Source organism: Spermophilus citellus (assembly GCF_964194105.1).
Source record: "Spermophilus citellus genome assembly, chromosome: 5".
NCBI lineage: Eukaryota > Metazoa > Chordata > Mammalia > Rodentia > Sciuridae > Spermophilus > Spermophilus citellus.
The window spans coordinates 60109604-60181692 of record NC_138186.1 but is presented as its reverse complement, the minus strand read 5'-3'; the positions used below and the strand labels follow the sequence as shown (position 1 = coordinate 60181692).

At 36.7% G+C, this 72089-nt stretch overlaps 1 protein-coding gene across 1 annotated transcript; it reads right to left on the bottom strand.

The window, feature by feature from the left end:
• Positions 1 to 17443: 17443 nt before the first annotated feature.
• Positions 17444 to 65949, bottom strand: CDC5L (cell division cycle 5 like). The gene is made up of 16 exons (XM_081295572.1): positions 65768 to 65949; positions 62852 to 62955; positions 61189 to 61350; positions 60432 to 60559; positions 59649 to 59748; positions 54341 to 54559; positions 52532 to 52676; positions 50779 to 50967; positions 42108 to 42256; positions 40168 to 40330; positions 37456 to 37620; positions 36184 to 36264; positions 35657 to 35899; positions 31571 to 31768; positions 18977 to 19189; positions 17444 to 17871 (listed from the first exon to the last, which is right to left on the bottom strand). The coding sequence occupies exons 1-16, from the start codon at positions 65810 to 65812 to the stop codon at positions 17767 to 17769; spliced, it is 2409 nt and encodes an 802-aa protein (XP_081151698.1). The 5' UTR covers positions 65813 to 65949; the 3' UTR covers positions 17444 to 17766.
• Between the last annotated feature and the right edge of the window lie 6140 nt (positions 65950 to 72089).

Genomic DNA, 72089 nt, shown 5'->3' with positions numbered 1-72089 from the left:
GTCATAGATCTGGGTGAACCATGCTGCCACCCTAACCTTGTCGTAAACTGTTAATCCTTGCCAGGTGCGGTGGCACACCTATCATCCCAGCACCTTGGGAGGCTGAAGCAGGAGGATTGTGAGTTCAAAGCCAGCCTCAGCAGCTCAGCGATACCCTGTCTCAAAATAAAATATAAAAAAGGGCTGGGGATGTGGCTCAGTGGTTAAGCACCCCTGGGTTCAATGCCTGGTTACCCCTCCCACCCCAATCCCCGCCAAAAAAAAAAAACAAAAGCAAGGGAAAATGTTGTTGATCCTAACTTAGGCATTCCTCATTTATCTCATCCCTTGGAGGTTTGCCCTTGTGTTCACATAGTAGTTATGAGATGCGATCTCAACTGAGTTTGAAGTATATTGAAATAGCTTTCAAAAAACAGTGCAAAAAAAAAATAAGAGTCCACACAAGGAATGCTGTTTTATTTATACAAGGACAACAAAGCAACAGTAATGACCAGCGGATGGGAAGATAAAGAAGCTTCCCCTTATTAAAAAAAAAAAAAAAAACCTGCAGGGGGCAGGTGCTTTGAATTTCAGGTAGGAAAAATATAGACATGTTTTGTATGGACAACCCCTTCTTTACATGGAATGTGGAGCTACAAAAGCATGCAAATACCTTTGTATTTAAAATAGCATCTCACAGAGCTGTCAATGAAGATTTTGTTACATAAACCAGCCTGCTTCGGAGTTAGTTCCAAACCAGTTAAAATAGAATCAGGAGATGGTAGCATAAATATCGTCAAAAGTGTACAAAGACAGGAGGCCATTTGTTGTTGTTGTTGTTTTTTCTTGTTGTTTTATTTAAATAAGGGTTCATGAAAGTCTTCATCTTCTAAGCCCCATGTGCAACGCAGAGTTGCCTTTTCTCACTGCCCACCTGTAGTGGGTGACAATCTTTGTATAAAAAGACCAAGAGGTTACAGACTGTCCAGGGTGATTCAAGGTAGCCAATGAAGCTGGGGCTTTTGGCTTTGGGCTCAGGAGATGCCCACAGCTCCCTGTCATTTCCCACAGAAGCAGCGGGCATAGATGCTGCTGTTTATCAACTGTTTATAAAGCCATGTGGAGCAGGATGACACACTTGCCCACTCATGTCTAGGGAAGACAGCTCAGACTTTGAGGCCCTCTTTGGGCATGTGCAATGCAATTGTGAACTAGAAACAGATTGCCACAATTTAGTAGCCAATCTATCTCACAAACCTATATAAATTTCCTGAACAGACTGTCCAACAGAAACTTCTGCCATGGTGGAAAGGTGGCTGGGGTGAATGAGGAACTGCATACTTAACAGTTATCTCAATTTGAATCACTGCATGTAGCTATTGGTGACCATGCTGGACGGACAGCACAGTTCTGGAAGAACCAGGGCCTTTCTGAACTTCTCTTTTCCCTTGGGTTTCTCTGCCTCTTTATCAAAGCACAAAAATGGCAACTGTGGACACAGCGAGGGCCCTTGTTCTCCTACCCCCAAGCTCCCCCCGCCTTTTCTAGAGTCCTCCTTCCACCCAACTTCTGTAGAGTTTTCTAGGGCCAAATATTATTTCTAATAACAGAGCTTTCTCATTTCAGTTATAATCACACAGCCCTCTGGGGAGAAAGTCTTAGTACAACAAATGGCCTATCCAAAGTTTTCAGAAAATTGCTTTTTAAAAACTCTTTGGAGTGGACTATGCAGGGAAATTCAATAAGTATCAGGTTGGTTTGAATAAGTTAGCACATATGCCCCATGAGCTTCAGGGCATGTTAAGAGAAGGCTTTTTTCCACTGGTTCCAAATAACAGACAAATTGTTAATATAATGAGTGATCGAAGGAGGCGGAGCCTTTGGAGCAGGAAGGCCTCTGCAGGGAGGAGACTATTAATCAAGACTCCTTGAGAGCAGCAGGCAGCCAGCTGAAATCCAAGCTGCTTCTTCATGCACAAAGCAGCTCCTAAGTGAGGCCCAGCAATATTTCCCAAACTTAAATGTGCGTGCACACCATTCTGGGAGTCGCATTAAATTTCAGCTCCCCAGTCAGCAGGGCCTGATGGTTCTGGGCCTCCAGGCCCTAAAGCTCATGGGCAGAGTCCACTCATTACAGCCACTGCCCCGACTCCCAGATCTGCCTCTGCCTGCAGAAAGCTAGGTTCCCTTGAAATGAGCATCTTGGAGTCTGTCTCCTTCAAGACAGTATTTCCACCCTGTTTTGTAAACTTGCTCACTGTAACCAGCAATCAGCAGACCTCTCCGAAGTTGCCAGAACTCATCCAAACATAGGCCTGAAGCCCTGAGACCAGCTTTAAGATATAATACAAAATCTTCTTCCTGTTATTTCCCACATAGTCCAGAAACTTGGATGCTATCCGCAAGCTGCCTGTTCCTAACTCCCCACAAGTTGGTCGCCTTCGTCTTAACACCTCTCAAACCTGTCAGCAACTCCTTCCCATGGCAGCAGCCGCCCTGGTTCAGGTCTTCCTTGCCTCTCTGCCCACCCTAACCTGGCCTCCGGCAGTCCTCTGCCCCATGCCAACCTCCTTCTTCTTATACCTCTGCTGGAAACTCTCCTTCCTGTCCCCTCGGTAAAGTTTTCCATTATTTTTTTTTAGTCTATAATCTTTGCATCAGCTAAATGGTTCAGTTCCAAGTTACAGAAACCAATACCAGTCAGCTTAAGCTGATGGGCAGGGGTCTCCCAAACCTAGGGTGCAGGTTCACAGCTGGGTTTCAAGAAGATTCAGAAAGCAGAACAGAGGCCGGCAGAATTCTCCCCTGGTCTCAGGAGAAGTGGGGGTGGGGAGACATCAGGTAATGCTTGGAGGGAAAGGATGACTATTGCTAACTACTCTTTGATGAATTCAGTTTCAAAGAGATCAGTACAAGATACACTCCCAAGATATAGGAAGAACCGCTATGATGAGTCATGATTCCTCCAAAACTTCAGTTTATGTCAATTTTCAGGGAGACAAGTCCCTTAGGGTTACGGCTGTTTTATATAAAGATTAAGAAGTGCTCTGCAGAGACAAACCCACATAAATACAGTTATCTTATACTAGACAAAGGCGCCAAAAACATACAGTGGAGAAAAGACTGTAGTTATTGATAAAGAGACAGAGTTATTTCCCACATAGTCTAGAAACTTGGATGCTATCCTCAAGCTGCCTGTTCCTAACTCCCCACAAGTTGGTACAGGGCCTGATGGCTCTGGGCCTCCAGGCCCTAAAACTCCTGGGCAGAGTCCACTCATAACAGCCACTGCCACCGTTCAGCAAATGGTGCTGGGAGAACTGGAAAGCCATATGCAGCAAAATGAAAATAACCCCTATCTCTCACCATGGGCAAAACTCAACTGAAAGTAGATCAAGGACCTAGGAATTAGACCAGAAACCCTGACCCTAACAGAGGAGAAAATAGGCCCAAATCTTTATCACATCAGATTAGGCCCCTACTTCCTTAACGAGACTCCTACAGCACAAGAAATAAAATAAAAATTAATAAATGGGATGGATTCAAACTAAAAAGCTTCTTCTCAGCAAAAGAAATAATCAATAAGGTGAAAAGAGAGCCTACAGAATGGGAGCATATTTTTGCCACACGCACATAATAGCACTAATCTCCAGGATATATAAAGAACTCAAAAAACTTAACACCAAAAAAACAAATAACCCAATCAATAAGTGAGCTAAGGAGCTGAACAGACACTTCTTAGAAAAGATATACATTCAATCAACAAATATATGAAAAAATGTTCAACATCTCTAGCAATTAGAGAAATGCAAATCAAAACTACTCTAAGATTCCATCTCAAGCCAGTCAGAATGACAGTTGTAAAGAATACAGACAACAATAAATGTTGGTGAGGATGTGGGGGGAAAGGCACACTTATACATTGCTGGTGGGGACTGCAATTAGTGCAACCAAGCAGTACAGAGATTCCTTAGAAAACCTGGAATGGAACCACCATTTGACCCAGCTATCCCACTCCTCAGTCTATACCCAAAGGACTTAAAATCAGCATACTATAGTAACACAGCTCAATTCACAATAACTAAACTGTGAAAGCAACCTAGATACCCTTCAATAGATGAATGTATAAAGAAACTGTGGTATATACACACAATGGAATATTACTCAGCATTAAAAGAGAATAAAATTATAGCATTTGCAGGTAAATGATGGAGCTGAAAAATATCATGCTAAGCAAAGTAAGCTAATCCCAAAAAAACAAAGGCCAAATGTTCTCTCTGATAAGTGGATGCTGATCCATAATGATGGGGGGGGAGGCATGGGGAAAATGGAGAAATTATGATTGGGCAAAGGGGAGAGAGGGAGAGGAGGGGACATGGAGGCAGGAAAGATGGTGGAATGAGGAGGACATCATTACCCTAGGTACATGTATGACTGCACCTGTGGTGCAACACTACATTGTGTACAATCAGAGAAATGAAAAGTTGTGCTGCAATTGTATACAATGAATCAAAATGTACTTGCTGTCATATATACCTAATTAAAATGAGTTAATTAAAAAAAGAAGACTAAGAAGTGCTCTGGCTTGGTCTGGCTTGAGAGTTCAGGTGCTGTGGCAGTGGAATGTAGTGAAAAAACAAAACCTAGACTTAATTCAGCTTGAATACCAACTTCATCATTTGGGCAAATCCTGACCCTCATGAGTTCAGTCACTTCATCTGCAAACAAGATTGTGTTTCACTGAGTACTTAGTTTCCTCATGACTCTACTTTGCATACCTTTCTAGGGCCAAGATAGAACAGAAGAACAACAAAATCCAAATAACAAAATCTAACTGGTCACTTCTGTTGCTTAGTCAAGTTGAAAAGCCTCAGAATCAGAGAACAAGAGAGGAAGAAAAGGACAGAACTCAGGGCACACAGAAGACTCAGCCACACCACCCTATTCCACACACAGTAGGTAAGGCTGGAGGGATGAGGAGGGCAGGCACACTTCTGATCAGGAACAAGGCCGCAATCTGTGGGCAGGAGATGTTAATTTCATCCAGCAAATTTCATCTAAGTCAGCATTTCTCAAAGCTTTTGGTCTTAGAATCTCTATGCACTTAAAAATGGAGGACTCAAACCCTTTTTTATTTTTGTGGGTCTCATCTATTGATATTTACTGTAGTGGAAATTAAAACTGAGAAAGCTTAAAAATACTTAGCTCTGGGGCTGGAGCTGTAGCTCAGTAGCAAAGCACTTACCTACCTTGTATGAGGCACTGGGTTCGATCCTCAGCACCATATAAAAATAAGTAAAATAAAGGCATGTTGTCCATCTACAACTACAAAATAAATTTAAAAAAATACTTAGCCATAAATTCATTTCAAAATAACAACAGTGAACACTTATTAGAACAAGACAGTCTCCTCTCTGAAACAGCATTTCAGGCTTTGCAGGCCACCTGGTCTCTGTCCCAACTATACAGTTCTGCTGTAGTTGGGTGAAGGCAACCACAGACAGTACTTACAGAACCAATGTGCACTCACCGGAGCTTACTTGAAAACAAGCCTCAGAAGGATTAAGCTATTCTTCAAGCAAATTAACTACAAACAAAACCCAGTGTAATTTTTTAAAAATACTTATTTATTTATTTATTTATTTATTTATTTATTTATTTATTTGGTGTAGGTGGGCACAACACAATGTCTTTATTTTTAATGTGGTGCTGAGGATCGAACCCGAGTCCTGCCCATGCAAGGCAAGCGCTCCACTGCTAAGCCACAATCCCAGCCCTCCACAATGTAATTTAAGGAACAAAAGGACCAGCAATGTAACATTTACCACATATACCACCTTTGCTAAGTACTAGACTGCAAGGAACTGGAAAATGACCAAGAACCAAGAGAACTATCAGTCAACAGAATCAGACCCGGAAATGACACATGATGGAACTAGCAGTAAAGGTTGTTAAAACATCTATTATAAATATGTTGTATATGCTCAAGGATGTGTTGGGGTCCGACACCAGTCAGTGCCTAGAAGACTTGTTGTTCCTGAAGGGGACTAAGAAGGACTACCAATAATGTGCCAGCAGGACAAAAGGAGTGAAACTGGCCACTCCCCTTATCTCCAATTTTTGGGTGAGATGAAAGAGATGAGTACATGCCTTTCTTTCACAACCACCGTGGAAAGGCATGTACTCATAAGACAGCTGAAGAAACCCATCTGTACAGTAGGCATGCAACCTGTGTCATTTACATTCCCCAATCTGTAGGCTCGATGAGCACCTCACACTGTCCCAGACTGCTGCCACCAAGGAGTATGTAATAAAATGTCCAAACCCTCACAGTGAGTCCTCCAAGTTTTCTTTGAGATTGATGAACAGTACGCTGGGGCTTTTGAAGCCCTAGAGTTGAAGATGTAAAGGAAAATGTGAATATAATGAAAATTAATGTAAAAAAAGGAACATACTAGAATTGCTAACAAAGAAAACCACAATATTTGCAATTAAAATTACACTAGGAAGGATTAACAATACCTCACAAAAAGTTGACAATGCAGAAAAAAAGATCAGTGAACTTAAAAAAAAAAAAAAAACGCAATAGAACGTATACAAAATGAACAGAGAAAGGAGTAACCCTATTAAGAACAGAGCCTCCCGGAGATCCAAAGGCAGAGCCCACCCACCCGCCTGTCAAATGCCACCACTGCCCAGAGTTCTGGGGCAGAGCCACCCCACGCTAGGGTTCCTTATTCACCAAAGCTTGGCTCCATAGCCCAACATCAGGAAACATACAGGCTTGAGGCTGCCACCGCCATGAAACTGGGATATCACTGCTTCTACCAAGAGACAACAATAAGGACCTGGTAAGACGTCACCAGAGTTTTCTCTACTAGGGGTGCTAACAGGTATACTGTGGCTGAGGTAACAGGGAGTCTTGCACAGGGTTGCCTAGCTCTTGTTTCTCCTACTAATAGCCAGATCCTATGATTACCCTCTCACTAGTCATGAAATCTAATACCTCCATATTCTTACATCCTACCTAATAAACATCTCAGCCAACACCCCAGTCCCCCCTTCCACCATCAGAAACTGTAAACCATTATGAAAACCTATTGATTATATGGTTGAAGATAACCAAACTCATAATTTCTATTTACAGTGACAAAACTATAAATGCAAAAATAGAAGCTAACTGATAAATGGCTGCACATATGGTTACATTGAGTGCTACAATATTGAACTCTCCCTTAAAAGTGAAATATTGGTAACCTGTAGGCACACTATAAGATAATAGGGCAGAAGCTGTAATACCTCAGATCTACACTGCAAGAGAGGAAGATAGACATGAAAAAACAAGGAGGGAAAGTGCCCTAAACAAATCAAGACACTAAAACAATAGAATCTATAGATAGCGAAGTAGGTGAAATGTCAGAGAAGGAGTTCAGAATATACATAACTAAAATGATTTGGGAATTAAATAATCATCTAAGTGAGCTGATACAGGCAAAAATCAATCACACCAACAAAGAGATGAGAGCAAATACAGGTTGCAAAAGATTACTTCAAGAAAGAGAATACTGAAAGAGATACTGAAAAAAACAAACAGAAATTCTTGAAATGAAAGAAACAATAAGCCAATTTAAAAACTCAATAGATAGCATCCCCAATAGACTGGACCACTTAGAAGACAGAACCTCTGGGCTGGGGCTGGGGCTGGGGCCCAGTGGTAGCGCACTAGCCTGGCATGTGTGAGGCACTGGGTTCGATTCTCAGGACCACATATAAATAAATAAATAAAGGTCTATAAACAAGTTTAAAAAATTTTTTTTAAATTTAAAAAAAAAAAGAAGACAGAACCCCAGACAATGAAGACAAAATATAATACTGAAAATAAAGTTTTTATTTCAATCTTGAAAATTATTTTCAAAATACAATCTTGAAAATAAAGTTGACCTCACAGTGAAGATGGTAAGAAAGCACCAACAGAACATCCAAGAATTATGGGATACCATCAAAAGACCAAATTTAAGATTTATTGGGATACAGGAAGGTTCAGAGATTCCAAAGGAATACGCAATATCTTCAATGAAATAATATCAGAAAATTTCCTAAGCATGAAGAATGAATTGGAAAATCAAATACAAGAAGCCTATAGGACACCAAATGTACAAAATTACAACAGATCTATACCAAGACACATTATAATGAAAATACCTAGTATACAGAATAAGGAAAGAATTTTAAAGGCCACAAGAGAGAAAAATCAGATATAAAGGAAGACCAATTCGGAGCTCAGCAGATTTTTCAACCCGGACTCTCAAAGCTAGGAGATCCTGGAATAACATATATCAAGCTCTAAAAGATAATGGATGCCAACCAAGTATCATATCCAGCAAAATTAAGCTTCAAATTTGATGATGAAATAAAAACCTTCCATGATAAACAAAAGCTAAAAGAATTTACAGCAAGAAAGCCTGCACTTCTTGTAGAACATTCTTGGCAAAATATTCCATGAGAAGGAAATGAAAAACAATGAAAATCTGCAAAAGGAAGAACTACAATAAAAGAAAAGCCAACCAAAGGAGAAACCAAGTCAAGCACTAAATATCAAAAATAAACAAAAATGACCAGTAATACAAATCATCTCTCAATATAACCCTAAATGTTAATGGCTTAAACTCACCAATCAAAAGACCTAGGCTGGTAGACTGGATTTTTAAAAAAGACTCATCTCATAGGAAAAGACACCCACAGGCTGAAGGTGATAAAATATAAATATACCATTCATATGGCCGACATAAGCAAGCAGGGGTTTCCATCTTCATATCAAATAAAGTAGACTTCAAGCCAAAATTAATCAAAAGGGATAAGGATAAACATTTCATACTGCTTAACAGAACCATACATCAACAAGACATAACAGTTATAAATATATATGCCCCAAACAATGGAGTATCTACATTCATCAATCAAACTCTTCTCAAGTTCAAGAGTCAAAAAGATCACAACACAATAATTCTGGGTTACTTTAACACACTTCTTTCACCACTAGATAAATCTACCAAACAAAAGCTAAACAAAGAAACTACAGAACTCAATAATACAATCAATAACTTAGACTTAACTGACATAGAGAGTATATTATCCATCAACGAGCAAATACACTTTCTTCTCAGCAGCACATGGATCTTCTCTAAAATAGAACATATGTTATGCCACAAAGCAAATCTTTGAAGGAAAGAAAACTTCACACCAACATCTCTAATGAATATAGATGCAAAAATTCTCAATAAAATTCTGGCAAATCAAATACAAAAATATATCAAAAAGATAATGCATCATGATGAAGTAGGAGTCATCCCAGGAATGAAAGGTTGGTTCACATACGGAAATCAATAAATGTAATTCATCACATCAATAGACTCAAATATAAAAATTATATGATCATCATTGAGATGATCTATTGAAGATGCTGAGAAAGCATCTGACAAAAAAACAGCATCCCTTCATGTTCAAAACGCTTGAAAAAGTTGGGATAACAGGAACGTAACTCAACATTGTAAAGGCTATCTATGCTAAGCCCCAGGCCAATATCATTCTAAATGGAGAAAAATTTAAAGCACTCCCTCTAAAAACTGGAACAAAACAGGGTACCCTGTCACCACTTCTATTTAACATAGTTATTGAAACTCTAGCCAGAGCAATCAAATAGATGAAAGAAATTAAAGGGATACAGATGAGAAAAGAAGAACTCAAATTATCACTATCTGCAGACAATATGATTCTATACCTAGAAGACCCAAAACATTCCACCAGAAATCTCCTAGGACTAAGAAATGAATTCAACAAAGTAGATGGATATAAAATCAACACCCATAAATCAAAGGCATTTCTGTACATCAGTGATAAATCTGCTGAAAGTGAAACGAAACTAGGAAAACCACCCCATTTACAATAGCCTCAAAAAATAAAATACTTGGGCTGGGGATGTGGCTCAAGCGGTAGCGCGCTCGCCTGGCATGCGTGCGGCCCGGATTCGATCCTCAGCACCACATACAAACAAAGATGTTGTGTCCGCCAAAAACCAAAATAAATAAATATTAAAAATAAAATAAAATAAAATACTTGGAATAAATTTAACGAAAGAGGTGAAAGATCTCTACAATGAAAACTACAACACGCTAAAGAAAGAAATTAAAGATCTTAGAAGATGGAAAGATCTACCTTGTTCTTGGTTAAGCAGAATTAATATTGTCAAAATGACCATACAAAAGCACTATATAGGTTCACTGCAATCCCAGTCAAAATCCCAATGGCATTCCTTATAGAAATAGAAAAAGCAATCATGAAATTCATCTGGAAAAATAAGAGATCCAGAATAGCCAAAGCAATCCTTAGCAAGAAGAATGAAGCAGGTGACATCACAATACCAGACCTTAAACTATACTACAGAACAATAGTAACAAAAATGGCATAGTATTGGCACCAAAATAGACCTGTAGACCAATGGTACAGAATAGAGGACCCAAGAGTCTAACCCACATAACTTCACTTATCTTAGACAAAGGCACCAAAAACGTACATTAGAGAAAAGATAGCCTCTTCAACAAATGGTGCTGGGAAAACTGGAAATCCACATGTAACAAAATGAAATTAAACCTCTAACTCCCACCGTGCACAAAACTCAACTCAAAGTGGATCAAGGACCTAGAAATTAAACCAGAGACCTTGCACCTAATGGAAGAAATAGTAGGCCCAAATTTCCATCATGTCGGATTAGGCCCCAACTTCCTTAATAAAATTCCTGTAGCACAAGAATTAAAATCAAGAATCAATAAATGGGATGGATTCAAACTAAAAAGGTTCTTCTCAGCAAAAGAAACAATCAATGATGTGAATAGAGAGCCTACAGAATGGGAACAAATCTTTTCCATAGCACAACAGATACAGCACTAATCCTAGGATATATAAAGCACTCAAAAACCTTAACACCAATAAAACAAATAACCCAAACAATAAATGGACCAAGAAACTGGACACTTCTCGGAAGATGATATACAATCAATCAACAAACATGAAAAAATGTTCAACATCTCTAGCAATTAGAGAAATGCAAATCAAAACTACTCTAAGATTTCATCTCAAGCCAGTCAGAATGGTAGCTATTAAGAATACAAACAACAATAAGTGTTGGCGAGGATGTGGGGGAAAAGACACACTCATACATTGCTGGTGGGACTGCAAATTGGTGCAGCCAATCAGGAAAGCAGTATGGAGATTCCTTGGAAAACTTGGAATGGGACCACCATTTGACCCGGCTTTCTCACTCCTTGGTTTATACTCAAAGGACTTAAAAACAGCATACTACAGGGACACAGCCACATTAATGTTTATAGCAGCACAATTCACAATAGCTAAATTGTGGAACCAACCTAGTTGCCCTTCAGTAGATGAATGGATAGGGAAACTTTAGTATATATTCACAATGGAACATTACTCAGCATTAAAAAATAAAATCATGGCATTTGCAGGTAAATGGATGAAGTTGGAGAACATAATGCTAAGCGAAGCAAGCCAATCCCAAAAAACCAAAGGCCAAATGTTTTCTTTGATATAACAATGAAGATGCATAATGGCGACTGGGCAGGGGGAGCATGGGAGGAATGGAGGAACTTTATAGATAGGGCAAAGGGGTAGGAAGGGAAAGGAGGGGGTAAGGAGTTAGAAATGATGGTGGAATGAGTTAGAAATGATTACCCTAAGTACATGTATAAGACATGAATGGTGTAAAAATACTTTGTGTACAACCAGTGTCTTAAAAAATTGTGCTTGCTATGTATGATATGAAATGAATTATATTCTGCCATCATGTATAACAAATAAAATAAATGTATGGTGTCCATCTACAACTACAAAAATTAAAAAGAAAATTTAAAAACCCACTGTAACATAGAAAGGTGAAAAGCAAAAGAATGAGCGAGCTATATTGTGCAAAACAGGCTACAGGACAGAGGATGATGCCAGCTATGAAGAATATTTTCTAATGGCAAAGGGGATAATTCCTCATAACATAATAATCCTTAATGTGTGTGCAGACAATAACAAAGCTGCTAAATAGATGAAGCAAAAATTGACAGAGCTGAGGACTTTGCAAATACAAAGTTAATGATTTCAACATACCTCCCTCAGCAATTTAAAGAACCAGTGGAGAAAAAGCTATTAATATAGAAGACTTGGATTCTATGGCTCAATTTGACCTTATTGGTACCTATAGAACATTACAGACTGCAGAATACACACAAGGAACAGTTACCAAGACAGAACGTATGTTGGACCATAAAACAGTTTCAACCAATTTTAAAAGATTGAAATCATCGAAGGTATATTTTCAAACCACTCAAAAGTCAAGAACACTTCAGGCTAGAGAATGGTTATGTAAGATAATAGTCATTGTGCCAGCTCAAGATTCATCCTTATCTTCTGTTTTGTGATACTGGAGTTGTAACTTAGAAATATTTTTGCAACAGAAGTCTGTTTTGTGCTGCTTTAACAGAATACCCAACATGGGGTAATTCATGAAGAACAGAAATGTATTTCTTACAGTTGTGGAGGCCAGGAAGTACAAGGTCAAGGTGTCCACACCTGGCAAGGGTCTTCTTACTGGTCACATACCATGGTAGAAGACAGAAGGGCAAGAGAGCACATGCATGAGAGAAGGGGGCCAAACGGATCCTTGTTGGAATGACCCCGCTCCTTTAAAAACAGCATTAATTCACTCAAGAGGGCAGATCCGATCATCTCTCCAAAGTCACACTCTTGACAGTGTTGTAATGGGAATTAGGTTTCCACACATGAACTCTTGGGGGACATGCCCACCACAGTGCCAGTGGACACATTGTAAGCACTGAGGAACACAAGTGGAAGGGGCTTTGCTTCTCCTGGTTCTGGCGCTCTTCCCGTCTGCACGTGGCTTCCTTGCCAGCATGAGGATTCTCCACTGTGATTCTCTGTGGGGAGGATTCTCTGTGCGGAACACCCAGTGGCATTGCCCTCCAGAGTTTTGCAGGTGCCCTCTCAAGCGGTTTTCCCTCAAGTGCCATTATCACCCCAGCAAGTGACTTCCTAGCAAGTGTCCTTGGTTGGCACCCTGCTACCACACCAGACCTTGGCACCTCAGCAAACTTTTCCATCCACACCTTCTTCAAAGAGATGCAAGTCTCAGGTGTGTGGGGAGGGGAAGGGCTCTTCCAAACCTGTTCCTTCCTCAGGTTCTCTCCCAGTCTACAGGTGGTGGTTGCTTCCTACATCTCCTTTTACTGTATTCTTTAGACATTTCTTTGCCTCTCTTAGTAGTTAATTCTCTATTACCGGCTAATAATTCTTCATCCTGATCATCCTTGTTCAATTCCTGTTATGGTTTCTTTCTCCTGAATGGATCCTAAATAGTGCCATAATTATTTGCAAAGTTTAAAACAGGATGTATATTTTCTAAATCACTAAGAAAATTAAAGACAGGAAATTACAGTCCATTTAGAAAACAGAAATCAGTGAGAAAACATAAAACATGATCACAGCAGACTCCAGCCAGTAATTAACATAAAAGTAAATGGATCAGACCCTATTAAAATGCAACGTCTCTCTAAAAGGGTTGAAATATAAAATGTCAAGATCTGTTGCTATTTGAGAGACAACTAAAAAAGTATATGTAAAAGTTAAAAATAAGGAAATTTAGCAAGTATAAACAAAAAGAAAAGAAATATTCTTACTATCAAAGAAAGTAAAATTCAAGGCAGAAAACAGAACAAAAGCAACTTTAGTAAATCTTTCTTAGAAACTGTACGTAACACAAGTATTATTTACTAAGCCGTATCAAAATACACAAAGCAAAGCACTTGACAAAACTGAAATAACACTATTATTCTATGATGTTTATAACCCCAAAAGAAAATTAAAATCTCAATAATATAATTAAATTTAATGATAAATACACATTCACCTCTGTCACAAGCAAACTGAATACACATTCACCTCTGTCACAAGCAAACTGAATACACATTCACTTAAAACATCCATAGAATATGTTTTAAGGATGCTAGGTTCTAAAACTTAAATTCTAAAAAGCAAAAGCAAAAATTACATATAACCATGCTTTTTTTTCCACAATGTAAAAATCCTACAAGTGGCAAAAAAAAAAAAATTTAAAAACAAAAAAGCCAAGCACACACAAATTTTTAAGTATTCTTAATTGCTGAATCAAAAATTTAAAACGTAACAATAAACTACTCAGAAAACAAGGCTACTACATATAAAAATGGCTGGAATGTTAACATTTTTGAACTTAGGGAAAACTCAAAAGCTTTCAACATAGTCACATGCATACATACAAAAAATAAGCATCACATAAAAAGAGAAAAAAATCTAGAGAAAAAGCAAATAACATAAGAAATGAATGTATTTTATATCAAAATCACACTGATAAATCAAAACAATAGTTTTCTGAAGGGAAAAGGCATATCTTTAACAAGACTAATGAAGTAAAAATGTGGCAGAACTAAGAGAAAGCAAATTTCTTAAAAGTAGTATAATTAATTGAAAAGAGATTTCCATTAAAACTCTTATTTTAAATCTTTTTTTAAAAACAAAAAAAAATTCTGGAAGAGTACAAATTACTAAAATTTAACAAATAACAAAAGGAGAAATACAATTTAAAACAAAATTTAAAATTTTATAAAGTTGCTTAAACTTAAAAATGCGTAGCATACTAGTAATCATGAAACTGAAAATTATTGAGAAATCATTTCCAAACAGGGCTCTGAACTCAAATTTCACAAGCACACTCCTTAAATCTTTCTTGGATCAAGTCACTCCCAGCTGTAACTGCTTAATCAGAAAAATACATACAACCCTCCTATTTTCTTTGCGGAGCTAGCAAAATCCCAATGTCATTATTTGTACAATAGCCCAAAACACCTATCTCACCTATATAAACATGTAAACTTCCCTAAATAATAGATAAGTAAGTCAAATTCTAAAAGACCAACAGGACAGTCACATTTTAAGAGAAATGCATTCCTAGGGAGAATGCATGGTTAGATGGCATACTTCAGCCATCACTGTACGATAGTTTTTCTTTGATATTAGTCTTTGTTTTGCTGGCATTAGTTCTAATTTTTCAAAGAGGACCCTTACTCATGGTGGTGGTTTAAATCTCATTCAGATTTAAATTTGGTCCCAGAGTTACTGAGACTTGAACATGCTTTTCAACACTAGTTTAACACTAACACTTAATGAGTGCCCAAGAGAAAACATGACCAACATGAAGGTTACAACAGTCAGTACTGACTGTCAGAGTGGTGCTAGTAAAGAACCCTGGGCATTCCAGAACACTAACAAAGGATGATAGTGTGTCTATTTACCAGAGAAAGGGACACTGCATATGACAAAAGCCTAAGTAGCTTACAACATAAGACTGCCCATTTCGAAATTTTGCAATTTGGTGATTTTTTTTTTGGGGGGGGGTGCTCATAGTATGTGTATTATTTCAAATTTTGAAAACAAAGTGAGTCTTTAATTAGATTAGCTATTTCAAACCCTTATAATTCAAGTCTACACAAATGCAAATAAACAATGAACTGTTTAAAAACAATTTTTAAAAATGAATCTACCTGGTTCTAGGAGTAGAGAGATAGTTTAATGTTGCAACATTCATTAATATAAGTCATCAACATACCAAAATGACAAAAACTATATGATCATCTTAAATAAATGCCCCCAAAGTCTATTTGATGAGATTCAAGAGTGATTTCTAATTCAAAATCTTTAAGAGTTAAAAACAGAGATACTACCTTTCTATATAAAGAACATCTAACTCAAAAGGCCAACTTAAAACACTATGGATATTCCCATTAAAACCAGAAACAAAACAAGAACATCCCCAACATTATCATTTACAATTGTTCTAAACATATCAGCCAACAAAACATGCAATGAAAATGAAATAAATGTATTAAAGAAATATTATCATTATCCTAGAAAACCCAGGAAAAATTTCTAGAAAAAGTAGAACCAAGTGACTAGATACCAAGAAAATATCAATTTATGCTCTAAGACTACATAAGTATTACCTGGCAAATCTCTCCACCTAGCTCCATCCTCCTACCCCACTCCACCCAGCCTCAACCGGTTTGAGACCCTATTACTATTTGTCTAGTTTACTCCTTAATTAACTGGCTTCCCTATCTTCAACTAAGTGAGACATTACGCAATATGGCCAGAAGTAATGTTTCTAAAAAAAATCAGATCTGTCATTCCTTTCTTTAGAATGTTCTCATATAACTTCCCTTTGTACTTAAAATAAGACCCAATTTCTTACCATGTCCTTATACATGTGGGCCTATTCAATCATACCATACTAATGCCCCTAGGATGTGCTTTCTTTGAATCTCACGAGGACAGCTCTTTCTAAAGTGGCAATCCCACATTATGGAAATGTTAGATCTTTCATAAGATCTCTTTGATAATATCATCCTATTTTAATTCTCCCCATAAAATCTAAAATTTCCTCCATAAAATCTAAAATTCATGATCTGAACATGTTTAGTATTCCTTCCCAACTAATGTCACTGAGAGAAGAACTTTGTTTTAAAAACTGTTCATCTCCAATACTCAAATCACTGACACATAAAGAGTCACCCCAAAAAATATGAATTTTAAATTGTCTGTCATTCTCAACAGACTGTAAGGGCCACAAAACCAGAACCAAGACTACTTTAATCTTTGTTCTATCTCCAAGACTCTAGCACAATACACAGCTGGTGAATGAGTGAGTGAATGAATGGATGAATAAATGAGTGCCTCCTTCCTCCTTCCAGTCCCTAATTTCTAAGATTGAGCAAACTTTTTTGTGAGTCCAACACATAATTTGGCCTATACTGAGCTTGTAAGCAACTAATACTGTACTAAATAATTTTATATGAATTGTTATAAAATTAGATCTTCCTAGTGCTTGCACATGAAATAATTATTTAATGTTTTCATCTCTTATTTATTCCCCAAATTCTATAGCTGTGTAATTGACCTGTTAAGCCAAATACAGAGCTTTAATAAAATATGATGGCTTTGTTGAAATCAACTTTTAAGATGGCCTTTGTCAAAAACATAATTACAAGAAAATAACAGGTCAAGGAAAATTAAATCTTTCAAGTTATAATCCATACACTGTCTAAGTAGCTGACAAAGAGGCCTTCCCTAAAGTGACACTGAAAAAAAAAAACAAATCTGAGGTATTAAGAAGTTAATCTAGTCAGTGTAGAGAAATGACCGCTCTATGCTCTATATAGGGTTGCCTCTTGAGAATTGAAGACACTGGATTGTCATTCTGGTTACCTACGACTTATTCATTAAATGTGACACAGAGTACAAAGTTGCTGATTTGTGGGAACTCTAATTACTTTAAACAAAAGGCTACATTCTCAAATTTTTATATTTTATTTTTATTCAAGGGTTTACTCACAGGCAGCAATTTAGAGTCAGACTTTTTAAATTAAAAGGCCAAAACTAAAAATTCTTGCGAACATGACACTGATAAAAGAATCATCATCTTAATAATTTAAACCCTTATCCGTCCTGGTGCATTAAAAGTCTTTAACATAGAATGTAAGATCAATATCATTTAAAATAAACAACCAAAAAACCACAGATGGTGAGTAAATTTGTCAATGAAGATAAACATCAGTTTCAGCTTTGCAGAGTATGAAAACCAGCAATTAATTTGTCCTGTGACAGAATATAAACTGTGCTTCAGAATTTTGACTGTAAAGTCTCCTTCTCCAGCAGTAAATCAGCATATCTATGCTGAAGCTCTTTCTCTCTGTCCTGTTGTCGCTGCACATCTTCTTTTAGGCACTTGAAGAGATAAAAACATTAAATAATTATTTTATGTGTAAGTACACTGAAAATTAAAGATATCTGATGCTACTTTGTCATCTTAGCAACAGCTGGGAGGCACACATTCCCCAAAGAGAAACAAACAGAGCAAATACTTTCGCTGTAAAACCAGTACTACAGCCATACTTTGCTTTGGTTTTATGATTACCACCTTGTAAAATATTTGCAACCTGGAATAAACAAGCCAGTACTGACCTATCGATAACCATAAATGCACTAAAATAAGCCCTGACTGTCCTTTTAACTGGGCAGGAACTGTCATGCACACTTAGGAGATAAATCTAAACCACACCTGGCCATTTGATGTTCTGGAATAACTAGCTAGGTTCCCAGCATCCCAAGTTATAAAACAAAAGGGCACTGCTTTAGCTGCTCCTCATAGAGCAAATGGGATGCAATTAAACTGTAGGGGGACAAATCACAAGAATCAGTTATTCCATATTTTCTCTTGTGTGCAGAAGCTAAAGAGAAAAAAGGAACAAAAAGGGGATCTCATGAAAACAGAAAGAAGAACAGTAAGATCAAGAAAGGGGATCAGAGGAGGGATAGGGGAAGCACTGAGGGTGGTATTGAGCAAATTATATGTATGTATGAATGTGTCACAATGAATCACACTATTCTATACAATTAAAATAAAGCACTAAAAAAGAGTTTTTCCATTTCACAGTGTGTCAATACATAAGAAAGAAAAATAAGATTGTCCTTGGAGCCATCATTTTCCTGGTCTAGCCATCTACACATAGGCAGGTCTAAAATAAAAAGTCAAAAAGGGGAGACTCTTCTTGAAAAAGGCCTGCCTTTTTATATTGTTATCTGGCCAAATTATATTGTTATCTTGAGTGCATGAACGAAAATCTAACAACAAACTCCACCATCATGTACAACTATAATGTACCAATAAAAATCTGAGAACACATAAATTTTTTTAAAAAAAAGAAAGAAAGAAAAAGACCTGACAATACCAACTTCAGATACCCTGCATAAGAGAAAGAAAAAGGAAAGCTCTATTAATTCTTTTCAGTTGTCCTTCTAAGCAATGTTTTGAGGCAAAATGAAATATTACCTCTAGCCTCCGGGGAATAGCAGAATCTTCATGTTTTTTGAGTTCTTCAAAAGTGCGTAACTCTAAGTGAGCCTGCTCAATTTGGTCCCACAAGTCATTCAACTGTTTCATGAGCCCCATAGCACGAGACTGGTAACCTCCAAGCAAAATTTTCATCTTCTTTTCCATTTTTGCAGCTCTCTTAGCTTCCGTTGTCATGTGACCCCTGTTTATCTGAGGAAGGGGAAGATACATAGACATACATTTAAATAATAGTCAAAATAGTACCACTGATTCATCTATGTGCCTCAAAACAAAACACACTAGAGCTCCTTCTATCTCACCTACTATAACACGGAATTAGGAAGAATTTATCTTGCACCTGGTGAGTTTTCCAGGTTAGTCCTAAATAATCTATTATCTTTTTTTTTAATATTGATTTAGATGTTGATGGACCTTTATTCTATTCATTTATTTATATGCTGTGCTGAGAATGGAACCTAAGCTAGGCAAGCGCTCTACCACTGAGCCATAAATCCAGCCCAATCTACTATCTTTTATAACAACTTCACCCATCTCAAAGAAGGCTTGATTTTCACAGTATGGGAATACTCCTGTCTAATTTATGAAAATGGCTTCTGCTATTGTATTGTTTCTGTATCGATTTTGGACTGGCAGCAAGCAGCCCATGTTCATCATTTATATCTGCACTTCTAAGCTGGGCATGATGGCACATGCCTGTAATCCCAGTGACACGGGAAGCTGAGACAGGAGGATGGTGAGTTCAAAGCCAGCCTCAGCAACTTATCAAGGCCCTAAGCAACTCAATGAGACCCTGTCTCTAAATAAAATATGAAAAAGGGCTGAGGATTTGGTTCAGTGGTCGAGTGCCCCTGAGTTCAATCCCTGTACCCAAAACAATGCACTTCTGTATTATATATGTACAGTCTGTTTTTAGTAAGTGGATAATATGTCATCCAATTAATATACCACAGTTAGAACCAAATATAAAATCCCCTCAAACTACTACATCCTAATTCTGGCATGAAATTCATAAAAGGAAAAGGAAATCAATGACGCAATTTTTAATTTGAGACGTTAAAAGATAAAATAAAATTAAGAGAAATGAGTGCTTTACTATTAAATATGTACATGGAACAAAGTTGGTACCTTCTCAGATCACTCTAAATTAAGGGAAAAATTAAAATATAAAAATTCACAAAAGAATAGGAAAGAGACAACAATTAACAGAGGAAACATTTCAACAAAATTCTGGAGCATGTATACTGATTCAGGACAGCAGAGAAAGCCCCAGCTCAGAAAAGGAATGAGAAGAAGCAAGGGTGTAATGCAGAATCCCATAAGCACAATATCATCTCTAGGAACAGAGTCTACATCCCCACAATATAATCACCTCACATTTTAACGTGATCTGCAATTATGAGGTCAAAGCCTTAGGAATAATTACTAAAGCTGTGTTAATTTCTCTGGGTCTGTCAGCTTCTCCCCTACCACTACCACCACCACCTCCTTCTTCTTCTTCTTCTTCTTCTTCTTCTTCTTCTTCTTCTCTCTCTCTCTCTCTCTCTGAAATTGATTCCATCAAGTGATTTCTATAAGAAACCAGAACTAGGTAGTTTCAGGATAATCTATACCCAAATGATACTCTGCAATGTGTAGTACAAAATTATGTATTTAAGAGCACCTTATGACAAGGAAGACAATGTGATAATACAATTATTCTTTCTTTTTCTTTAAACTATTTTTTAGTTGTAGTTAGACACATATCTTTATTTTATTTACTTATTTTTATGTGGTGCTGAGGATCAAACCCAGTGCCTCGCACGTGCTAGGCAAGCGCTCTACCACTGAGTACAGCCGCAGCCCCCAAATATTATTTTTTCTCAGATATTAAATGTGGGGTGAGAAAACATGGTATGCAGAAATGGCACCATGGAGAAAAATACTGTCAAATGCAAAATCCTGACATAAAAATCATACCTAGGATATTTTGTAAGTGTTAGAAACAATAAAAATCACCAGAACACATAATTTTCGATGACAACAACTCTTGAAACATCCACTTCAATGCCTAACATCTGATTTCAAAACAAACAGGTACAATCTCAGCGCCTTATGATCAGAATATGCCAGAAAAAAAAAAAAGTCAAAGTATAGTATTTCTGGAAAAGTAGCATTTCATACCTATCCATCTTTACCTTAGTCAAAGTAAAATGGGGGAGGAGGATGGCATTGCAGGCATATGCCTTAGGAACAGGAGATGGATCTAAAATTGAATAATCCTCCTTTAAAATCACTTATTTCTTCAGCATTTTATAAAAGTTTTTATTCTTCTTCAATTGAAAAGTAAATCCATGTAAACTGTTAATATCATTTATAAAGAACCCATTGTCCTCAAATAGGTAATAAATCAAAGTTAAGTTCTATGGCACAATATGTCTTCTAGAAGTGTCATCAAATACTGGTGAAGGTAGGCAGCATGGTATAGCAGATAAAAGAGGCACTCTTCCTACCCAGCAGGGCCACCCAGCTTTTTTGAGCTGATGCAAGTTATTTAACCTCTGTGTATGCATTTCTCTCTCAGTAGTAAAATGGCAGTCATTGCTAAAAGTTATTATGAAGTTTAAATCAAATAATATATATATAAACCCTTGGCCACGCACGATCTGGTATTGAATGAGCAGTCAACAAATGTTCACTCTGATTACAATTATTATTTTACAGATACTATGAAGTTCAACCATTTTGCTCTCTTCTAATGACTAAGGGATTACAGAGGAGATTTTAAAATCTTCTTTAAATTCCTTCCAACTTTAATAAGAGACTTTGTGGACCCCTCCTGGAAATAAAACAAGGACAACAGCTGTTCCTTCTTTTTAAGTGGGAAGTCTGCCTTTTGAGAAATGCCAGATCAAATAACATACACAGGACCTCTGTCCTACACAGTGATATTATTAGAACATGGAACTTGAGGTGTTCTTCAACTCTACAGGAAGATTTTCTAACCCTAAAGTTCAAATGAGGTGAAGAAAGTATCCAAGTACACTGACCCAGCAATTTTGCTCCACGTACACCAAGAGAACTGAAAACATGCCCACACAAAAACCTCAACCCCACTGTTCATAAGCAACACTATTCATAGTAGCCAAAAGGTAGAAACAACCCAAATATCTATCAACTGATAAATGGATGAACAAAATGTGGCATTGGCTATACAATGAAATACTATTCAACCATAAGAAGAAATGAAGTATTAATATACGCTGCAACATAGATAAACCTCGAAAACATCATGTTTAGTGAAAAAAGCCAGCCACGAAAGACAATTAGATGATTACACTTACATGAAATGTCCAGAATAGGCAAATCTACAGATTTAGAAAATAGATTAATGGTTTCCTAAGGATGGACAAGTTGTGGAAAAACAGGGAGTGACCACCAACAGGTACAGGATTTCTTTCTGAAGTGATGAAAATCTTCTAGAATTGACTAGTGACAGCTGTACAACTATGTATATACTAAAAACCACTAAATTGTAAACTCGAAATATTTAAACTGTATGGTATGTGATTTATATATCAATAAGGCTATTATGAAAACAAAGCACCCAATTAGTAAAAACATTATCTCCATGGAAAAAACAATCCTCATCATCAATTTTTCTGGATATAAAATATAAGAATCCCTTCCCCAAACCCCAAAATCAAAGTAGTAGTTTCTGAGCCTAAACCTTAGAAAGGTGGTAGGCAAAAGGAGCAAGAATGATTTTAAGACAAAATTTCCACCCTCATAAATTTTACAGCACAACCAGAGACAATAATTTGCACTCGTCTTCTCCCACTTCAAATATTCCGTGTGCATGTCTTTTTAAATCAGAGGCTTTCAACCAAGACTAAACTTAAAATTACCCGTGGAGCTTTTAAAATATGCCAGTGGCAGTGCCAGTGTCCTAGCCCTAAACTCCAATTTAAGTGGTCTCAGACCTTTGGTCTTTAAAGTCCCCAAATGATTCTAACAAGCAATTAGGATGAAGAACTGATGCTGACAGTCATCCCAGGAGCCATCCCAGGAGCTAGACATGAGCTGTTTTCTCAACTGCACCCACTAAAAAGTCCCCCTTCCCAACAAGGAATGAACAATTAATTCCATGAGGTTCCTTGTACTACACTTCAGCATGTTCTGAGAATACTCATATTAGACATTCCAATTATAGGTGGATTTAAACACACATCCAAAAAAATTAAGAGCATAGAATTTCAAATTAATACAGTGCTTTTTAAAAATTAGTCATACAAATTAACATGACTGGCTAAGATAATTCTATTAGCTTTACACTGACTGCTCTCCATGGATATTCAATTTCCAACTTGGTGTAACAGCTTAATACTTATGCTCAGAAACTGTTTAATTAGTCATCAAGGTACATTTAGTATTATTAGTACCCTGTATCTGGGAATTACCTCACCTCATCCAGTTAAGTCATTCATTTACTACTCCCAAACCACCGGAGATTTTAAAACTTCAAAGTTGTTAGTTTCCATTTACTGCCAATAATTACATTTAGCTCAAACTTCATAAAAGTCTTTTGGCTCGACTATAATGTGCTACGATTCCAAGCAAATATGGAAATAACTTTATACAATAGTAAACTTAAGCACAGGAAAAAATTAATTTAGCTAAAAAACTATAAAGTTCAGTTGTCAGACATATAAAGAAGAAATGGAAGATAGCTTTTAATATTTGGTTTTAGTTATCTTACACCTGCTGCCTGATAATTAAAGTGTAAAGAAAGGTATCAGCATGGTTTGTAAAATGCTCAATCTATGACTGCTTAATACACTTTAGAAGCATGAAATACACAGAGGACAGAGCAACTTTAAGTCATCTTCACCTTTGCCCATACAAAACCTTACGGTTTACAATACAAAGAATCATCAGGGAAAAAAAAGTCATATTTTTAAGTTCTTTTTTTTAAAAAAGGTAAGCATTAGCAACTGAAGGACGAGTTATCCTGAAGAAAACAATATGTTTATGGAGGTTTTATTGCATCCAATAGCTGATTTGTCAAAGGGTCTCCAAGAGAAAGCTTCTTAGACCATTATATCTCAGACCTTACCAAAATTTTTCCAAAAATGCTATTCAATCTTTGTACAAAAATGAGGTGAGCACCTCTAATCTGAAATCTGAAATGTTCCAAAATCCAAAACATTTTGATCCACCTAACTTCATCTGACAGGCCACAGTCAAAATACATAAAATTATTTAAAATATTGTATAAAGTTACTTTTAGCCTACGTGTATAACACATATACGAAATATATATGAATTCTGTGTTCAGACTTGGGTCCTCTCCCCAAGATATCCTGCTATATATACACAAATATTCCAAAATCTGAAACCCAAAACACTTTCAGTTCCAAGCCATTTCACATAAAGGACAATCAGCCTGCATGTACTTACAGATATACTTTAGAGTCTTCTTAAAACATCTAATATGGTATTGGAGCTGAGCTGAGACCAGATCTCATGCCCAATTCCCTACTTAACCTCACCTAACCCTTTTTCAGGTGAAATATGTTTCTTTCATTACCATGAATTTGATGATCATTAAAAGGGCCTCAGGGCAGTTACCTGCTCTAGCCTGTAATATGTCAGGAACTTCACAAGGGCAAACTAGTCAGTATCAAGACTATAGTCTGAAAAAACAATGACCTCTGTTCTTAAGATTTGCAGAACTGAAAAGCATCTTATGACAAGGCAATCAGGATCAGATATGCATCATTTGGTCACCAACCTCTATAAACTGCTTCTTAATCAGTCTTCTGGCAAAATGGATGTGAACAAGAGTCCTCCATCTTCTCAGTGAGCTGGCTTTCTTTCTTTCTCTTTGGTATTGGGGATTGAACCCAGATGCTTTACCACTGAGCTATATCCCCAGCCCTTTTTAAAAATGTTTTATTTTGAGACAGGGTCTCAATAAGGGTAAAATTCAATCCAAAGCAGATGAATAGAAATATACGTAATATATAAATGTGTAGAGAGATCAATGCTGACAAATTTTATGCATCATAATTCTATTTTATAAGATCTGGAATTTGCTTCAAAATAACAGTGAATGGGAGACTTAAACTAGTGGCTATACTCTGATGCCGATTATAGCCAGGTAATACATGAGGAATCATTAAACTAGTCCACTTTAAGGTATGTTTTTAAATCCCTGTAATAAAAATTTCTTTTTTAATTTAAATTTAAGCCAGGCACTGTGGTGCATGTCTGTTAACCCATCAACTCAGGAAGCTGAGGCAGGAGGATCTCAAGTTTGAGACCAGCCTCAGCAACTTAGCAAAACCCTGTCTCAAATTTTTTTAAAAATTTCAAAACGGCTAGGGATGTAGCTCAGAGGTAAAATGCTCTTGGATCTAATCCCCAGTCCACAAAATTAATCATTAATTTAAAATTCAAGTTCAATATCTATTCTACCACCAATCATGGAACATCGATATAATAAAATATATCAGACATTAATTAAAATTTACAAGTATGACCATTTCAGCATACAAAACAATTACATGAAATGTTCAATTAAGTGCATGATGTAAAATTCATTTATAACCAAAATCAGCTTTAAACATCACTCAGAGATATAGATGTCTTTCATAAAATCAACCCATGTCTCAAACTTCAGACATATTCAAAACTTACAAAATATAAAAACTTAGCCACCATTGTTCAAGTGAACTTACTTCTTGATACTCCCTAGTAACAAACCAAGTTTAATCCAATTTAGGCAACTCCAAAGATATATAGACTTGTGCAAACTTGTGACAAAATTTCCACTTTCAGTTTGTTAGTGTTTCAGTTCTCCATTATTGCAAATTCACATTCTCATTAAATAAACACTATTACCCACCTGAATTTTACAGATAAGAAAATCTGAGACTCAGATAAGAAAATCTGAGTTAAGTAACTTGCCCTAGGCCACACAACCACTAAGCAATGATGCTACTGCAGCTGTGTCTTACTTTAAAGCCCAAGATATCATTCCATATTACTGCTAATAAACCAGGTATCCTCCTTGCCCTATAGCCCCAGAAATGCAAACATGCCTAAAGAAATTCAAGCTGTGGTACTGAATGGCTTAATGCCACCAGAGAGCTCCCTGAAACACAAATTATTCTAAACACATGTAAACTATACTTTAATTAATGGAACTGCCCATCATTCTTCCCCTAATATAGATATTAACCTGTATAAGAATTTTGACACTTGAGAAAAGCTAAAAGCTAAGTTTCCCCAGATTATGTTTTAAAATTTCTAATTCTTTTATTCTTTTTTAAAAATACTTTTTTAGTTTTACATGTACACAATATCTTTATTATTATGTGGTGCTGAAGATCAAATGAAGTGTCTCACATGTGCGAGGCAAGCACTCTGCCACTGAGCCACATCCCAGCCCTCTTTTATTCTTAATAAGCTATAAAACTATAGAAAAATAAACCTCTCCTCTCAGAAAAATTTCACAGGAAAAAAAAAGGGTTACATTTAACTTAACTTTTTAAGAAGTAGGGCAAAATACATAACTAGTGTTTAATTATTTGGAGACTTTGCTGAAGCTGATCTTTGCTAAAGAATTTAAATGAGAGTAAATGATAAAGTTTCTCTTTTAAAAAAATTATATCTACAATAGTATACTGTTAAATGATAAATGTAGTATAGGATGACCCCAATTTAGTTTTAAAACACCTTCCTCCCTTCATCTGCACATTGGGGGAAAAAAGATTACATACATGTCTGTGTGTACAAAAATATTTGAGGTGATTATGGCTGGACAGTGGACGACTTCTATATTTTTACTATTTCACTTAAATTTTCTACAAAGCACAGGTATTATTTTTAGAAAAACGTCTAAAAATGTTATTTTTAAAAAATGCATAGAAGAGAAGCTGTCTAAAAAGGACTGGCCAGAGACCAGTGGAAAACCAATGATCCCCAGGAGATGAATCAGTGGAACCATAAGTGTTTCCTCGGGTCATTACAAAAGAGAGCTGTATGGGACTTATAAAAGTGTAATTGTTACTTTCAAGCTCACTGAGTTTGTTAAGGTTACTAAGCTTAAGTAATTCCAAAATAAACACATTATCCTGGGTCTCCAATACTGTCTTCAGTAAAGTCTGTTACAGTGAGGTTCAGAAAAATTAAGAGCATCCCTCATTGAAACTCTTGCTTGGGGGCCCAGAATATAACCTTATACTACTGTAAAAACAGGTTTAAGAATACACAAAATAAATACACTGTTGATGGCAGCTCCACTTCCTAGTCCATCATTCAGCAATATGATCCTATAATAGCAAAGATGTGGTTCAATCACCAAAACATTTGCAAATAAGAGCCTGTGAGTGACTTTCCTTTCATCTCCATACTCCTCACTAGCATTCAGTTTTTTCAGTGAACCTTCCCTTTACTGATGAGATACAGGTCCAAGTAAGTGATTACTGTCATCATATATCAGAGTTAGCAACCATCCGACTGAATCCCTGCAAAGCAAGTTAACCAGTGAGGGAAAACCTACTAAAAACCTTTCCAAGGGTAGTAATAAACTAACAAAGCAATGCAGAGCACTTTATAGTTCCATAGGTTAGGAAATAAAACATGAATTGCCCGAAACAAATTCAAGAAGTAAAATGGTTGTACCAAGGAGGTCCCTGGACCAGCTCTCAGAGTTCTTGCTAGAGACAACTAAGAAATGTGTCAATACCTTAAAGGGCTATGGCAGAGAGCAGAACTTGGGACACAATATTCCAAAGAACTGTGAACTCCTCTCCTACACTACACACTCCAGGGAACATAAGCATAAACTGCTGTGATACTTCCAACACGGAACTCTCTAACCAGCACTGCCCACCAACTTAATCTTTACCCTAAGTTTTCACTCTAAAGTATTAAGGAAATCTTTTTCTGTGTAAAAATATCTGACTTAATGAAAATCACTGAGAAAATGGGATCCATTGTACAGCCAATTCTGCTGAAATATAATCCTCAGGAAAGTCAGGGGTCCTCAGAAGAGTTTTACAAAAACACTGAGAAGGATTTTAAATGTGTTATCTGTGTTCTTTAAGTTACTTTATTTCCAAGAAGTCAATGTTACATAATATTTCTTGACTACATTGACTGTGCCAGTGAAATACAGGAAGAAGTATTACTTCTGGACCTAGTTTCTACCTCTAAGGAAAGCCTTTCCATTTTTACAGCTAACATGACAAAATCCACTTTTCAGCCAAACTTCCCCAACACAGCAGTTTAGATACTATTTCAAATACTATTAAATTTAATGGCAGATCTAAATTCAGACTTTTCATTTCACTTTTGCACCTACTGGAAATTATTTCACTCAAAATAATTATGTCTTCAGATGATTTCCTATTTCCACTTAAAGTGGAAACAAATTAGAACACTTCAAATTCTATTTGCACTTCCCAAACACAAAAATGACTCATTTGCTGGCATCATCAGAAAATGAAGTTCTCCACATTAAGCATTTTCCAGATAACTAAAGCCCACAAAAGTGGAGAGCTCATCTATCTCGTTCCCCACTATGTCCGCCAGAGCCTAGAACAGTATCTAGATGTTCAGAAAGTCACTAAATGCAAGAGTAAATTTTTGTTTTGTTTACTTTTGTAAAACTCTTTTATTTTTAACCATTTGATGAAAATTTCCCTACAATGAATTACAGTCATTCCTCCTTTAAAAAAAAAAATAAAAAAAAAAAAAAAGACACTGAACAGAAATCAAGACTTTCTTCTTACTTTGGGTATCACTAGAAATGGCAATCACTCCACTCTGCTATCAGACACTTAATCCTCTGAAGCTATTAAAATGCACAGGACTTTTTGCTACCATGTTAAAATGCCCTCCATGCTATGTTTTTCCTTTTCTCATATGAGCTATCATGTCTCCTTGCTGCTGCTGCTGCTGCTGCTGCTGCTGCTGCCGCCGCCGCCGCCACCACCGCTGCCACCACCACCCCTGTCTTTTACACACAAATGTCTGGCAAGGTTCTGAAGTTAAATCTGTCTCTAAAGCAGAATAAAATATATGGACTTGGGTTACAATTCTACTTCTGAACTGTTTCTACAGATTCTATGTATTTAACAGACTCTGTGCACGGGTATGCATATACACACACACACACACACATTCTCTCTCTCTCTCTCTCTCTCTCTCTCTCCCGAAAATCTGAGACGGTTCTGTTAATTTTAAATGGGTATCTTAAGGACTTTCATTTAAGTGCTAAGTTTCAAATATTAATCATGAGTAATGGCTCAAAAAGTAGCTCCAATATAAACCTCAGGGCACATACACTTAGAAGACACCATTTTAAAGCTGGGTCTCATCTTGCTTGATAGGCTGTGATAGGGCCACAATTTAGATTCACTGTTCCAAAGTTCATGGCAGCAAAAATCAAACACACTGGCAGCCATGGTGCACTATGCTTGCCCAGAAAGGCCTGTCTCCCTGAACCTGAAAGTGGAAAGGATAATTTAAGTGTAGCATTTAGTTTATACAATACAACTGGGGTTCCTTCCCCACAACAAACTTTGAATAATGTTTATAATTTAGCAATCAACTGAAATGATGAAAGAAGTACCACAATTGAAATAAAATATTTATGTATTTTAAACCAGTAAAGCTGTGTCTTCAAAAGCAAAGAGAAATACAGTTCTGAATTAGGGATGGATACAAATAAAATGGGGGATTTGTTTATTTGGGTCTTTGAGTTGTTTTTCTTCTTCTCAAAGATTTAATGAACTTTCATTTGAAATAAGCATAGTTTACTAAATTAAAGGATCTGATTAAGTATTCCTTAAAAGTAACTAGCTGGATAAACAATAAAGCAAGTTATCCAGGAGTCAAGAAGAGAAAAATTACTCCAGACTGTTTTATGAATATTCTTCCAAAGTCACCAATCCTTCAACAAAAATAGTTCAACGGAAGATTTCAGTTCCTGGTACTGAACTGAACAAAGAGAACCACATGTTTTTAATGGTTGCTCATAAACGACCCAAATAAATCTCCAAAAGAACAGCAGTGGTTCTTTCTGTATTTTTCCCTTCAAAACTCACAAGACCAATTCAACATCTAAATAAAAATTACTGTACTTTATGGCACCACTCACTTTGTGACACATTTATTCGCTGTCATGAAAGTTAGTGCCTCAACAAACTAAATGAGATTTAGGGAAAAACTTCTTTTTTTTCTTTTTTCTTTAAACAGCACAAAATGTCCTTGCCATTTGCGGCAGAAAGAGTTTACCCACCTCAAATAAGAAGATTTTCGAACTAAGTGAGAGACCTAAGTATTTATATATAAATGTTACAAGGAATATTTCCAAATAGCTTTCCAATCAATTATAATGCTGACCTTAGATCAGAATTACACTGCTAACTACCATTTATAGGAAACGAAGCCTACACAACAGAAATATAATATACAGTTTAACCACTGATGTTCTACTTTCCCCAACTTTAACTCAAAATTAAAACACAGAGCAACAGCACACCCTGCTGGAAGTTAATAACACAACTAGAATAATCAGCAGCCCTGAAACACTAATTTCCCACTAACTGAAAACATAGATTCATGGGCATTAACCATCAGATGCCTACACATATGATCTTAAAGGTTAAAGTAAGACTTAGAATAACTTTCAGATGAAAAGATACTGGTTTTTTCCTCCTCCTTTCTCTGGCTCCACCCACCCCCAACCACCTTAAGTAATTTTACTCTATCTGGATTTAACTCTAAATAAAAATATTCTCAAATCTGCTTTCTGTAAAGAAAAACTAATAATCTCATAAAAGAGGAAACTGAGGCCATTTTCTACATGAAATTGCTTTAAATGCCCCTTCTCCTTCCCATCCCGTCTTTTGTCTTTGATATATCCCTAAATACCACCATTAGGAATCCACAAGGCAGCCTGGAGGTCTATGAACCACAATTCACATGCCAGTGGCAAAATGCCTATACAGATTCTGGAATTCAAAACATGCAGACTATATTAAGAAACCACATGGCCATGAAACTGCATCTAGTATGTTTCAATGTTTTCTTAGACATGAAAAATCCTAGAAGCCATTGTCTAAGTAATCCAACTCCACCCTCTTAATTCAAATTTAAAGGAATCAGAGAATAGACAGAAAAATCTCAAGGTTTTTTAAATGTGCTATTTGGGCTATAAAAAGGAAACTCCTTGATACCACTGAAATCTCTTCATAGAGAAAAACAGACTGTTATATAGTATTAATCTATAGTATTCTGAGTGACCAGTTATCAACTTGGTGGCTACTCCCACATCTAAAAGGTACAGACTAACCTGTGGTTTACCTGCAGGGAGGACATTCTTTGGAAGGCCTGTAATTGTGTAAAACCAATGAACTGGGCCAAGAATGATCAAACACTTGAGTTTAGTTTTATTCAAAAATTGCAAAGGCAATAAGCAGCTCAGGTCTATTTTACTGAAATTGTAACCAGTGTCACTATTTACTTCATAATTTAAATCAAGATACATTTGAATTAGAATTTTAAAAGGATACCAACCTCAAGCCTCTTTTCAAGTGATTCAATTCTGTCCTTTTTGCTAGCTAGATTAGCCCGTGTATAGCGGCTCTGCCCAGGAAGATATAAAACTTGACTGTAGCATTCTTCCCACACCTGGTTATAAGCTTCACTGGAGAGTTCTCCATGACTCATTCCTTGTTTTACCACTTCCATCTCCTGCACCAGAACATCTTGGGCCTGTTGAGAATAATAATTTCAGTGAGTTTAAGTACTACAAATACTTGTCATCACCAGAAGAGAATTTTTAAAAGACTAGGTTTTTTTCCCTCCTTCCTTAGGCTAAAGGCAAGGAGTTTTGGTTGGCTGATCATTTTTTGGAGGAGGTGGAAGGCAATACCTAAGCCAATTGAGTTATTATACCTATAAGTGAATATAGACTGATTTTAAAATGTCAAGCATCTGTGTTTCCCCAATAGTACAAACATCTTTTGTTTTCACTCATTATAATAGCAGCTACCATTTCTTAAATCAATCATCTATAATATGTCAGAAACTGGGTTTAAAAGTTTTACATACATTATCTCCAAAGATCACAACTACGTTACAAAACAGCCAATATTCAATCACCTCAGTTTTCCATTGTTGTTGCTGTTTTGTTGTTTTTGATTTTTGGTACCAGGGATTGAACCCCAGGGGCACTTTACCACAGAGTCACAAACCCAGCCCTTTTTATTTCTGAGACAGGCCTCATTAAGTTGCGGAGGCTGGCTTTGAACTTGGAATTCTCCTGCCTCAACTTCCCAAGCTCTGGGATTACAGGCATGTGCCATCATGCTGGGCTTAACCTTGTTTCAAAGCTGTAAACTGAGGCTCACAGATTGTAAACTTGTTCAAAACCACATCGCTAGTAAGCAGATAAAGAAGGATCTAGGACAAAATGGCACAATGCTTGGGTGTGCTCCATCCACTTTCCCATTCCACCTCAAACTCATCACCTCACAGAATGGTGAAGGGGAATCAGGCCTCTTTTTGACGAAAGGCTTTTTTTCTATTCCTGAAAGAATACCTCTAACATTGCCAGATAATGAGACTGGAATCAAAAGTAAAGTTCATACAGCAGCTTTGGTTTGCTACAAAAGGAATAGTTTAAAATGACAGGATGACAAGGAAAGGAGCAAGACAGGCCTGGGTTATCATAGCTTTAACATTTGAGTAGCTTTCTGAATTGCTTAATTTCTCTGAGCCCATTTCTCATCCATAAAATGGGGATAGCACCTATCTGATATGTTTGTCATTAGGATTAAATGAACAATATATGCAAAGAGCTCAGTCCAACACCAGACACACAGAATTCCATGAACATATCATAAACCCATGTATCATGGCTAATGAAAAACTGACAACCGTCTTCTATGCCTTATAGAAGGTTTACAATCTTTCTGGTAATGTTGGAAAATAAATATATATCAAAATATTTTTTTTTTTTGTTAAAGAGAGAGTGAGAGAGGAGAGAGAGAGAGAGAGAGAGAGAGAGAGAGAGAGAGAGAGAGAGAATTTTTAATATTTATTTTTTAGTTCTCGGCAGACACAACATCTTTGTTGGTATGTGGTGCTGAGGATCGAACCCCGGCCGCACGCATGCCAGGCGAGCGCGCTACCGCTTGAGCCACATCCCCAGCCCCAAAATATGTTTTTAAAAAATCAAAAAAAATGCCCAAAAAAGCAAAATTTTAACAAAAATGAAAAAATTATGTCTATAGAAAATAAAGAACTGATAACTGTTAAGTAATACTTCTCAAGGGAAACAATGAAAACAAACAATAAATGAAAATCTGAAACCTCATTCAAAAAGGAATGGTACACTGTAGACAGTAAAAATTTATAAGTTTTGGCTCTTGTCATTAGGAAAGAATGTAGTACGTCATCTTTAAAGAGTAAGAATAAAGAATCTGCTTTGAAATAGCTGTTTCAAATTCTTTTTAGAACAAAGAGAAATTCACAGATTAAAAAAATGGGAGAATACTTAATATTGTTTCAAATAATCCCAAAGTAATACTTAGAATTATTATTTTTAAAGGTTGTAATAGAAAAATGTATCCCCTATAGAACCTCTAAAAGCAACAATGTGATCCTTGTTTCAGATTTGCATACATAAAATAAATTTAGGAATATTTATTTTCTAAATTCCTTTTCCTCATATTTTCACTCTAAAGAGGAAACTATTCAAGTATTGATTTCAGAACCTGAGTCTCAACTCTAATTCAATGATTAAATGAGCTTGACAGAGAGGAGGCATAGATGTCAATAGATGTCAGTTTCACTATCCCACTTACCAAAAATAAATAATGTCATTCAAAGTTATTCAGAAATCAGGGGCAAGTTATTAATAAACCCTCCCCCTTTCTCTACTGTCTAAAACTCCTATAAAAATATGTATTAGTTTATAGCAAGGAAAATAGTAAGAAACCAAGAAAGATATAAAGAGGAATAATGCAGAATAGAAGATAGGAGAAAGAATCCTGTAATTTCTCCCAAGTGTGCAGCAGCTCATTCCAAATTAGAGTCATCACTGCCTCTCAGGGTCTAATATTAAAGAAAAAAGACAAGTAAATGACTGCTTTACTTCTATCTTTGCCTATTTTTTGCTGCTAAAAAAGGAAACCACAGATTGGATGATCTTAAAAGAAAAGAAATTTCTTTCTCACAATTCTGGAGGCTAGGAAGTCCAAAATCACAGGGCTACATCTGGTAAGGCTTTCTTGCTACACTGTACCACGGCAGACAGTATCATTCCCAAGATAACTCACTCCAAATATAATCCATCTGCTCATGAAGGTATAGCCTTCAGACCTAACTTCTTAGAGGCTCTACTTCCTAATACTATTACAATGGCAATTAAATTCAACATGAATTTTAGAAGGGAGTTTCAAATCACAGCAGCTTCCAGCTAGGAAATAAACTATTTTCTTATGCTATTGTACAGATTTGTTGATCAAAGCAGAAAGAATAAAATGCATATCGTGGAAGAGATAGGATACAGACTTTATACAAGAAATTGTTTCCTTATATAAAAGGGTAGAGGGAAATCATATGAAGGGAATAAATTTCATAAAAAGTATTTCCTTTCTTGGAACAGAAAAACTGCTTAATCTATAATGTTTTTAAAGAATTTAATCTTTATTTTATTTATTTGGGTTTTTTGTTTTGTTTTTTTATGTGGCGCTGAGGCTCAAATCCAGTGCCTCGCCTGTGCTAGACAGGCACTCTATAACTAAGCTACAAACCCAGCCCATCTAAAAATATTTTTAAAGTAGACGGTCCCCAACTAACAATGGTTAGACTTTTTATGTTATTACAATGGTGTGAAAGCAATATACATCCAATTCAATCTGTACTTTAAATCTTGAATTTTTATCTGTTTCTAGGCTAGCAACAGGCAGGATAATACTTTCTTGAAAGGCTAATAAGCTGCTCCTCCCTTAGCTCCCCATCAGCCACGAGTTCATTCTACAGTGTACTGTGTTGATAAAACTATCATGTCTGGTGGGTTAGGTGTACTAAGTGCATTTTCAACTTAATGTACTAAGTGCATTTTCATCTTGTAATGGGTTTATCAGTACATAACCCCATCAAAAGTCAATGAGTGGGGGCTGGGGTTGTGGCTCAGTGATAGATCGCTCGCCTAGCATGCATGAAGCCCTGAGTTCGATCCTCAGCACCACCTAAATGTAAAATAAAGATATTGTGTCCACCTAAAACTAAAATATTTAACAACAACAAAAGTCAATGAGGATCTGTATATAAGTGAGCTTTAAAGGCATCTAATTCTTTTCAGAGACAGCAGAATTGAACACAGGAAGTGGCAACGGCAGCAATTACTGAACAAGCCAATACACCCATGAATCAAAACACCTTGCCACCAGAACCAGTGTTTAGCTGATACACATGTGGGGTGAGAATAAAGTATGTCCTTTTCCTAACACATCATAAACACTTATCACTTAACCAAATGCTTCAGTTGTTCATGAATATTAATGTGGCAAAATAAGTTCACATTTGTCCATGACACACAGCATCTAACAAATGCTTAAATCTCATGGCAGAAATATTCCTGCTCAATCATACCTTTTTCAGCTCTTCTTTGGAGAACTTTTCATAAGGGTTATGTTCCAGATAAGCAATGTGCTCAGAATTGTTAGTACCAAATACAACATTTTTTCCTTTTTTATTTCCAGATGGCTCATAGGGGTGATGTAGAAGGTCATAATGAAGCATTGTAATCATTTCTTTTTTGATTAGTTCTTCACTTTTCTGTAAATCTGTTAGAGGTGGTTCTACATTTAAGGGTCTTAGAATAGTTTCATTTACCTAAAAATTGTAAAACAAGTACAATTACCAAACATATCACTGCAACATACTAATGTTATTCCTTTTACAGCATGAATTAAATAGCAGTTTTACATTTTCAAAAGCATTTTTTCCCCTTCTAAATTCTTACTGGTATCAGTACATCATTTTAAAGACTACTGGGACTTGCTTTATTATATTCCAGGAAGTAGATGAAATTTTGCTTTACAGTCTTTATGAATGATATAAAAAGCATCAATCATATAAAACTTAAAACTTCATCAGTCAGAAATTTTAATACTTACTTCAGATGGTCTTGGCAAATCTTTCTGGACAGCTTTGTGCATTCGTTTCATTTCCTTTACCCGCTCTGCCTCTCGTATGGCCTAAACAATAATTTTATATCCATTATTGCAGCTATACAGTATTTGACACTTCTCAATAAAGCTGAAAACATTTCAGTCTGTAAGATCAATAATGTTCAAAAGCTAAATCTGTAGAAATTTGTGTAAGTTTGTAGAAAGGTAATAATAAGACCATGAAAATCTATCCGTTCATTCTCAATACAATAGAAACTAAGAAATTTCAATGTCTGCTACAGCAGTCTCCAAATTTATCTGGCTCTATGCATCAGACAACCACTTTTCTTGTCTAAATGAGAATCCTAAACACAAAGGAGATTTCCCAACAACCTTTTCTTTTAACCCCAAAGCTACTGACTTGTAATTTAAAAAGCTAGTCAACGTTTCCTGATTCTCAAGTTATATGGTAACGCATTAAAATTTCATGGCATTTCTGAGAAAGTAAATGTAATTCAAAGTAGCTGAGAAGGCAAAATATGAACAGTACCACCCACTATGAAAAAGTACATTCACATGGTTCTCCTCTAAAATATGATTTATATTGATATCATTCTCACATCAACCCTGAGATTAAAGCTACATAAAATCATCCTAAAATGGACGACCATGGGATTAACTGAAAGGGATCACATAAACTCAGTTTTAGTTTGGGATTTACTACCACTTACCAGCCATAAGACTTGGGAAAAGTTAACTTAATTCATTTAAGCCTGTTACCTCATTTCAAAAATAGAGCTAATACATTACTGGACTGTTATGTGCAAATGAGAAAATAATTAACTAAAGATATATTAGTACAATGTATTTACTGTATTTCCTGATATACTCTTCCCAATTTCCAAATCCATTTTTTATTAGTTTACACTGACTTAAATCTATTTACCCAACTAATCTAAGATCTACTTACTTTTAACATCTTTTCTTCACTAGATTGAAGCAATGGCTAAAAAATTATTTGCATTTTAGAGAAGCATAATGAATTTGACAGAGTACTTAAATTACTCTACATATATATACACTTCAAAAATACCCACCAAGAGACTGTGAGTATACCATGATTTATATCATTAATAACATTAATAATGTAATTTAAGATATTTTTTAAATATCAAAAAAACCTTCCAAGTTCTTGAGACATTTAACAATACTCATCATTCTTTAAGCCTCCTGACATATTTAGTCATACTCACTCTTCTTCACAGCACTATTACCCACCTGCTTTCGAGCATCCACGTCTGCAGCATCTTCAATGTAAGTATCATCCACTTCCCGGTCTTCGAGCTCCTTCTCAGCATTTTCAGGTAAAACAATTTCAAAATCATTCTTAGGGGCAGGAAGTCCCAACAACCCTAATCGGAGATGTTCCCGAGATTCTCTTTCCTGTAGAAAAGAAATGGTCCTTCTCACTCATACACATTAAGTACCCAATCAGTATTCTATAAAAATTTCCCCAAAAAAATTAGCCTAAAATTAATTCTAGAAAAATTATTCCTGGCTTCAGAGCTAAGATTTTTGTTTATTTTCTATCTGCTCCATATTAAGACCAATCAAAAGCTTTGACTTGTGATCAATGAAGATAATCTGGGATATTCCAATAGGATATTTGAAAATCACCTCCACTAGAACAGAAAAAAAAAAGACCAACTGGATTTTCATTTGAAAGAATATATATGTTTTTTGTACTTTCTCTCCCATTTAAAGAGTTTTTTTTAATATTTATTTTTTAGTTTTAGTTGGACACAATACATTTATTTTATTTTTTTTATTTTTATGCGGTGCTGAGGATTGAAACCAGGGCCCCACACATGCTAGGCAAGTGCTCTACTGATGAGCCACAACCCAGCCCCTAAAGAGAGTTTTTTGTTTTTTTTAAATATATATATATATATATATTTTGTTGTTTAAAGAGAGAGTGAGAGAGGAGAGAGAGAGAGAGAGAGAGAGAGAGAGAGAGAGAGAGAATTTTTAATATTTACTTTTTAGCTCTCGGCGGACACAACATCTTTGTTGGTATGTGGTGCTGAGGACCGAACCCGGGCCGCACGCACACCAGGCGAGCGCGCTACCGCTTGAGCCACATCCCCAGCCCCCTAAAGAGAGTTTTGTTGATACTAATAGAGCACATCGTGCCCCCAACAAAGCAAAAAAACTTATATACAATAAGAATTAAAATGCTCTTAAAGATAATCTATTTTATCATTCAGTGTAAATTATACTATATTAGCTAAAAGGCATTATAGTCTATAAAAACAACCAGTACTGTCATTTTCATCTTCATTTTTATTCATACTTTTCCACCGATGTACAAGCATTTCATCAGGCACCTAAATACTGAGTCTCAGTATTTTATTAAACCAGTGAATGAATTAATCAGTATCTTCTGCTGAACGTCAATTTAGACTTCTATGTTTGACTCTTAGTGGGTCCTTTGTGTGTACACTTCGTGTTCTCCTCAGTCCAGAAGATGTGAAAAGTTTTAATTCCAGGAAATCAAAAGCCATGTAATTGGCATATACATTTTATTTCTAATGAGATATTTACTTTCACATATACAAAATTATTTATGTAGCACTGCACTCACCCCACTACCCCACCCTGTGACTCACTGTTTTAAGCACAAGACAACATTTATTTTTTATAAAAATGCCAATCATAATGAAACATATTCATGTTTCTAAGTGTACTGGTGAAATGCCCAGATAAATTTCATGCCAAAAATCAGTATTAATAATACTGATAAGAGGTGTAGAAGATCTGTTGGAAGAATATATTTCTGACAAAGAAATTTAATAGCAAATGAAAAGAACAAACAGAAAAGTTAACTTGTCCTTGGACTAATAAAAAAAAATTCCCAAAGAAACCAGCTGATAGCCAAAGCTTTTCTCAATGCATCCTTGGCTCACCTTTCCAGTCTTATTTCCCAGTCCCCCTAGAATATAAACATTGTTAAAACAAAGGATAGCCCCTCAAATTTCTGATTTATGTTTTCCACACATAGGTTCTCAATTGTTTAATCCATATATAGCTTTTTTTTTTAAGAGTTGGCTTTAGTGGATATCAATTTAGGTGCTAAATCATAAATTAACTAAATCTGTATATGAAGTTAGAATTAATTTCTAAACTGAAGATAGATCAGTATCGCTGGAACTCATTTTTTTTAAACTTCACAGTGATTTTCTTTGGAATCAAATAAGGTCCAATAATGTATTTACTGTATTTCCTGATATACTCTTCCCAATTCCCAAATCCATTTTTTATTAGTTTACACTGACTTATGTAATAAAAGCAGTAAAATGGGCAGAAGCAAAAACTTTAACTATTTATAGTTAGCTTTCTACATCACCATATAATATATACAGAAGAAAATTTCACTGAAATCAACAACAAAAAAAATTAACTTGGCTTTGAGATCTAGGCTGTCCTAAATATATGGAGCAAGTAGAAGGATTCAGGCTCAAAATCTAATTGATGAGGCTTTAAAACTTAAAATTTCATTTATAGAAACAATTATTATTAAAATACATGTACCCCTCAAGAAAGAAAAGTATTCATTAGTAACCGATAAAAATTAAAATGATAAAAGATACAACATTTTCAATATTTACAAGCATATTAACCGTAACAAAGTAGATTTATAAGCACAAAAGATTCCCCCCCTCCCCCGCACTTTCATCAACTCTTACAAATCATTCTTGTTTTCTGGCATTATAGATTCCTAAGGTAAATGAAATCTACACTGGCTGGAATTTTTACTTTGATACCCATAAGATTTTTTTTTTTTCCAATTTTTAGAGCTGGGGATATAGTAACCTCAATGGTAGAGCACATACTTATTAGCATGTGCAAAGCTCTAGGTTCAATCCCCAACATTACCCCCCCGGAAAAAAAAATTCTTTTAAAGAGTATTAAAAGGGAATTGACATTTACCATCTGTTTCACATAAGAGGGATCACTATAGTCTGCCATTCCATCTTCTGGATTAATGTTTAATTTGTCTCTAAGAGGAGTTCTACCTGGGGTAGAATTAGTAACTGGTTTGGGGGTTGTTCCACTCCGAGGAGTCAGCCCTTCAGCTCCATTAGAAGGAGTCCTAGAAAAAGAGAAATCAATTAATAAAAGTGCCACTTATATTTGGATTGTGCTTTCAAATGTTTTTCATATATATTATTCTACAGGGAATATAAAAAATATGGAAAAAACAAAGATTCCAAAAATTATGCCTGGTGGTTTTAAGTTCGTTCTCTAGGTTAAAATAAAGGTTTGGTTTAGTTAGCACAGAATGCTGTATTTTTATTTTATTGACTTCTAATAGTCGTTATGCTTGACAGAATCTTCCTTAAAAAGTAAACATTATTTCAATTTTTTCTTCATGCATTAGGGTGGCTAAGAATAGGCAGTGGGCAGGGAGGCTGGCCAACACCATATGACTTGAGTTCAGTGTATTTGTCTAATCATCTTCTCCTCCCTATCAAGTTGTTGGCTATTACACTATCAGTCATTATTGTCATCATCAACTACATACTTTAAGTAATTCATTGTTTGGAAACCACACACCACACTTTTAAAAACACATCTAGGTATGAACAGGCTCTGGGTGAAGATTAAGAACCTCTTCTAGCAATAAAGTCCATAGACAAAGCCATCGTGGTGGCACAGGCCTGTAATCTCAGCTACTCAAGAGGTTGCAGTGGGAGGATCATAAGTTTGCAGCCAGCCTGGGCAACACAGCAAAACCCCATCTCAAAAAATAAAGAAAAAAGTACACAGACTTTGCAGTAACTTATGTTTTAATTGTTCAAAGCCTTTTGGGGGAGACAAGGGTGCTTACTTCCTGTATCTTGGCTGTGTTCCAGACTGGTGGTGCTGCCATACAGCTGTTCCCAACAGTTGAGGTGTTACCATATAAGACATGGTCCCTGCCCCCAAGGAGCTTACAATCTAGTTGAAAGACAAGACATACACAGGAGAAAAAGGATTAGGCTCTCTTTAGCCTCACAAGAAGTGTTAAATATCATACTGGGATTGGCTGCCAGTGTGTCTCTATTCTGCTTTCATATATAAATCTTAACAATTTAAGGAAAACTAAACCCATAGAAGGACATATTCTAACACTTAAAATTAAACTTGAAATAATCATCCCTTAAAAACTCAAATTCCATTTTAATATGACTAGTTTCCATAACATTTATATCTTAAAGATATTCCTTTTCAAAAGAGTAGCTTAAAATAAAAGAAGTGCAAAAAAATACTGACCACTAGTTAATAACATGCATGTGTGTTTAGGTGTGAATATGGACTGATTATTTGCAACCTACTTTGAAATGCCTTAAAAAATAAAGTGGATTGATAATTGGATAGATACGTGATAAAGCAAATATCAATATCATATAAAGTAAAATGTTAATAATCACAGAAACTAAGTGATTGGGTATATGAATATTTGCTTTGCCATTCTTGCATATTTTCTGAACGTTTTAATTTTTCACAGAAAAATGCTAAGGAAAAGCAATAAGACATACATTAATTTTTATACATTTTTTATAAATTTTTAAAAATTTTATACAATTTTTATAAAATTCACCAAATGATCACTAACAATGGATTCATCTAATCTTTAAAATCAAATAAAGTGTTCAGAAACAAGATGCTAGCATCTGAAACTTTGAAAATAAAAATGCTGCCATATGTAACCATTTCTTTGACACTATAAATGTTATTTATTACCATGAGTAAGGAGAAAGCAAAAAAAAAAAAAGCAAGTTGAATACTTATTTATATTCTTTGTCAACATACTAAAATAAACATGCTGTCCAAATTCTTGGATTCAAGTTTTCCTAAAACATAAAATATGTTTATTTTTATAATACCTGAATGGGGTAGAAAGAACTGTGTTTGGAGTCTGTACAACTTGCCGCTGTGGAGTCACGCCTGAGAAGTCACTTTCATGCAATGGGGTATTAAGTCCACCTTTTAATGGGGTGTCCACATTGGTCAAGGCCATGAGGTTCTGGGCTTCCTATTAAAAGAAACAAGGAAACATGTTAATGGTCTAGATAAGCTAGCAGAATTCTCTCTTTTGATCCTATTATAAAAATCTTTAAGCAGCCACAATTCTTAGTTTCTTAGTGAAAACCAAGAGAGAAAACAAATATTGTGCCACGACAGATTTCAATACTTCCATCCCTCTGTCAATCTAAGACATCACAAGTCACAATTTCTGGAATAAAGTTTTATATGTCAAGGTATGTTATAGTCTCACATATGAAATTGCCATTGTCCAAAAGCTTCTCCTATTACCTGTGCCATACCTCTTTTTATTTAAAAAATAAAGAGAGTGTGAAAGAGGAGAGAGAGAGAGAGAGAGAGAGAATTTTCTAATATTTATTATTACCATACCTCCTTTTAATCATAACATACTAAAAATTCAAATTTCCCAATGTGAGCTAAGGCCAAATGTCAGAACAACTAGGTTTAAGTCTGGTTTCATCACTAATCCTTTATCCAGTCTTCATAAGCATCTCTGAGTCTCAGTGTCTTCTACTGGGAAATTAAGATAATTCCAAGTGACCAATACACTTCACAACACTCCAACAATCGGGTTCCTTTCAGAGGTCATGCCTGATATCTGGGAAGAAATGACTACCTTTCCTTTCATCCCTCCACCATAACCCTTTCTTCCATACTTCCTTTGCACCTACAAATCTCTTAATCCCCAATTCAGAGCCTATGACAGGCTTTATTTTCCAAAGATGGTCACAACCAAATCTCTCACACTGCATGTTTGATTCAGCATCAATAACGAAAAAGTAGGGTTCTAGATCCCCCACCCTTGAATATAGGTAGCCTTGTCATTCACCTGAAACCAACAGAATATATCACAAGTGACATTGCTTGACTTCAAAGGCTAGTTTAGAAAAACTAATGCCTTTTTCCACCATGTTTACTGGAACACTCACATGGGAGTGCTGAGATACCACATGAGAATTTAAACTGTTCTGAGTCCACCATGCTTGGAGAAAACCCAAGCCAGATTCACTACATATTCCCAGGAAAGAAGCCAACCAACAATCAGCATCAACCACCACATATGGAAAGATCTATCAAGCCACCCTCAAGTTCTGAGTCTTCCTACCTGAAGCCCTAAATATTATAGAGCAGAGACAAGGCACTTTTTTTTTTCATGCTCTGGGCAAATTTATGGCCCACAGAAATCATCAGCACAGTAAAATGTATTAGGACACTAAGTTTTGAGGTAACACAAAACTAACCAGAGCAAGATTTATTCCATAATTCTGAATATCTCTATTAATGAGAAAGAGTCTTGAATTTCAGATTATCAAAGTTCTATTTGTGTTTTTTGCTATTCTAAATACAAGTCATTTCCTGGAAAGAAATTCATGTGGGTTTAAAACTTCTGCATAGGAAGGATCAACCAGCAAAACCTATCCTCCCAGAAGAATAGAATATGACCAATCATATATGCCAATATTTCAGGCAGGCAAAGGCATAAAATACATTATATTTAAAGATCCCCCAAAACGGACACGCTGAGAAGTAGAAAGTCTGACACAATATGAGATTCCAGTAGAATTCTAGTGCATCAGAAAGCTATCTCTACATTGAGGATCATTCTCTTATCAATTGTGTTACACAGGAATGTTTTCCAGAATACCCTTTCCCATCCATATGGTTCAAAAGTAAAATAAAGGTAAAGGAAGAAATAGAAGTAGATGTGGCAAAGATGAGGCAGCAACCACTACACTCTGAAGGTTGTTTGTTGGAGTTGGTGAGACACATGCAGAAGAGCTGGCAAGGTTCAGCATGCCCTTGCACTTCTCTGCCCAACAGCAATCCTGCACCCATCTCTCGACTTCTAGCTGCAAACTCACAGAAAATAATAGCCACAAAGAACCAACACCCTCCACAGCCCGCTTCATGCCTAGCTTCCAATTTCCCTACAAACTCTCCTTTTCAGATCTTTACTTCCCTAGCTTTTACTTTTTGTGCATAAATCCAATTCTTTTAACAAATTCCTAATTCTATTATATTCATGCTGGTTCTGTTCCCCTTAATGAACCCTAACCAATGCACCCTAGGACTAGATCAAAGGAAGCCATGAGACAAAATTCCTCTTATCCCTGGCTACCCACCTTGGCAACCTTGGCACCTATATCATGCATAGAACAGAGGCATCTAACAAATAAAAGCTTACAAAGTAAAGATCAATTTACCACATTTTTCATTAAAATAACGGATATTTTATCACAGCTAACCAGACTAAATTCTCAACTTCTGTCAGTTTGTCTTAGAGGTTCCAAAGAGCTTCAACCAGCTGGGATCACTGAATACCTTATTGTGGCAGAGACTGCTACCTGTCACCAAAAGTATTCTCTCCTTCCATTATCAAAAGCCTCCATTTTAACCAGGTTTCCCAAAACAAAACTACATAACCCAGTAGCTCAGTATGGTTATATATCTAAGTTCTGATCAGTGTGACAGAAGGAGAAACGACGAATGCAATAGACGGGTTCTTAGAAAGCGAGACAGCAGTCCTTGTTCTCCCTTCCTCCTTCCTGCCAGCTAGAGGCAGAAAAGATGGCTGGCACTGTAGCCACTGTACTTACCAAAGGGAGAGATACTGTTAAGGAAAGCCAGGCATGGGACAGAACAAAACAGACCACCCCTGACACCAGAAAGTACCATACAAGCCCCAGTCTGTTTATCTCTCAACATATAAAACATAAAATAAACCTCTATTCTATGTAGGCCACTGTTATGGTTTTCCATTAGAACCAAACTTTATTCCAACAAAAACATTTTTCAGATAACTACCCAAAATCTTTTAGAAGATAAATCCAAAACTACAAGCCCTAAACACTGCATATGTCCTAGCCTCTTGATATTTTTTCAAAATAACTATTCTCTATATTAAATATTTTCTCGTTATTACCTCAACACTCTTTCAATCAGTCTTCAAAGTCTATACTGAACACACAAAAGGATAACATAAAGCTATAGGAATCAAGACAGTGTGGTCCTGGTATAGGACCAATGGAACAAAATTCAGAACCCAGAAATATTCATGGTTAACTGGATTTTTTCAAGGGTGCCAAAATCATACAATGGGGGAAAGAGTATTCAAACATGGTGCTGGAAAAGCTGGATATCTGCATGCAAAAGAATAAAGTCGGACCCTTATCTCACATCACCCAGTAAAATGAACTCAAAATGAGTCACAGACTTAAATGTAAAAGTTAAAACTATAAAACTTTTTGAAAAAGAAGAGTAAATCTCCCTGACTTTGGACAGTGCTGCATAAGGCTAAATGCAAATGCAAAAAAAAAAAAAAAAAAAATTGAACTACGCATCATGAAATTAAAACCTTCTGTGCTGCAACTGACAACATGAAAAAAGTAAAAAGACAACCCAAAAACTGGAAGAAAATATGTACAAATTATATATCAGATTAAGGACTAATATCTAGAATATACAAAGAATTCTTATAATTCAATAAAAAGATAAATAGCCCAACTGAAAAATGGGCAAGGGATATGAGTAACCATTTCTTCAAAAACGATTTAGAAACATAGCAAATAAGCATGTGCAAAGATGCTCTATATCTGTAGCTACCAGGGAAATGCAAATCAAAAACACAATATGATACCACCCCCAGATGTATGACCATAGGATGGTTATAATCAAAAAGACAGAGGATAACAGTGTTGGTGAGAATGTAAAAAAAAAAAAAAAAACAAACAAAACTGCAACTGTCACATATCTCGATAGAAGGGTAAAAGGGTAGAGCTGCTCTGGAAAACGGTCTGACAGTTCCCCAAAAAGTTAGATGCATTATTACCATAAGACCCAGAAATTCCATTCCTGAGTATTCATCCAAGAAAATGAAAACCATGTCCATACAAACACTTGTTCAAAGCACCATTATTCACATAGTAAAAAGGTAGTCAATACCCAAGTGAAAATCAATTCATTAATGGATAAAGAAAATGTGGTATATAGTGGAAACATTATTTAGCAATAAAAAGGAATGGAATACTGATACATCCTACAGTATGGTTAAATCTTGAAAACAGTACATTAAATGAAAGAAGCAAGTCAGAAATGATTTTATGATTCCATTCATATGAAATGTGAACAGAGAACACCAGAGAGACAACTACAGGGCCTAGGAGGTTTGAGGGGAATAATAAGTGACTGTTAATGGGATGGGGGTTCCTTTATAATTGATGAAAATATTGTATAATTATGATGATGGGTGCTCAACTCTGCAAATACTATAACAAATTAATTATATGCTATATTATATCTCAATAAAGGTTTTAAAAAATAACCTCCATTAAATAGTCATTATGTTACCTAATAATGCAATTTTTCCAAAAATAAAAACAGCTTTACTGTTTTCCTTTAAAATTCTCAGTGCCAAATAATTACAGTGCAAACTTTTTCAAAGCACTATTTAAAAAAAAGGAAGACATGATATTCCTCTGTCAGAGAAGGCATGGAAAAGCTGAAGTATGAATAAAGTAACCAAAACAAGAATATATATCCTTCTGGGCTTTGCATTTTAATTAAAAGTCTGGAGAAGTATGCAAGAAATGCTGAGCCAGATCAACACAGAGCATCTATAAGAAGCATCTATAGCACTCCAAGCCACCAGAAGAGGGTGGCTACCAGGATTTTTACAACACCTACAGTCATTATCATCCCCTATTATTAACAGGCTTATTCCATTAATAATTTGATTCCTGTATGTATTTTGCACTATTTAGGGCCCTTCATGTTTCTCCTGTGAATAGTTAGCAGAATTTTCTCTTTCCCAATCTGAAACTAAACAAGTTTACCTGACATTCTACCTGGTTATAATACCCCAGAACACATCTTTATTTATGCTCAGGGTCCAAAAGAATCACAAAATTGCTTTATAAAATCTCTGATATACTAGATATTTTAGTAATTTACTTATGAAACCCTATTTCCAAGCCTCCTCAAAGTCTTGAGTTGCATGATAAAATAACTAATGTGCATTAATTTATGAACTTGCATGAACAATACAAAATGATAATAAAAGCTTTTCAGGGAAAAACTCTTCAGAGAGAACAATAAAGGCTTTCTAAACTAGGGGATCCCAGAAGGTGTTAAAAGCAAATTATTATTATGAAGAAAAAGAAAGGACATATAAGTTTGAACTTTATATTGGAGGCATTCAGCCTTTTTTCCTCAGGTGGGTCCCAAAAGGGTAGTCAGTTGTTCACCCTTTAGGCAGGATATTAAAAGCTGCTTCTCTGAGGAGTCTCATAAATTTTGATGAAGCAATATTGACATCAAGAAATTCCAACAAAACATCCCAGTCAGATCAGCCTCCAGAGAAGCTGGGAGTCAAGGAGCCTCACCCACATACAAAGAGTTTATAGTCAGCTTACAATTGCCCCTCACCTCTACATACAGGAAAAGAATCAAAGATCACCAAACATTTCAGAATACATGCTTATGAATGGTAGAGGAAACAAAACACTTAAGAGATTATAAAAAGGGAAAAACCTTGTAAAATTAAAACAAAATCATGATTACCAACAGTCCCAGAGAAGAGAAGATGTTCATGAAATAAGAATGGATGTTAAAAAAACACTAAACATGTTTTTAAAAAGCTCCTAGATATCACAGAAAATCATCTAGAGGGGAAAGAAGACAAAAGTTGGAGGTCTGTAAAGTGACTGATGAAAAGGAAGATTTTTTTTTTTTTAATTCAAACTAATTTTCAAGAATTAAAGGCCACAAGCCGGGTGCGGTGGTGCACACCTGTAATCCCAGCAGCTCAGGAGGCTGAGACAGGAGGATTACAAGTTCAAAGCCAGCATCAGCAACAGTGAGGCAATAAGCAACTCAGTCTGTGTCTAAATGAACAATACAAAATAGGGCTGAGGATGTGGCTCAGCGGTTGGGTGCCCTCAAGTTCAATCCCTGGTACCAAAAAAAAATAAATAAAATAAAAAAGAATTAAAGGCCACAAGTCTCTAGAATTAAAAGATCCACCAAATACTTAGCAGAGTGACTGAGAAAGATCCACACAAAAAACTAAGGATGTGAAAAAGGAGATCACAAACACTTCCAGAGAAAGAGGAACTAGCTTTCCTACTAATAATCTGAATAACACAGCCATAGGGGAAGCCAGAAGATACAGAAATCAACCTTAATATCTATCAACAGAGGAAGGAATCTTTAAAATGTGGCATATACACAAAGAACATTATTCAGCCTTAAAAAAGAAATCCTAGCATTTGGAACACTGACGAAACTGAGAACATCATGTTAATTGAAATGAGCTAGGCACAGAAAGACAAATACCCCATGATATTATTTGAAAATGTTAAACTTTTAGAAAGAAAAACAATGGTTACCAGAGGCTAAGGGATGGGAGAACCCGAAACGAAATTTCTGTTAAACACAAGAAATATACTGATCTACTGTACATCATGATGACTCTAGTGAATAACTTGAAAACCGCTAACAAAATAGATTTTTAAGTGTTCTCATCACAAAAAAAAAAATAGTACATGAGGTAATGTTAAATAACTTAATTTAGCCATTCTAAAATATATACACATATCAAAAACATCATGCTAAGCACCAAAAATATATACAATTTTTATTTATATACACAAACTAAATTTTAAAAAAAAATCTACCTTCCATGAATCCTTTCTCAGAAAGCTAGTGAAGGATATTATGCTTCATTAACAAGAGAATAAACCAAGAAAGCCAAAGTCATGGGAACCAGAAGAAAGAGAACCTAAGGGATTTTCTACAGGGACAGTGAAGGGAAATTGAAAAAAAAATTTAAAATAACAATAAAAATCATGCTGTAAACAAGATCCAGTGAGTTATTGGTCCTAATTAGAGCATCTCAAAGTTCTAGGAAAGACTTTGTTATAAAATACAGACCTTTTGAAATTAAAACCTCTGAAAAAGGTTTAGCTCCTGAGCTTCCTCATGCTGTGAATGGAAACAAAAAACTAGCCCCTGTGTTTCCTAGCCAACACTGCCTAGCTATATCTGCGAAATTTCACCTCCTGGCTTTTGTTTCTATAAATTTTAACTGCTTCTGTAAGCTTCTATGTGACTAACAAAAGAAGATAACAGGGGCTGGGATTGTGGCTCAGCGGTAGAGCACTTGCCTAGCACGGGTGGGACCCAGGTTCAATCCTCATCACCACATAAAAATAAAGGCATTGTGTTGTGTCCATCTACACCTAAAAGAATAAATATTAAAAAGAGAGAGAGAGAGAGAGAGAGAGAGAGGAGATACAATCTTAACTGCTTCTCTCCAGTTTGACAAAATTGCATAAAATTCATTTTTCCCTTTTACATTTATTTCTTATGCAGATGGGTAGCCAGCCAGTTATCCTGTTAGGTACCCTGGCTTGACTGCTGGTAACCTTTAGAAAGATGAGATTATATGAAGTCTGACCAGAACACAGGAGACTGACAGCATATACAGTCTATAATTCAATTAATGCTAAGTATTCAAAAAATTCATTACCTGAGTAAAACAAATGTGAACTCCAATACAAAATGCTGTACAACAAAGCACAGTATTATGCTATATATTATATACAAATATGTATTTACATAACATATGTTATAAGGCACATCATGATTCAGGAATAAACAAGGTTTACAGAGTCATAAATCCAACCATGAACCAAAACTATATTTTAACTGTAATGGACGATGGTACTATAATTGACAATGAGAGAACTGAAAAAGTCTATATGCATGACTGAGACATAGGGACAAACGTCCAAATTCTATACGGAGAAACAACAAAACAATGAAGTCACAAGTATCTTAGCAATACGAAAATAAAAACAAAGAATTGTAATTGGTACCTCTACAGAGCAAGCAATGAGGGGCACAATTGTTTTTCTTACTAAGCCTTACACAACCATTGATTCTTGGATCAAGACCTTGAAATTATGTTTCTGACTATGAGAGAAAAGAAAATGAGATGTAAGGATACCAAAATTCTCAATAGTGTTTTCCAGGTTTGAGAAAAATCTGTCTCTGGCATACAGACACCTGTGGAACACAAAGAGCTGTGGATATACCATGTGTGAGGGAGAGTGATGAAATTATTACCACTGACATATGATGTCAAGCCAATGAGAAAATGCAAGGCAGTTTCTAAAATCACTGCACATACAACTCATTTCTTGCCAGGATTGCTAGGCAATGTGAAAAATTTAAATCCTGTGCTTTACTGACAGGTATAAAAGACTAGTGAAGGTAGAAGGACTTGATTCAAAATTGTTATAATAATGTAGAAATAAAATCACCTAATAACTGAATCTGCTGATTTAGCTTCTCTACTAGACAAATGTTTCAGGATCTATTCATTCAGGACTCAGTTTCAAACTGCTGAGACCCTGAAAGAAACAAAACCAAACCACTTAGTGTTCTCCTTTATGATACCTTAAATATAATAATGAACGCAAAAGGCTCCTCTACTATGTGACACCATACCTGCAGAATTCTGTCCTGGGAAGCTGGCGTTCGGGGTGTTCTAAGAGCAATGCTATTGTTGGTGACATTGTACTCAGACAAAAGAGTACTGGAAGCAGAGTTTGTTATGCCAGATTCCTCAGCAGTCTGACGTGCAATTTCACTTGCTTGGCCTACTTTTACAACTTCCTGAAGTTCTGCATCTGAAATCTAAAAAGACACAATTATCACAGTAAGCAGCATTTTAACTGAGGACCAACACAGATTAAAATTTCCATATTCTAGAAAGATAAATTGCTGAAGCTATATAGAACACACAGGGTCACTGCACTACCCCTAACTTTTTTGACTTTAAAATTTCTATTTTTAAGCCAGGTGTGGTGTGCACGCTTGTAATCCCAGCAGCTCAGTGGGGCTGAGATAGGAGGATCGCGGGTTCAAAGCCAGCCTCAGTAACAGTGAGGCACTAAGCACCTCAGAGACCCTGTATCTAAATAAAATACAAAACAGGGCTGGAGATGTGGCTCAGTGGTTGAGTGTTCCTGAGTTTAATCCCCAGTACCCCCGCAAAAAAAAAAAAAATTTCTATTTTAAAAATTTTAAAAGCCTTTCCTACATGCCATGGGGATAAAATTCATCTATGATACAGAATCAAGCTACAACTGCTATATTGCCATACTGAAATTCTTTCAAACTAATATGCTTATGTACCAAGAACATAAAATAATAGTTTTTGTACAAAACTATCCATATGGGAAGGAAAAATACTATATAAAAATATCAGAGAGTCTACTGAATCACAAGATCCTTAAGAAAATCTAAAGGTAATTTTGCCAAAATAAATATTCTAAGGGGTGTTAAGGGGAAATTTTCAGACAAAATTAAACTTAAAAATACTACTAGAAAGAGCAACATATGACAAAATTCAATTATGTTCATGCCCACAAGTCTTTTGTTGAGGCAGCCAAAAGACTTCTGGGGAAACAAACTCTGCTGGTCTCCTAAGTCCTTACCTCTACTCCGTTAAACCTGTCTGATTCTGAAGAGCTATACTACTCAAAACAAGAGGTTACTCAAAGTTCCCTTGTTTCTGACCAACTATTACTAAGTCAAAGGACTATAATAAACTGAATGAGGAAATATTTGTATTTTTCTTTTCCACAATTCCCACACTGACTTTTCAGAGCTGTTTCTCATATATACACGCACGCACACACACACGCACGCACATACACAAAAATATTTTTAGTGTGTGTGTGTGTTTCTAAGATATAGATGGATACAATATAAACTTTATTTTTTTATGTGGTTTTGAGGATCAAACCCAGTGCCTCACAAGTGCTAGGCAATTACTCTACCACTGAACCAGAACCCCAGCCCATTTCTTTTCTTTCAAAAAGAAAAACATGATATAACAAAACACACCCTGAAAGAAAGCAGCTTGAATTTCACCAAGCCAGACCATACCTATCCTGATCAACTACAAATAAGTGGCCAAGAGCCATAGCTGGTGACAAATTGCTGAGTGTTAACAACTACTTATTAAACCATCATGAGCAGTTTAAGACTTCATATACTAACTTACACAGAGAAGCTGTTGCTTATTTATCATATTATACCACAATAATTTATCATTACACACGTGGCTCACTCATTACACTAATTTCTTAAGGGCACTCATAATAAGCCTGAAAAAAAGGCCCTCAAATATTTGCTGAATAAACGAAATGAGCTTGTAATTCATAAAATAAAAAAACTATTTTTATCAGATTACCTGAGGAGCAGGAAGAACTAGTTTGCTTCTCTTTTTAGTAAATTCAGAAACACCACTAGTTTGAAGAATAGCTGATGGCAAATCAGATTCTTTTTTCCTTTTTAAATGCTGTTTGTCTTTTTTTCTATCTCTTCCTTCTTTTTCACTATAATGAATCAAGATAGAGAAGAAGAGATTTTAAGTTATACCTTGGCAATAACAGCAAAATCCATTTAATTATTCATATCCTTTGAAAAACAATCTTATTTCTAAAGAAAATAACTTAAAAAAGCAAAAATAATATACACAAGCTGTTAGTATATTCAAAAATGAAAACTCAAATAGTAATAAAATTATTAAGGGGATACATTAAGTACTAAAAATTAAAACATAACCTGAAGATAACACAACCTGTGATAACAAATATGCAAAACATCACGTATAAGGGCAAAAAAACCACAATTCCTATATTGTGATTATATTCACATAAAAATATGTGTGCACATAAGATGAATGCACAAAAAAGGAACAGTAAAGGAGATGAAATAAAAACATGAATTTTAAATTTCTCCTTAATATTGTTATTATATTGTTGATTTTTAAAGTATACAATTTTTTAAAAGGGTATTACTGAAAAACACACCCAAAAGTTGTTAGAAGCCTAAAGCCAGGATCAAAGCAGTCTTTCAAAGCTCCTATACCTTCTTTCCTTCTGCCTGTTTTCTTTTCCCCCCAGCTAGTCTACTCCTTCCAAACAATGAGTTTTCCTCTTTAATCTCTTTATTCATAGGGCCCATAAAGCAAGGTCCTGCTTTGAAAAATATATACAATCAAGTACATTCAAGTAAATCCTATTTTACAGTGGCTGATATCTGCTTAGGAACTGTTCATGTAAACAGAAATGGAAAGTAAACAGAGAGAAGCAAACAAAAACTTCTTTGACAAGTATAAAATATTCTCCCTATATTAAGCAGATTTAAGATTTAAGAAAACTTTGTAAAAAAAAAAAAAAAACTCTTAAAAGTAGGTGAAATGGGGCTGGGGTTATAGCTCAGTGGTAGAGTGCTTGCCTCACACGCATGAGGCACAGGGTTCAATCCTCAGCACCACATAAAAATAAATAAAGATATTGTGTCCAAAAAAAGAGGTTTAAAAAAAAAAAAACAGATGAATCCTCTGTACTCTAAGACATAAACATTTATAAATATACATACTTATCCCCATCAAGTGGGAAACTTAAGAATGGAAAACATTGGTAAGATTTTTCTTTTAATTTCATTTTAATAAAAACATGGTAAAGTTTTTACTCAAAAAACATACCAGTCCAGATATTAACAGATTTTTTTTCAGGCTATTAGTAAAACATCTGATTTGTCCACAATTGTACCTAAATGTTAAGATGTGATTTAGTGAGTAAATAGTCAACTAAGACCTGGTTGTGGTGCTGCACACCTATAATCCCACAGACAGGAGGCTGAAGCAGGAGAATCTCAAATTCAAAGCCAGCCTCAGCAACTTGTGAGACCCTCATCAATTACTGAGACACTGTCTCAAAATACAAAAGAAAAACAGGCTGGGGGTGTAGCTCAGTGATATTCACCCCTGGGTTCAAATCCACAAAGAACCAACCACTATAAATCAACAACACAGCATTCTGTGCTAACAAAATGAGAGACAGGGTCACACTTGTTTTCTCAGAAAGGTGAACACATTACATAAAAACAGCATAAGCAGGCCACATTTTGCTAAATCATAAAAATTTGGCTCTGACAATAACAATACAAAATTCCCATTATACCTTTCTATTTCCAGATCAGAAAGGCAACTTACGATCTTAGCTCCCCATCAAGATCCTGTTGTCTTAATTTCCTAAAATCTGCATCAAGGGACTGGTAATTTTCCTCAGAAGTATCATAAAAACCAAGAGCAGGCTTTTTTTCAAATGGGATTTCAGCATTATAATCAACTCCTCTCTTCTTTTTTCTTTTCTTCTGAATTTCTATGCCAGCTGCTCGAAGTTCTCTTCTTTTTTGAAGGGCAGCAAGACGCCTGAAGAAAAAGAATACAAAATCACCTTGAAAATCATGTATCATGGGGCAAAGATGGATTATCCAACAGAGTTAAGAAAACGACCTGGTTATTTGAGATAGAAATATTTATTGTAAACCATCATCTCATACTGTTCACCAAAACAAATCCCAGTTTTGATTTAAAGGTGTACACACACATATATGCACATAAAGCAACATGAAAAATCAGAACAAACGATATGTAATTAGGTATCCTATCTCTGGATAAGAATGTACTTGCTCAATATAAATTAAAGTCAAAGAAAAATATCAACAGATTTAAAATCTAATTTTTACAACAGCAGCACTATAAAAACCAAAAATGAAATAAAAAGGCAAATTATAGGGAAAATATTTGCAATTAATATTAGAAATGATTAAATATAAAAAGTCAATGCTCCAAAGGGTGGGGGAGAACAAATGAAAATAACAAAGTTTTATTTGATAAAGAATCACAAATTAATAGGCACCATTTGTATATCTAATTGATACCATCCCACTTATTTTAGTGAGAAAGGTATAAAAAGTAGAAAGCCTCCCAAAAAGGTAATGAGAAAATAAACTGGGACAGCTTTCTCCAAAACAAATTTAGAAATATGTATTAAAAGCCTAAGGTTTTTCATACCCAGCAATTTTACTTCTTAGCCTCTAGCCTAAGGAAATAAATCAGAACATGAGCAAGGACTTAATGAGAAGACTGTTCGTAATAGTAGATAACTGGACATAATCTAAACATCCATCAATAAGAAATTAATTAAATGAATCTGTAACATGCCTATAAGACAGGATATTATACAGCCATCTATGTAACCTTTAGAAAAGACATACATCTCCTCTAACAGACATGTCAAGAGGCCCAAGTGCGTAAAAATTGTTTACACACTAAAGAGCAACATGCAAAAATTACCTATCAGTGAATATGGGGATGATGTGAAGGATGTCCACCAAAATTTAACCATGATTGTCAGTGAAGGTGGAATTCCATCTAAAAAAGAAAACTTTTTTTCTTTGAACTTTCCCATGATGCTATAACTTTAATGATTTAATGACAAGAAAAGTTGCTCCAAATATTAAAAGGAAGGAAAACAAGTCACAAAACAGTATATATAAAGGTGATTCCCAGTGTGAGTGCATGAGGAAGTCCATAAATCCCTATCCCCAAAGGCACTGATGAAAAAACAACTAGAGCTGGGGATGTAATTCAATGGATAGCACTTGGCTAGCATGCTCAATATCCTAGGTTCAATCCCCAGTACCACCAAAAACAAACTAATCTTGGGACTACAGATGTGGCTGGCTGGTAAGGCACATGCCCAGCATGTGTGAGGCGCTGGGTTCAATCCCCAGCACCACAAAAGAAAAACAACGACAAAAAATAACCAATTAAAGTTTTGGAAAGGATCTTAATGAAATATGGCCAAAAATATAAATTTAATTCAAGAAAATTTACTTAAACTCAGCAAGAAAGCAAACAAAAGGGGTCAGGGTTGTGACTCAGTGGTAGAGCACTTGCCTAGCATGTGTGAGGGACTGGGTTTGATTCTCAGCACCATATATAAATATATAAAATAAAGTCCATCAACAACAAAAAAATATTTTTAAAAAAAAAGCAAATAAAAGTATAGCAGCTGAAAAGAGACCCACTGTCTCCTACCCCTCCAGCTCAAGGAGAAAGAAACATCATTCCACACAGCCAAGAATGTAAGGTTCCCTCTTCCTACCAGCTCCCAGTGTTAGGGCTTTCACTTCAGGAAAAGCAGGACATCAGAATTTCTTACCCTGCCACCAGACACCCACTTGCAGAAGCTGAATACCATCAAGAATGACTGAGAAGTAGAGCTCCCCTGTTTCACCCAAACAGTGCCACCTTGGGCAGAGTATTGCTGAGACTACTACTTGCCCCAGCTTTTGGGATGAGTGTTCCATGCTGAGAAAGACAACACAAGGAGAACTGGGCTACTACACATCACATCATGCTCCCACTGCCCACCAAGCACTCAGTTCATAAAGGAGGAGTGTCACTACTCAGACACTTGCATTGTCAGAGCCCTGGGAAAGAAGCAGGTCACAGAACAGAAGAGCTCCTTCCAAAGGAAATGACTTCATCTGTAGAGTATAGAGAAGTTCTAATCTAAGGATACTCTCAAAAACAGTGGCAATTGTGGTAAAAGGCAATTAGTAAACTAACAAATTTGGGCTGGGATCGTGGCTTAGTAGTAGAGCACTTGCACTGGGTTCTATCCAGTACCACATTAAAAAAAGAAAAAACTATATAAACAAAATAAAAGTATTGTGTCCATCTACAACCAAAAAATGTTTTTTTTAAAAAAAGAAAGAAACTAACAAATTCACTGGAGATATAGGCACAACTATAGGCCCACTAGTTGGCCAGAGAGAAACTGAAAGAGAAAGCTGTAAGGAACCCTCCTGGAGTCAGAACAAATCTTCAACACTGATTCCAGGTACTATCCCTTCAAAGGAGCCCAAACTGACCTGGATCAGGCTGTGGAACAATTTATACCCCGGGACACTGCTAAAAATAATACGCACACAGCTACGTATAGTCAGAGAAAGAGAAGTCAAAGAGATCCCTGCCCAAAACATGCCATCCCTGAAAACATGGGCATATCCAAGATTGCCCCTCCCTAAGAAGCAGCATCAGAGACCACATTTCTTGCCAGGAGGGAAGGAAGCAGAGAACAGACCACTAAAATAATGAGGTTGGTTCACCAAACAAATAAGCAAGCAACTAACAATAAATAGAGATAGGAAGGGGCAGTACCCAGAATTGCTACAATATATCAACTAAAATAAATGTCCAGTTTCCAAGAAAAAAATTAGATAAACATATTACAAAGAAACAGTTACAGGACTGGGGACATGGTTCAGTTGGTAGAGTGCTTGCCTCACATGCACAAGGTTCTGGGTTCAATCCCAGCACCACAAAAAAATAAAAATAAAAAAATAATAAAAGTTTGCACTTGATTTAAAAAAAAAATTACAAGAGAACCAAATAAGATTAACAGCTGACCTCTCATATGTATAAATAAATGTAGGTGGGTTTATGTACACACAAAAATACATCTATATTGAGAGAAAGTTTTGGAAGAATATATTCCAAATATTAATCTTGTTCTTTAAATAATGGAAACAAAGACTTCAAATCACATTAGAAAACCTTTACCACATATTGTTAATTGAATATCACAAATCCTTATAGCAAATGCATATTATACCAGTCATGTCCTCAAAATATAAATATTAACAGGTACTGGAATTAAAAGCATATTACTTTCACAATCAGTAAAAACGCTTTTAAGTTATTAGACTTGTAATTTAACATTTAAATAGTCCTGCATGCACTTTGCATACAAGCCAATCCAACCTGTATGTACAACACAACTTAGAAAAATGTGTTCATTCTACAAGAAAACCTACAAGAAATTGTAGAGTTAAAATCTGCAAAAATATATTGAAAGCAATCGATGTTAGCCAAACTTTGATTTTTCACAAGTGCATCTGCTATAACCCTTGCCCACCCACATGGCTAATAGGCTCTAAAAATTAGGTCTCCCAACAATCTTCCAAACAATTCTTCCAAACAAAAATGGAAAAATAATTTTTTTCAACTTTACATTCTTAACCCTAAAAAGTATAAAGCATAGAAAGTGGTAGAGCACTTACACTGGGTTCTATCCCAGTGACTGAGGCCTAATAGAAAATTTAGCTACTCTCTGGGTTTGTGTTCACTATCCCAAGCCAGTCATACTCCCATCAAAAGTTAATTATACTAGACTAGTGACTGGCCAGCTATGCCAATAGCATAGCATCCTCAGGAATGAAATAATACTCTATCTCAGCATATGGCACTTCAAAGCCATTACTGATGAAACCATCAACACAATGATATTCATCATGTCAGGAAGTACTTCCTGGCTAGCTTGAGGACCACAAAAGGCACTGTGAAGGCCAGGCAGTTACTCCAATGCCTGAATCCCAAAAGTTAATAAGCTGTTATACAGTCCAGATGGTCTATCAACTTCATCTTGGTTTCTGGGCCATGAAGAATATTAATTACAGATTTACCAATAAAAAGCAAACAGAAGAAAGTGGAACAAAATCACAAAATCCTGAGTAAAAGACAATGCCTAAGATATATTCACTCATTTTTTAAAATTACAGCTTTACAGATGTATGTAGTAGTTGGGTACATTCCAGCAATCTCGAATGTGCATAGAAATTGATTTCAGTTCATTATCCCCTGACCCCTGCTTTTCCCTCTTCCTTTTCTCTTGCCACTCCCATTCTCCTTTCTCTACTTTCTTTAATTTATATTTGACTGGTCCTTTACATTACACTATCCTTCCCTCCCCCTTTTCTTTATTTTACTCTAGCTTCTACATATGAGAAAACATTCGACCTTTGATTTTCTGAGTTTGGCTAATTTCACTTAGCATGATATTCTCCATTTCCATCCATTTACCAACAAATGCCATAATTTCATTCTGTTTTATGGCTGCATGTAACTCCCTTGTATATATGCCACAATTTCTTAATCATTTCATCTATTGTGGGCATCTGGGTTGATTCCATAATTTAGCTAATAATCACTAATTATTTAACAAAGATTTCTACAAAAGCCTAAAATTTCGTTCAAGGCTTATGTACTCCATGCTCAGCCAAGTTTCTTATTTCATAGTCGGTGCCCTACTAAGAAAAACCAACTGGCAGTCATGAAAAAGTTAGTCATCTGTGTCCTCCAGTCACTTGACTCCAAGATGCTATAACAGATGAAGCTTTGGTATACTAACAGATCAAATACTAGGTTAACTGTGCATTACTTCCGACATGTCTTCAAAAATTTTTAAACACATATAATGTTTTTCTGTAATTACTCTAAAATGGTTGTTGGGGGGAACAGCAAGTTTTTTTTAGAGTAATAAGGAAGCAATATAGAAAAAAGGACAAGTAAGATTATTATTCACTAAACAGCACTGATAAATAATCTAATTTTAATGGGCTTAAGAACGAACAGACCATTTATTGAAAATGAACTGAGAAAACCACACCTTGCTTCTTCCAATTGTTTCTCTCTTGCTTTCCTCTTGGCCTTCTTTCCCTGAGTATTAGCCAGGCGGGCTCTAGCTTCAGAAAGCATCTCAAGTTCATCTGCAAAAACAAAGAGAACAACTAAGATTCTTTCCAAGCAAGGTATGTAAGATATACCCTAGTGCTTAAAATAAGAAAAAAAAAAAAAAAAAAAAACATAAATACGGTGTAGCATAAAGGAGAAACTAGGTTTAAAACCAGGTTCAACACTTGCTAGCTATGTGACCTTAGTCACCTATTTACCCTCCTTGAGCTATTCCAACTTTACAGGACATTAGGTTAAATAGTTAATAAGCAGCAGACGTGGATCTAAGTCCAATTCCTCTGATTCTTGGTTCAACATCTCACAAAATCAACAAAAAATCTCCATCACAGTCTTATGGTATTGCCTTCTCACAGAGATTAAATGATCTGTCTAAAGACAAAGAAGAACTGAGGTCCAATATCCTGACCTGTTGGATAAAAGAATGAGAAATAGAACCTCATACTTTTGGGAATCTGCACAGTTTGGTTACACTGCTTAAGATATTAAATGAATTGAAAAAATGGAAGACAAAAGGAACTATCCAAAAGAACAACTATTCTATAATAGAATATATTAGAGATATTTGAAAAGATACTTACAATAACAACTAATAATAGAATTCTGAAAAGTCACAAGAGTTCAGAAAGGAATTTTAAAAGTTTAAGAGGCCTGAGGAGTCTATATCAAAGAAACTAATCTCTCACAAGCATACACTCACCCTCATCCATATCAATTGGATCAGGCCGTGCTGGTTTTGTTTCTGGATTTGGATCTATTTCTCCAGGTTTAAGTTTTCGTGGATCATCTGTTGTTTCCTCTTCATTGTCTCTTTGGGCAGTTTTGTCCCTAAAAAAAAGCTTGGATGAGTTACTCAGAGTTATCATACCACTTGGTTCTCCTTCCCCACCACCAAAAAATAAACAAAAAAATAAACAGCTTTACAGATGTATGTAGTAGTTGGGTACATTCCAGCAATCTCGAAATGCTCAATAAATGAGCATTAATAAAGCAATTCTGTCACTGCTTCATCTGAAATAAATAGTATTAAAATTCTCTAATTTCAGAGAGTGCTTTAATTCACTATAAAACAGGATCCAAGCAGCCCCTTAATTGCAAACACAGTGCAGCCATACAAACACAAACACCAACAAAAACACAAATGCTCTAATAGTTCATTCTCAGCAGTATGATTATGGGTGACTTTCATTTGTTCTTTTGCTATTATTTTTTTCCCCAAATTTTCTATTATGAACATGTGTGACCTGTATACTTTTATTCTTTTAAATAAAAAGTGTACACTAAAAGACATAGTTTTAATCAACCACATGACATCTGAAATATAGAGCCCAACAGCTTTAGCTCCTCTGATTTCAGTCACATCTATAATTAAAACTTAAAAGACAGGAAATGCTAAAAGTTTGTTCAGTCTCATTAACATATACACATATTTTAACTGATTTTGAATATTCGCTTACAGGAGAAATTCATAGTGTTCCAAGCACTGGGCTGCTGTTCTTCCAATTATTGGAGCAATAGTCCTCCACTGAGTTGGCATCAACTTAGCCAAGTGCAAGAGTTTTTCCTCTTCTTCTCTGGACCATTCTGTTTTCTTAATGCTTGGATCCAGCCATTCATACCTATTAAAAAGATAGTATTTTATACATTAATCACCTACTATAAATATCTAATTTCCACACTAGATACATTGACTTCTACTATTTGAAAAACATGCTTTCAACCTTCAATTACTAAAGTGCATTTTTTTGACAAGAGACTATTCACTATGTAGTAAACTTATGCCATTTAATATTCTCCATCTTACTACATTCTACTGTATTGTAATTATGTAAGATTCATAATACTTTAAAAAGGTAATTTGGGGCTGGGGATGTGGCTCAAGCAGTAGCGCGCTCGCCTGGCATGCGAGGGGCACTGGGTTCAATCCTCAGCACCACATAAAAATAAAGATGTTGTGTCCACCGAAAACTAAAAAATAAATAAATAAATAAATAAATTTTTAAAAAGGAAATTTGACTGAAACATGATCATATGCCTTCTTTTTCAACTCACTTGTTTTTATTTATTTTTTTACTAGAGATTTTGAAATTATTTGGAAAAAAGACAATACTACCTCATTTTTTTAGTGTTTCTAGTTTTCATAATACTTCCCCATGCTTTCTCACAAAATGTTGGCTTATTTCTTTAAGCATTTCATTATACCCACTAACTGCTGTTTCATTTGCCTGGTATGCTTTTAAGTTTAAATAAAATATTATGACATCCTCTGTCTTTTCTAATATACTCTCAACCCACCTTTTGCATCTAGTACTTCGCTAGATGAGAGGCTGGCAAGTAAGACATAAGTCCTCACAACCTCTAGAGCAAGAACTTAGTGCCACTAAGAGAAACAGAAACCCAAACCACTTCTTCCTCCTAAGAACCATCTACCTCTGCAGTCAAATTTCTACCTTCTGATCCTTTCTTATATCCAAATGCCTAGGAAATTAAGTCACTTCGTACAACCAAAGTTTCTTTCTGGGAGCGGATGGGTAGAGTCTGGGATCATATCACTCATACCAAGAACAAATATAAACAATTTAATGCAGCCACCTCCCTGCAATTTAAAAGGTAACACCATAGATATAGTATTGGCCTACATAGTATTTTAGTGTAGAAATATATAATATTTCAATTCTGTTATGAGAAAACTCAATTATTGTAAGTTTGTTCAGAAAATTAACCATTATATGTCATTTTTTTATTTCTTTGTGAAAATAATTCTTAAAGCAACCAATTTATAAACTTTTAGGACACAATCCATTTATAAGCTGGGGACCATCTGTCCTTAAGATTTTATGCTTCACAAAGTGCTCTCAAACACATTAACACATTTAAAAATGGAGCTTTGATCTCCATCAATTAGTTTCAAGTATTTTTATCCCTAACTGGAAGAAAACAGGGGCAGGGTAAAGGAAATAGAAAAAAAGTCTTGCCTAGGAAGCAAGTAGCAGTTAAGCCCAAAATCCCATTGCCCATTCTATATCCTGATGCCATCTTCGAGACGATTCAAAGAACTGTATATTCGCCTCATCATAATCAAGGTCACTTTTTGTTTTCCATTCTTTAACTGGTACATACCATCTGGCTTTGCACTGCTTTGCTGATTTTCTATGCAGCAATGAGGCAATCCTAGACCACTGGTTTTTCCCATATTTCATTACTGCTGCTTTCAGAATTTCATCCTAAAAGAATTGTCAGAGAGAGTACATTCAATCACAAAATCCAAAATGAGAAAAGACAACATTTAAATTAACTCTTGATTGAGGGGGAGAGGGAACCTCAGGTTATAAAAAATAACGGTAAAAGGGGGACAGGGTGTTGGCTCTCGCCTATAACCCCAGCAACTCTGGAGGCAGAGGCAAGAGGATCACAAGTTCAAGGCAAGCCTTGGCAACTTAGCAAAACCCTGTTTCAAAATTTTAGAAACAGGCTGGGGATGTAGTTCAGGAAAAAAGCACACCTAGGTTCCATCCTCAATATTGGGGCGGAAATAAAGTATAAAAATAACAGCAAGCAAGAATAAAATTTAAAAACTAAGAAGAAATTCCTCAACAAACTGGAAATAGGAACAGCCCACTTTCAGCAACACTACTTCCTGACAGATTAGCAAAAGTATTCTCCATTGTAGCTCTTTCCCTTCAAAAAAGTTTAGTTCATTCATTTATACAATCATTCAAGAAGCATTTCCTAAATACCTACCTTGAAACAGGTCTGTGTATTGGGGAAAAGAGAATCAAACAAGATACATCTACAGCTCAAGAATAACTTGGGGGACTGGAGTTGTGGCTCAGTGGTAGAGCACTTGCCTAGCATGTGTGAGGCACTGGGTTTGATTCTTAACACTGCATATAAATAAATAAAATAAAGAAACAACCTGGGACTCTGGTCATGCACAGCACTGCCTCTCCAGTCCCTTAACATGCACAATGACTCAAGAATTCACATCTCAAGTCCAACCTAAAAACTAAATATTTCTCTCCAACCCCACCAGTCAGCTCACCCAATACAAACATACAATAGTAGTCTCTAAATACTATTTTACCAAGGCACCCAATACAACATACAATGCACCAATCCCTGGACAGCGTGGGAAGCGAAGACGCGGACACCAGGGATGATGAAGCCACAGATTAATGCACTTGGGATATTTTACTTTGGGGATTTTTCCACATCAAACTTGAGCTACATGTCTTGTATTTGAATCTCTGTACTTCATTTCCCCTCCCATTATCAGAAGAGTTTTTAAAAGATTGCAGGGCTTTGGGACAGGATTGTGGCTCAGTGGTACAGCACTTGCCTAGCATGCGTGAGGCACTGGGTTCGATCCCCAGAACCACGTAAAAACAAGAAATAAAGGTATTTAATTTTTAAAAAAATTTTAAAAAGATTGCAGGGCTTTGACACTGCATAGAAATTGTGCTGTTAATTGATTCTGTATAAGTGTCTCTCCCTTAGAAGTAATATCTTGGGGGTGGGGGGCCTAGGGCTGTGGCTCAGTGGTAAAGTGCAAGCCTAACACGCATGAGGCACTGGGTTTGATCCTCAGCACCACATAAAAATAAAATAAAGATATTGTGTCCACCTGCAACTAAAAAATAAATATATCTTTAAAAAAAGAAGTAATCTCTTCTCCAATTTAAACAATATGGTTCCCTAACCACAAGCTGAATAAATTATCACTGCATTTATCTGTAACTTTGTTGAAGTACTGCTATACTTCAATCAAATATATAAGCAGGTATCCATCCACCCTACTAGTCATACCCAAACATCTGCCAAACAACCTATTTCATGTTGGCTAGTATCCTAGGTCCTAAGTCTACCAAGACCAGGTCCTTTTGCAATGCTGACTGGTGAGGGAAACAACAACTAGCACTTACTGAATGACTACTATGTGCCTGATTCTGTTGTAAATACTCCCAACGTCTTAACCCATTTAATCCTCAAGAGCAGTAGGAATTATCTCCTTTAAAAAAAAATGAGGAAACGGAGGTGATAAGAGGTTAAGAAACTTATACATCATCGCACAGAAAGATATGATGCTTGCAAAAGAACAAAACAAACTATAATAAATGGACAAAAGAGGTACCCAAGACTCCTGGGGATGCAACTAACTTTTACAGGGCGGATGAGCAAAGATTCCAAGATGTGTTTCTGAACTAGGTTTGAAGGATGGTCAGGAGGATGCCAAGCAGTAAAAACACAGGCACAAGAGGTAAACAGAGTGCCTGAAGATGCATTCTGGGAACTAGTAAATTCAGTGCAGTCTGAATGCAACCTGCACTAAAACTTAATTTCCATTTTACTCCAGTTCTACTGCCCTTGGGCTCACCCAAGGCATTACCCACTACGTTTTTTGAAAGTAAAAACTGTGGCAGGCAGTTTGTTCTGCCTGGCTTCTATCCAGGGAAAGGCAAGAATAACAGGAAGTTAAGAAAGAGCGAGACCTTGGGATCTGTAGGGAGGACAGACAGGTTATGCCTCGATAACAGATAAGCAAAGCGACGAGTGCATAAACGGGCTCTTCGAACCTGGCACTCAAGTTTCTTTCCCAGTGCAAGGGAGTCAATGAAAACCAAAGTTGTGGCCACAGCAACTGCTTTATTTTTGAGTCCCAGAGACGGAGGGGTTGCACCGACTGAGAGGGTGTTGCCCCAGAAATCAACTCTCGCTGACGTCCCATTTCCCCCGCTAGAGTTCCTCCAAAGGAGGAAGGGGGCGCGCCCTCAATTCAACAAACATTCACTAAGGGCCCAACAGATGCCTCGCAGTGAGCTCAGAGCTTAGCGCCAGGTGGTTAAATCTCGATCCCTTTCCTGGCGGCGCTGAGATAACACACCGCCAGACGAGGTAAAGGCCCCGAGCGTCCGCTCTCGCGCAGAGGCCCCGCGCAGACCCCGCAGGGCATCCTCCTCGCCTCCCAAACCCCCGCGCGCGTGCGCACAGCTGTCGGAGAGGGCGGAGGGCAGCGACCGGCGGGAAAAGGAGACCCACCTCGGTGTTCCTCCACACGCCCCCTTTGATCATAATTCGTGGCATCTTGGCGGCAGAGTGTCCCGGCAAGCGGCCGAGAGGAGCTTCCGAAAAGTAGTAACGGCGACTCGGTCACGAGACCGAAAGCCGCCACTTCCTCCAAACGCGACCTTCTGCTTTGAAGAGAATTGCGCAGGCGCAGGAGGGCGGGCCGACTAGCCGGTCTCGCGAGATGTCGGTAGCTGAAGGGAAAGAAGAGCTCTGTGAAACCTTCAGGGTAGCAAGACTGACATAAAACCATCAAACTGCGGCAGCCGAAGCACCCTGCGCCGTGCGCATGTCCAAGACGGGGTCGGAAGAAACCAGGTTTCTCGCGAGATAGCAAAAGTGGAACTTGGCTAGGAACACAGAGGTGGCGTTGGTCGTGACGTCATTCAGCGGCAGGGGGTGGAAGTGTCAGGAAACGGGTTTCAACCCAGTTGGTCCGCAGAGAGCTTTGTTAATTTATTACTGTAGCATTATATTAAGCATTTCGCTACTAGGAATTTATTCACAGAATGCTCGGGAAAAGGCTCAGTGTTCTAACCCGTAAAAATAGAGAGAATGATGGAATCAATCTCATACGATTATCCTAAGGATTAAATGAGATTATAAACCTGGCACAGTTATCTAATACATAACTGCACAAAAAAAGTGGCAGTGATTATTGCAAGGAGGGCAACGCCACTCACCCCGTCCCACCTCTAGGAGATCCGTGGTTATCCCAGAAATCAACAGACACGTCCCATCAGAGCTTTTCATTCATCATTCATCAGTCTGTGTTGATTTATTAATAAGAGTTGCTATTGATAAGCTCTGGCGTTAGACGAACTCTGGTTAAGTTGGAGTCTTAGCTCTTTTCAGCGTCCTCATCTGAAAAATGGAGCTGAGAATACCTACTTCACAAATTGGCGGGGGGGGGGGGGGGGGCGCACATTGAAATATAACTAAAAGCCAAGGAGGTAGAGATTGTCAAGCTCTCTGCCATCCTAACTCCCAATAACACAGTCTTCTTCACTGTTTCAGAACATCTTTTTGGCACCAGCCCTGAAAACTATGAAAATATTTAGTTAGTGAATCAAGAAACAGCTCTGAGTATTTATATAGTGGCTTTCTCTTTATATTTCTTTCTCCATTTTCCTCTTTTACAAGAGCTGGAAATTTAGGGGTTTTAGGTTTATGATAATTTTTTACCTAAATTTTATTGATGCAATGGTAGCTGAAGGGAAAGAAGAGCTAGGACACCCTCTAACCTAAGACACCCAGGAATTATCTACCAGTGTTTTGGACTATGGAGACTAAGATAGGAAGAAAGCAGGTCACAGATATATTGAAAGGAGCAGAAGAAAGGTGTAGAGAGACTGAAGAGGGCCCAGCCTTGTTAAGAGTCCCTGGATCTATATGTTCCAGAGTCCCAGCTACATCCTTATTCTTGTGTTCTGATAATTAATTTGTTCCCTTTTTGATTTTAGCCAGTTGAAACTGGGTTTCTGTTACTTGTAAGCTAGAGTCCTAACAGAGTTAGGACCAATCCTTTCTCTGAGCCCATTCATATCTAACATTCCAAGAGTCCACGATGGCTTCTTCTTCACACTTAGGACCACTAACTATACCATTGCCACTTTCCTGCCATCTAGAAAAGGGTGCCTCTTCCTCAAGACACTTTAATGTCACTTGCTAGGGGACAAAAAGTTGTCACAAAATAGAGATGTTTTGAAAACAGACCACTCTACTTTAAGAAATTTAGATCTACCACGTGTATAATGTGAACAGGGCCTCTAGAGGCGTATATCACATAACCAACCCATCCAAACAGAGCAGCCCTGTCATCTATCCTCCAAAGCATTTTGAGTGTGCAGATACTATGTCCCCTTTCAAGGTTCAGAAAATGCAACATCATGAAAGTTCTGGGATATCTGAAACCACAGCCCCATAGCCATAAACACCAGAAAATGAATATGTGGTCTTCAGGATGGCCTGAATTGGCCTGTCTCCTCTACCATATCACCCCAGACTCACCAGTGAGAATGAGAGCTCCCACAAAGATTCCATCTCCACCCCAAGGCAGGACAGCCAAAAGAAGCAACTGCCAACAGGCAGCCAGACTATAGTCATTAGGCCACATTGCAAAAATGAGTGACCGCATCTTAACAGGTTTAATAAGAAACTAGCTGTACTTTTTCCTCACTCACCCAAGATGCTGTTTCCGAAATATCCCTCAGAACACTGGTCACATGAGATAACTCCATAAACATAAACATGTTTTTCAGATTACTTGAGTTTCAGAAAAGCATCATGCTGCCTTCCCTCTTGTAGAATCACAAAAAGTAAAACCTGTAAGAAATTGTAAAATACATCTGATTCGATTTTTGAGATTTTTTCCCTAGACCCTATTGTGGGTTGAATTGTTTTCTCAAATAGATATGTTCAACCACCAGAGACTAAGAGAGAGGCATGGGTTACATCCTTTCCCTGAGCCTCCAAGAAGGAACCAACCCTGCTGACATCTTAATTTACACTCTTAGCCTCCGGAATTATGAGAGAATAAATTTCTCTTGTTTTAAACTACTCAGTTTGTAGTACTTTGTTGTGGCAGCCCTAAGAAGCTAACACACTCCTTTTTTTTTTTTTTTTTTTAATAAAGCACGTCCAAACTAATCTGACCTTACAAACCTTTCTTTCTCATACCCAGGCATGCAAGAAACACCATTTGGGAAATTCTGGCTCAAGAAAAAGCGGTTGGATGAGCCATCCAACTTATAAAGGGATTTTTTTAGGCTGCATTGTCCCCCACTCTCCCACCCCTCATCATTTTCTGGGGAGCTGGTTCTGAATGGGTTGACATTTACTTAACTAAGGAAAACATGAAAAATTCTAGTTTCCCTCTCATCCATTTTTTTATTATACCACCAAAGATTCTACGAAGGAAAGAACTAAAATTAGAAGCAATAGTCAAGGCAACACCAAGCACAGTTGGGGGGCAGGGTCAGTCACCCCTGAAATCTTCCTCATCTCCCCCAAGTAAACATACAATTTAAAAATCTGTCCTGCCTCACAAACACAATTCCAAAAGACAAGTCCTCTAGCCCCACCCAAGTCTCAGATTACCATCCCTAAACCTCCCTCTAATGTCAATTAGCCAACACTGGAAAAAGCTAACCCCTGGGTGTCAGGTTACTACAAAATGGGATTTCGTGCACCAAGATCCTGGTAATTCTGGTAATTCGTATCATATTGCTCAACATGGTTAATCACCTAAACTGGCTTGAGTTTCATCTGTTGACTCTTCCCTTATGGTGGGTCCAATTATAATTTGTAATTTTTTCACCTTTTTTTTTTTTTTTTTTTTGGTACTAGGGATTGAACTCATGGGCTCTCAACCACTGAGCCACATCCTCAGCCCTATTTTGTATTTTATTTCGAGACAGGATCTCACTGAGTTGCTTAGCGCCTCACTGTTGCCGAGACTGGCTCCTTTCTCAGCCTCCAGAGCCACTGGGATTACAGGCATGTGCCACCACACCAGCTTTATTTGGGTCTCATTTCTAGGGATCCCCTGTGCCCTGAAGTGGAGAAGTGCTCCCAAAGAGAATTTGCTTTTCCTCAGGTCTCTGAGGTTCAAAGGTCAATTCGAGCTCATTGCTCAGTTTGGGATCAACATTCTAATTGGGTAATGAATATCTAGACTCCAAATCCACATGGCACAGTTTTCACAGAAGTGTTTGTTTTTCACATGCATATATCCAGACCCCAATTTATATGCCTAACTACAACTTGGGCAGTTCCACTTGTGTGTATCACAGGCCCCTCAAAATCAACTCGCCCAATGCTGACCTTCTCCCAGAAAACCTGTACTTCCCCAGCATTCCTTATTTCAGGGAAGAGCACAGGGTGACCACGTTTGGTTGTATAAAAAGTTCACTGCACAATGAGCAAATAGGGGCTGAAATCCAGCTTGCACACAGCTCACCCAGGTGCATATTTACCAGCTGTTTCTTTTGGAAGAATGTTTTTCTCAAGCTATGTAAAGATGCCACATGAGCTAGAGGTGGCCCTGGAAACAGCACCACCATCCCCCAATGGCCACTTTTCCTCCTGCCATATCTCTTTCCCTCCTGAAGCCAAGCTATCCTCCAGTCTTACCACTTTCCCCCCAACTACGTCCTCCAAATGCATCTATTTCTACCACCTCCCTATACCTTGCCACAAATGGCAAACAGAAATACAGAACTCTCGGTTCAGTTTGAATTTCAGATAAAGAATTGCTAGTATTATCTGTGTCTAGGGTATCTAATTTATCTAAGTATCTAAGGTATCTAGTGTATCCTCTTTTTTAACAGAACTCTCCATTTTTATGTCATGCCCATGCTGTGCCCAGCCAAAAAGGCATATTTGTAACCAGGTGATCATCCCCACACTTACTTCTTCCACTGGGAGCTTGGTTCCATCAGCTGTCCCTGTACCTTCTCTACATTTGGTAGAGGCAGACACATTTCCTCAGAAAACAAGGTGTTGTAATATTTGGCTGCTTATTTGGTATGAAGCTGTACTCCTTCATGCAAAACCTAGAAATGCTTGCTTTTCATTGAAGTAGTCTTACAAAATCCAGGTTTAGGAGTCTCAGTGTTAGCTCTCAAAGCAGCAGTGGCCTCTCTGCTCCTCAGGGTGGCATCAGGCCATAGTTCTTTCTAGAACTTCCTAGTATTGGAAGGACACCAGTCATCTCAAAGGATTCCCTTTTCCTTTCCTAGAGTTCACTGGGAACTTAGACCATAGACCCCCTAAAAATTGTACTATCCCTCATCTGGCACATTGCTCAGTCCTGAGTGAAGATATTTATATATCAAGCTTCTCCCTCCCCCTCCCTCCCTCCCTCTCCCTCCCTCCCTCCTCTCTCTCTCTCTCTCTCTCTCTCTCTCTCTCTCTCTCTCTCTCTCTCTCTCGATGTTCCAGCCAGAAAAGAAAAGCATCTCTAGGCTGCTACATGATCTTCAGGGATTCTAACTCAAAAATACAAAGTCAAGTTCTATAAGCAATGCTTTCACCTATCTAGCTTTTGAAAGTCAAATATATAGAGGCCAAAGGAAACAGTCTAACCAAACCAAATTCCTCATGTTAGAAGTGTGGACAATTAGTGGAATCCTACAGAATATTCATAAATGCTTTGTGGAATTTTAGAAATTTAACACCTTCTATGGTTGAAATATGGCTTTTCCACTAAAAATTAATGTGCTGGAGGGTTAGTCCCTTACACGATGGAATTGAAAAGTGATGGGACCTTCAAGAGCTGGGGCTTCATAGGAGGTGTTGCAGGGTGTAGCTGTCCATGCTCAAAGGCTAAAGCTGACTAGGTCTTGCAGGGTGGATTAGTTCCCATGAAAACAGGTTGTTACAGAAAAGCATATGCTGGCCCTTCCCTGATCTCTTGTTTCATCTCTGGCCTTGTGAACTCCTGACATATGATGCCCTCTGCTATGTTATTATGTAGCCAGAAGGCCTACTAAAAGCCAATCAGGTAGGACCACTCAACCTTGGACTTTCAGCCTCTGGAACTGTGAGTAAAATAAAGCTCTTGTCTTTGTACTTAGCCCAGCTGCAGGCATTCTGTATAGGAACCCAAAATGGAGTAAGATAAACCCTAATGTATTAATATTTTGGTAACTCAGAATGTCAGAGACTGTAAAAAAAAAGTCTTGAAATTATTATGTAGCTGATTTGGACTTTAAGTGCCAATAGCTGTATAACACAATTTTCCCTTCTGTTTTTATTTTTCCAGGAATTGAAATTAGAATATCTTATGTTACTCTAAGGACTTACTTGTAAAGTTGTTACTCTAAGGATTTACTTGTAAATAATCATGTGCAGATTGTTCATATTAATCGTTAGCTATTGAAAATAAAAAATGAACACACACATGTGTTTATTTACCAAAGAATCTAAAGTAGTGCAGTGAATGGGACATTCACATCTAAAGGTTCAACTTCTTGGTACCTGCAGAGAATAAAAGCTGAACTGCCATGAAACGCACACGCTTTTCCCATCTGGCCTTTCTCTGTGACTTCGTCTCACCAACACACACATATCCAGGTCTCACCCAAAGCTGTCAGTGGAACTTTTCATCTGCCAGTGCTGAGAGCCATAGCCGAGTTGGAATGGCCCCTGGCATTTTGCCAGAAGTAATGGTTGAGAGGCGAGCCATTAAGATGATGGTAATTAAGTTAAGCTGTCTATAATTGCTATGACTGGATGATGCTGGATTGAAACAGACTGTGTATTCAATTGTATATAGACCCCTGCTGTCAAC

What these genes read in the sequence shown, in the direction of transcription:
- CDC5L (XM_081295572.1), bottom strand. Translation starts at nt 65,812, where the DNA reads ATGCCACGAATTATGATCAAAGGGGGCGTGTGGAGGAACACCGAG. An exon ending in GAACACTATGAATTTCTCCT is followed by an intron (nt 60,560 to 61,188) that starts GTAAGCGAATAT and finishes GCTTTTTTTTAG; the next exon opens with GGACAAAACTGCCCAAAGAG. An exon ending in AAACAATTGGAAGAAGCAAG is followed by an intron (nt 54,560 to 59,648) that starts GTGTGGTTTTCT and finishes CTTTTTCTTCAG; the next exon opens with GCGTCTTGCTGCCCTTCAAA.